The sequence below is a fragment of the Oxyura jamaicensis genome, chromosome 4 (assembly GCF_011077185.1).
Source record: "Oxyura jamaicensis isolate SHBP4307 breed ruddy duck chromosome 4, BPBGC_Ojam_1.0, whole genome shotgun sequence".
Classification (NCBI taxonomy): Eukaryota; Metazoa; Chordata; class Aves; order Anseriformes; family Anatidae; genus Oxyura; species Oxyura jamaicensis.
Genome location: NC_048896.1, coordinates 60,230,168 through 60,302,256, shown reverse-complemented (window position 1 = coordinate 60,302,256; position 72,089 = coordinate 60,230,168).

The window sequence follows — 72,089 nt, the reverse complement described above, 5'->3', positions numbered from 1 at the left end:
GGAAGTGTCGACCTACGATATAACAGTTTAAGGAAAATATCAGCTGCTTAAACTAACTTAATAGCAGGAAAGGGTCCAGCAGTGACATGAGGTCTAGTCAGGAAAGATTATTGTTGGGTACCATTTCTTGCAAAGCTGATCAGTTTGTGTGTTTGGACATTTTTTAGCATTATCATTGTATTTCCAGGTGGACTTTATTTGTGAGTTAGGGAGCTAAAGGTAAAAAGTTAATGCAGACAGAGAATTTCTAGGACTTCTCAAAATGGTTTACCTGCCTTTTATGCTAACCTTGGATCTAGGACTCTATCAGAAGAGGTAAGTGTTGTGTTTGTGTAAAGCATTCCTACACTACACATCTGCTGTGGTGATGAATGTTACAGGAAGAAGAAACTGAGTGACTGCAGTGCTTTCATGTATATACCTTTCTCTTTTCATTTTGATTCTGCTTAAGCTCCCTCTAAGAATTTTATCATAAGGGTATTAAAAATTCTTAGACTTTGTAATTTCTGATATGCCTACTTCTGAGTGGCTGGTCCTAAATTAATCTTATGCGAGTTACTAGGATGCTAATGTTAATTGCGTGGTATCATCCATGCAGGCTGGAAATTCTGAGAAACTTCTCAGAGTGGTCAGACACTGGAACAGGTTGTCCAGGGAAGTTGTGAAGTCACCGTGCCTGGGAGTGTTTAAGGAAAATTTGGATATGGTGCTTAGGGACATGGTTTAGTGGCTGATATTGTTGGGGGGGGGGGGGGGGGGGGGCGGGATGGTTGGACCAGATGAGCTTGGAGGTCTTTCCCAACCTTAACAATTCTGTGATTCTAGCACTTGGGCTTCACTGATATTAGTCATCTTTAGAGCCAGTGTAGAATGTTGCCATCTTTAAGCTATGCAGTGCTGCCCATGCTTAGAGTCTATGTTGGAAGAAAATCACTCTTGTGATTTCAGTATGTCCAAGCATAACTTTTTAGACTGTATTTTCAAATGTCCCTTCTGAAGTAATGCTGCTGTTCTGTGATTATTCAACAGCTTTAAAATATCAGCCTAAAAGTACAGTGCTCTGTTAGATATCTAAAGTATGTGTTGAGATCTGTGTTTTTATTTAAGAGGGATTCAAACTGATCTCACGCTAAGAATAACTCTCTGTGCAAGGGTGACAGAAACTGAAAATACTCTATTTATACTGAGTTGTCATCTAGGCTGACAGACTTAATCACCAAGAGAGATTGGTAAGTGAAAACTTGGAAGGTAAACATGGAAAGACTTTACAGTTCTACAGAAAAATTCCTGATGCAGGAGACTAAGTACATCCCACCCTATTTGTACGGTTTTGTGGATTTTGAAAAGGTGGTAAAGATTTTGCTGACCTATTGCTAAGGTGCAGAAACCTTTCATCTGCATGCTTTAAATAGTAGACAGCAATACAGTACTGATAAAATTAATGTAAAGAAACCTTCACTGTGTGTACCAGTGTATGCTGCTACTACTTAATAAAAGCATTGGTAAAATGACTGGAGGCAATGTGAAGAAGCTTTATCAAATCATAGAGTGTGTGGAATTCAACACAGGGACTTCAGCTGGCTGGAGAAATGGTTCAGCAAAAGGAAGTGCAGAGTCCTGTAGCTGGGGATGAATAACCTCCTGCAGCTTTTAAAGATAAGGCCCTAAACACCCTGGTGGATACTATGCTGAACATCAGTCAGCAATGTGCCCTTGCAACAAAGAAGGCTAACAGCCTCATGGGCTGCATTAGGAAGAGTGTTCCAGTCAGGTTGAGGCAGATGATCCTTCTCTATTCAGCACTTGTGAGACACATGTGGACTGGTGGCACCAGCGCTGGGTCTCATCTGTACGAGGCAGAGACAGCAGAGGAAGTCCAGCAAATGGCAATGAAGATGTTTTGAGGTGTTGGAGCATTGAACGTATGAGAAGAGGCCAAGATCTGGAACTGCTCAGCCTGGGGAAAAGAAGGCTTGGGAGGAATCTCATCAATAAGTGTGAATATTAGATCAGTGGGAATAAAGAAGATGGAGCAAGACTTGTCTCAGTGTATCCAATGACATGGCAAGAGGCAATGGGGCACAGACTGAAGCACAGAAAATAATGACTTTGGAGACAGTCAAAACCTGACTGGACATGATCCTGGGCAACCTTACTGTAGCTGATGCTGCTTGAGCAAGGGGTTGGACTAGGTGGTTTTCTAACCTCAACCACACTGTGGTTCTGTGAGTTCCAGTTTTGAATACTAGTGATTTGCTACTGCAAAATTCAACATTAAAAATTTAAGGCACATTGAAATCTATTTATCTCAGTGTCACTGCCCAGTATAATTGTTTTCTATTAAACAATCTGGTTTTTGTTTCACAAAGAAAAAGACCTTGTTTCTTGCAAATATTGGGAATTTTTGTACATTATAGAGTTACAGTTTGCTTGCATCTTTCAGCTATGTGCTGCAAACACACTGTAACTGGAACAAAATATTGACATCCAAGACTGTCTACTGAATCTTAAGAATTGAAATATAGATTTAAAATGTCTCTCACATGCTCACACTTCATCAGACTCACAAACCCTTGTCCCTCATTGCTGAAAATACCTTGTCACCTCTACTTACTATATTTTATTTTCCTATGGAAAATAAAATTGTAGCTGTGATCTGTACCAGAAGTCTAGAAAGAATGCTGGCAAACCGTCTACTAGTCTTCTCAGGGTATTAATATTGTTTAACTGTTTAGGGACAGTCTTTTAATTTACTGTTCCTTTTAATTAACATTGCAGTGGATATTGCCAAGATTTTTTTCATGGTCAGCTGATAGTCCCTCTGGTTTGCCCCATTGTTGCAGTGTCTGGTAGCACAGAACGTGATTTCCTCCTTAATCATCCAGACATGTTATCTACACATCCAAGTGTTTGCTGCATAATGATATCTTAACCAGATACTGCCAAAACTTAAATATCTGTAAATGTTACAACTAAATTAATGATTGCTATTATAATCCAAACAGAGGGCTAAGAATATTCTGCGTTTGGCTCTGTCATGAGATTCTTAAGATGAAACTGAGTAACTCAGTTGTCTTCTCTGAGCTTTATTTATCTCCACATAAAAATGAGAGAAGTAACTGTCTGCCTTATTATAGTAAAGCTTTATTCCCTGATGCTCACCAAGCACCGAAGATCAGTGTACTTACCATGGGGAAGAATAATCAAATAACAGTATTTCTATAATTTGTTGGTAAAGAGAAGTAGGATGTGATATCTGAAACTTTGCCTGCAGCATCTGATACAATCTTGTGCTGATAATAGCAGCTTTAATGTTTTTGGAGGACCTAATTCTGTCCTCATCATCCCTGGGCAATTTATTTGTATCAGGTAAATGATTTCAAGCATAACTTTGCAGAAGTTCTAAGATGCATTATTCTACTTGTGTTTCTCCTACTAGAGGAAAACTCGTGGTGTGAAACAGTGTAAGTTCCTTCTGATGGAAACTTAGTCTTTAGCATTCACTTATTCTGAGTGAGATGGGAAATGATAGGACTGGACAGGGTGGCCTGTGCCTTTTTATAATCCTTCTACAAATTGCTCTAAAGAGGGCTTATACTGCTATGTTGAGGAGTGGAAAAAAAGGTCATAAAACTGTCTTTCTCACCTTTGGGTGCATGGTTTAATTTAGTGCTTGCCTAAATGTAGTCTAAACATCAGTAGGGAGGTGTGGGTGGTGGGAGGTGAAGACAAATAAATAAAGAGGCAGGCAGCAGATAATCTTTCTGGGGTGCTTGAGAATAACCTTTCTTGGTCATACTTGGTAGATTTTTATTTTTATGTTTTTTTAAGTATATGCTAACGTATGGATTTTTTTCTTCTCCAGATTGTTTGGAAATGTGCTACATAAGTCTGAACAATTTCAACAAGATTCAGTTCCATATACCTTGGTTGAGAGTAAACTCCATATCACATTTATTAGATATTTTATTTCTTCATATTTGGCATTGATCTTTCATGTATTCACCAAACAAGAGAAAAATGTTTAGCACAGGCATTTTCACATTGAAAATCCTAAAGAGAATAGAGTAGTTCCCTTCCTTTTTTTTTTTTTCTTATTACTTTGTATTTTTAAATAAACAGCCTTAATGAAGAGATTTGATTTAAAAATTGAGTTAAGATTATTAGCTGATGTAAATGCATGTTCAAATTAGTGTTGTTTTATATTGGACAGTAATTTGAGTGGACTTTTTGATGGAAAGGTGAGAGTTCAAAATCATGTTATACATCTAGTACAACATAGAGATGTTTCCATCAACCTGATGGACTGAGCAGATTCTTGCATGGGATTTTTTCTAGTTTTACTTGCAGTTCAAAAAGCATACTTTACTTTAGTATGTAGAAAACTTTGTTTCCTGAGTGTTGGCATTCCTCTGTGGGAAAGGATCATAAATGCTCTTTTGTTTATCAAGCCAGGTCAGATTACTATTGTTGATGAAACATTGTATGTAAAGCTGGTCCACTCAGAGCATCTTTCCAGAGGAATGGAATAATTGCTGCTGCTTTTTGAGCCACATTACACTATTACTTTTCTCTGAGTTTTTCTTGAGAAATATAAAACGCGTTTCTCCCTCTGTGGGTAGACAGATGGAAATGCACCATTACTGTTTGACTATTGCCACTACTGGCCCTATGAATCTTTAAGATCTTAAACAGAAGGGCGTGGATAATACCAAGTCAAAACTTGGTTTGTACATTATAGAGTATTCACAAATAATGTTCCCCCTCTTTGCTCAGTCCTGATCCAGCTTCTCTCCCTATTGCGCTGCTATTACCATTTCAAAGGAGAAAAGAACAGAGAGAATTTACAATATGTATTTCTTTTTCGCTTTTTCTGTAATAAAATGCAAACAACTTCATTTTCCACAAGGCTACTGCTGGCTTGCTTTTAATCAAACAAATATCATACCCATTAATTATTGTTTGATTTAATTATTAATCAAATGATGGAGAAATAGTTCTTGGTCGTTCACAAAGATGCTTCTTGAGCTGTCCAAGTCAGTTATAAATAAAGAAGGGTGTGAGAAAGTAGTACTTCAAAAGTTCGCAGTTAATGTTAATATGGAAGAACTCGCCATGGGTTATTTGCATTAACTAATGATGACCTGAGATCAAAGTCTGAGCCCACTGGAACTTGAGCTTCCAAGGTACCCTAGTTCTGAGATGTCTAGTGAAATCTTCCAGAAATGAAATATAAACTACCGTAATGGGCTATCAAAACTGTCAAGCTGGCTCAGCAGAATGAGTGATGTGTTTAAGTCTGATCATTTTTCAAAAGCTCCATGAAACTAGAATAGTTCCATCCAAATGGCCACAAGCGACTTCTGTATCCAATTATCAAAAACAAGCTTAACAAAAGCTGTCAAGTGCTGAATTGTGTTTTTGGAATCATGCTGCAAAGCGATAAAATGATTACCCTTAAAGAGAACTTTGTACATAGATTAATAAACATTTCTCCTATTTAGTGATCCAAAGCAGTAATTAATGTCAAAAGGAAGTAATTCCATTTTTAGCTCGCACATATACTAAAAGTTTAAATGTTACTTTTGTCGACAACTCTTCTACAATACCGTAAAGCATGCAAGCACAAAAGGTGAGGGTTTAACATTAAGCAAAGCCTGACAGACTGTAAGTACTCATAAAGCTGCTCTTGTAGAAAATCACTGAATATGTAAAATTAATTAGTATAATTCTGATCAGTGATTCTCTCTCAGTAATAGTTTTAACTAGAATTAATAATCAGCTACTCTTTGTATTTTTTTTAATGTATGCTTCTGACTTTACTGTGTGCATTAAAAATGGAGCTGAAAGTTTTTTAGGGAGCCTTGCTGCAAGCTCTTATCTCTTAGAAATAAAATAAAGGCAAGACAAGCTTATGAGAAGAAATATAATTAAAGTCCCAGACGAAATTAAAGATGGTGGGTGAAATGAGGACAGCAAAGACTTCTCTCCTCTACTCTTTAGAATCCAAAGCAGTAGGGGTAATAAAACCAGAGAGCAAAAAAGAAAACCCCAAACGCTTTCTTTTTAGTTCATAGCAAGTTACCTCTGAAGTTTTCGATTCAACTGAAATTTCCATTTCCTAGACCTTTTGGAGCAATGCTGAGATGAGGGGTCTCGATTTCTCCAGTTTTAGCACCAAGTAGTTTAAACATAAAAATACGAAGCTAAGAAAACATGCTAAACAAGATTTCCTGGTATAGGTACTCTGGTCCTATGTCATAGCCCTCCTCTGGACCTGTTCTAACAGCTATACATCTTCCTTGTGCTGAGATCCCCAGACCTGCATTCAGCACTCCAAGTGGGGCTTCACAAAGGTGGAATAGAGGGGCACAATCATCTTCCTTGACCTACTGGCCACTCCTCTGTTGATGCAGCCCAGTATTATTACTGCCTCTAACTTTTAGCGGGAGTTGAATTTCTGTGGTTTAATATTTAGTTTGTTTCCAGAAAATAAAGAAGAACCAAGCAGTGCTTTTAGGGCACTCTGAAATAGATGATGTTTGTTACTGAGAACAATTACAAAAATATAGCTTTTGTGTTTTGATGACACGTAAGAGACAAAGAATTTACAATATTTCTATAGCAAAAGCTACGTGGTTGTTTTGTTTCATTTTAAATTGAAAATGGATCTTCTGGAAGATAAAATAAATTCATGTTTTTAGAAGTTGACACCAGGAATTTAAAACTTTTTCACAAGCTCTTCTTCTACCATACTGAGTCTAGAATAGTCTACTGGGACTAGCATTTGAAGGTGAGCATTATTGTCATGCTTCTCTATTGTTTTCTCAGCTGAGACAAAATAAACTAAAATTTGGAACAGCTAATGCCTCCCTATATTTATTTGCCCTTAGTTGAGTTTTTCTTTTTAATTTATTTGTTAGAAATCCATCAATGCTTGGAGAATTCCTTCTACATCAAGATCTAAATCTTTCTCCCTTCTTTGGATGCTTCACTTAAAAGAGTCCAATCTAGTTTTGTCAGTCAGGTAGATTGTCCAGGATCATCTCTGGTAAGAAAATAATATATATTTTTTATTAAGTACATTTTATGAAATATATATGTATATATATATATTTATTGAGATGTACTCAGTATAGAAAGTAAACCTGTCACAGGAATTTCTTTTTTTACATTGATTCTTAGTGTTACAATAGTTAAGTGTTTCGTATTGTAAATGGTATGAAACGTTGAGTCTTGTAAAGACTATGAAAATCATAATGCAAATCATTCATAAGTGTATAGAAATGTATTTTCTCAGTTGCACAGCAGTAGCCTGTAGGAACATCACGGGCCTGCCTTGGGCTTTATGGGGAACTCTGAAACTGGTGAAGCTTAATATGGGCATTGAGATACTGTACAAGATTAAAACATTCTTAGTGTTATGAATTGGATTCTGGTCAGCATACATTTGGAATACTTCACTTGATATATATATGAAGGTACTTCACATTCACAGAATCACAGAACTGTAGGGGTTGGAAGGGACCTCGAAAGATCATCGGGTCCAACCCCCCTGCCAAAGCAGGTTCCTCAGAGCAGGCTGCCCAGGTAGGCGTCCAGACAGGCCTTGAATATCTCCAGAGAAGGAGACTCCACAACCTCTCTAGGCAGCCTGTTCCAGTGCTCCGTCACTCTCACCGTGAAGAAGTTCTTTCGCATGTCGGTGCGGAACTTCCTGTGCTCCATTTTGCGGCCGTTGCCCCTTGTCCTATCCCCACAAATCACTGAGAAGAGGTTGGCTACATCCTTGTGTCTCCCACCCCTCAGATATCTGTACACATTGATAAGATCCCCTCTCAGTCTTCTCTTCTCCAGGCTGAACAGACCCAGGTCTCTCAGCCTTTCTTCATAGGGAAGATGCTCCAGGCCTCGTATCATCTTTGTGGCCCTCCGCTGTACTCTTTCCAGGAGGTCCCTGTCTTTTTTTTCACCGGGGAGCCCAGAATTGGACACAGTACTCCAGGTGGGGCCTGACCAGGGCAGAGTAGAGGAGGAGGATCACCTCCCTTGACCTGCTGGCTACTCTCCTTTTAACGCACTCCAGGATCCCATTGGCCCTCTTGGCCACGAGGGCACACTGCTGGCTCATGGTCAACCTGTCGTCCACCAGGACCCCCAGGTCCTTCTCCTCAGAGCTCCTCTCCGGCAGGTCGTCCCCCAGCCTGTACTGATACTTCCGGTTGTTTCTTCCCAGGTGCAGGACTCTACACTTGCTCAAAGTAGAGATCAGAGTAAGCCCACACATTGCCAAAGTAGAGATCAGAGTAAGCCCTAAATATTTATTGTGAACTCTAACAAGATATTTTGCCGTGATTCTTGTCAAGTACCCAAGGGTCTGGCTGGAAACAAGGCTTTTATTCATGTTATGCATACACTATTTCATGTTTTTATTAACTTCTTAAGCCTTGCTCAGACATCTGGAGCAGAACTGATATCAGACTGCATTTGCTGAAACTTGCAAACATCTGAAGAGTGTATACAATGTTGGTAGCTTAGAACTTGGCTTAATGAATTTTATTTGCCGTACCATGTGTCTCATATTTACTACTGACAATAATTTTCCTTTTAGGAGCTTCACTGCTTCTTCAGTGGCTTTCAATAGATAACAATTTGTGTTTTATAGTGCAACATACATCACATGGATAAATCGCGCTTTCAGAATTAGGCTTTTCAGTTGTGGACTAAGCCAGGCTAAAAGGTGGTTAACCTTTTCAAAAATTTCTAATTTGCCTTTGTTTTTTAGATAATTCTTATTTCACTTATTAAAGCAAACAGAACTAGGGTATTTTATGAAAAATGTTTACTAGGGCATCTGTCTTGTGTTTTGTATAGGAATTTGGAGTTACACAGCTAAGATTTTTTCCCTTGGAAAAGCTATTATCAGGAGAATTTTTTATCAGATCATATGAAGAAAAATGTTATTTAAAAATAGTTTGCTTTGTTGCAGTAAAGAAATATAAACAGAAAGAAAACACTCTGACAAATAAGAAAAAAAAAAAAAAACTGCTTCCAGCAGCCTTATGTGACAATAGACCTTACTGAAATAGAAGAAGTTAAAAGGAAAGGTCTTGAAGAAATGTACTTCTGTAGTGAAAAAACAAACCAAACCAAAAACATAAAACTTGAAATTGAATTTGAGAATTAGATTTTCATACGTATCTCGGGGGGGGAGGGGATAAGATTTCAGAATATATATATATATATATATATAATTTTACTTTGGAATGAAATCAGATTTTAGGATTAAAAATATTTCCAGTGACCAGTATCTGACAGTTTTTCTTCCTATGTGAATCAACCATATTTTAAAATAGCGTAGTAACTAAGCTGGGTCTTAAGTTCTAAGCCGTATTAATATTTTATATGCAAAGGTTCAAAATGACTAACTCTTTTGTATGGTTATCATTTATTCTTTAATGTTATACTTATGAAAGAGTTCTGTGTTGTGCAGTGGAAAAACACGTAGTTTTCCAGTAGGAAAAGGAAGCTGTATTACAGGACATGTGTAAGAACTTTCAATGTTGCCAGTATTGGATGACTAGACCATCAATGTTGAAACCATCAGATTCACAGATATCTTTAGCATTGTCTGTCTGCCTCTTAAACATGTAGGCTGTGCCAAAGCTTGGAGGCGAATCTTCACTGAGAAAGGGAGGATGGTGGAGCAAGGTTCTTGTAGATTCCGACAACTGCAGCAAGGGCCTTGCTGAAATATCTATAGGGTGCTCCTGTTTCAACAAGTTTTAGCTTCAACAAGTTTAGTTTCAACAACTTAAAGCTACAGCGCTAACATTTCAAGTATTTGTCATATTTTCATGTGTAGATGTTTAAAGAAAAAATCTGTTGCTCCTGTGGCATATCCAATGAAATGTTATTTCCTATTCTCAGTTATGTATGTAAAATTGTTCTCTAGTAAATAGTTGAACCCATCCTTTAGGTCAAATGAGAGTAAACTTGGAAAAAATCTATATGAAACACCACATGCTGCAGGTACATTGACTATTATTACTTCATGCTTTGTCATTTCAGTAGGCTGTGAGAGATGTGGTGCTGAAGAATATCAGAAAGCAGTCAATGATGCATTATAGCTGCTTATTTTTTCAGTGTCTTATTCCTTAATTAATTCCTTCTAGGCATGATCTTGGCTAGCCTGATATAAGCCTGGGAGTCAGATTTTTCACTTAATTTGATCTGATCAGTTGCCATATGAGAGTATGTTTTGTTATGTTCTGAGTAATTGCCCTTGAACAACAAGTATGTGTCATAAGAAGTTCAAATGCCTTGAACAGTATGTACAGCATCTTTAAAAAGAGCAGGTAGTTTTGTTAAGTAGTTTTGTTAGGCGTTCAGCTCCTGTAGATTCTCTACTTTTCTCTTCTGCAGATTCTTTACTAAACCTCAAAGTAATGGTTGAGATGGCACTTTCAACAACTCAGGTTTGTTTCTTTGATCGTAATTACTAGGTGAAAATCAGATATGCAATAATCATTTCTGTCACTAAAAAAAGTTCATGGTGAAAACAGATTGGACAGATGCTTTGAACCTAATGGCCTGAGTGATTGTTATGACTTACTGTACTCCATATGCTCGGTGCTTTTAATTAAATAAAATCTTCCCCTGGGCTTTTGGATACTACCTGACAAATTCTTTTATTTGTTTCTATTGCTCTCTGTCTTCATCTTCTTTTCTTATGTTTTGAGTTGAAACCCCTTAGAGTAGAGGTCTCTTATTCTAATCAGAATTGTATAGCATAAAGTGCAATGGAGAATCCTGTGATTGATTAGACCTATTGCAAAAATGACAATAAGTTACAGTATTAGGAAATATTTTGACCTCCCATAGGATACACACAACTGAAAATGGCAAAGATGAAGCATCTCCTTTAAAGCGACCAGTGATGTTAAAGAATTTATTTGAAGAAAAAAAAAAAAAAAAGAAAGAAAGAAAGAAATCTTTGCCAGAAGCACTGACAGGAATTCTCATATGAACTTTTGCAAACATTATTTTGCAAATGCCATTCTAAACAGACACACCTTTATGAACAGTAACCTGACATTTATAACTATACTAAATAATGCAACAAAAGAATTTTCAAGGTTCTTGTGAACCTTTGCAGTTTCTTCAATTATTTACTATGTTTAGAAACGTCTCAGTAAATCAGATTTTTGAAACACAAAGCAAATATTAACTGTTGAGTTACATGAGGATTTTGAGTTTGTGTCAGAAGGAATGTGATGTAAATTCTACTTTTCCATTTCTACCAGTAGAAACCAAAGCACTTGATATAATTTTTATAAGGTTTAAGTATTGTTACACTGAACTGGAACATGACAGTAATATTTCAGCAACAAGAGAAATGAGAGGCTGATTCTTTGCTGTTGTGTACTACTGGCCATGTATTTCATAAAATCAGGATAAAATTTCCTACTTGTTGGCAGAGTCCATAAGCTTTTAATGAAAGTGTTCTTGCATTTTAACTGATGTTTTTTATAACAATTTTATTAAGAAGTTAGTTATATTATGCTCATACATTAGAGGCCATTACTAACTTGCTTTAGTCTGATCAAAGTTAATGAGATACCTAAAATGAACTCTAATTACATGTAACTTCCATCTAGTTCTACTTTTTAATATCACTTTGTTTTAAGAAAGATGTATGCAAGTGCCTGTATATATGTGAAGTTCATGACTGTAGGCTACAGAGATTTTTGTGATAAATAAGCCATTCGGCTATGGTTAGTGATACTGTAAATATCCTATGAAATGCCGAGAGTTATTGGTCAAAGAATGACACAGACTTTTTTTTAATATATTTTTTAAGAAAGGAGTTGCAGTAAGACATCTATTTTCTTTTTAGCCTTTTATTTTGAGAACAGAGTTGAGAACTAAGAAGAATACAAAGCTCTTCCAGTTGAGAGAAGAATGGATCTCATGCCATGAGCTATGGATTTAGCATTCATTACAATACGGTTTTCTCAAGATAAATTCTACATTGTCATGACTAGAGTGCTAAGAGCAACTCAGCTAATCTAAATGTTACTTAAAAAAAAAAAAAGTGGGTGTATGCACAGTTTTATGCCACTCAGACATTGTTTCAGAGGTTGCTAATGGAAGAAATGCATTTTTTTTTAAGGGCTGGGGAGTGGGGAGAAGCAGTCTTCTGTTCTTTCCAGAAAACCCATGTCTTACCATTGACTAGGTCAAAGTAATTGTTGGAAGCAAGGTAGAGTATTCCCACATTACACATCCTATTGAAGAATATTCTGGATCATAAGAGTAGGGGTTCTGAAACTGCCTGACACTTTGATATTAGAAGTTGCTTTCTTTAAGCACCCAAAACTGTTCAGACCTTCAGAACACTTTGCCCGGAAAAGTTGTTGTTAGACTGTTACTATTACTGTAGTGTTGCTTCTAAATCAAGTAAATCTTGCCTGTTCCTTCAGAACTCAAGATGATCTTGACTGTCTCACTAGGTGTAGTACTTTTGCTCATCATGGTAGGAACCTTTAATAAATTTTCACTTATTTTGGGAATTAGCAATATGACTTTTTAATATAGCAAGTCTGCTAATGTCACATCCATTTACTATTTTGAGGAACTATGAAAAGTTAAAGAAAATATTGGTAACTGTCAAGGCACAATTTATATTTAAGAGAATTAATTTTAACTTCATTTTCAGACTCAGAGACAAGAGTCTTCTGTCAGTTATAAGGAAAGGCCTGTGTTTTTTTCTTTTCAATAGTTAACAGAGTCCAGAAACTGTCTTCTGAGAATTACTACCTTAAAGGCCACTATTAGTAATATTTGTTGACTCATGTGTAAGGAAGTGCTATATACTTATTAGAAATGTGTGCTCATTTTCTATTAAATTTCAAAGGGACTTTAAAAGTATTTCAGGAAACAGAAGTATTGCTTTTTGCATAGCTTATTTTTAGAATGGTTTTGAAAACTCAAAGGAGCTGGAAGCTCATCAAGGGACTAGTTATCAGGGTGGTCCCTCATTTTGAAGTAAAATAAAATATGAGTGTGGAAAAGAACTGGTGTATGAGCCCAAACTGATCAAACAGTTCTCTGTGGACATCAACCAACAGGACAGGCTATGGTCAACACTTTCAGAACTTCTGGATTTCTCTTGAATGGTTCGTAAATAGTGTTTCATTCATGATAACTTTTAAAAAGAAATTGATTTTTTACTTGAAATTTTATCAATATCAGATGAAGAACTTTCTAAATATTCATTGGTTCCCCTACCCCAATCTCTCATCTCTCTGTGTAGTAGAATGCATTAGAGCAAAACTCAGGAAACCATCCTTTCTAGAACATAATACAGTGTGACTGCTAATAAACATGTATCTTGGATACTGAAAAGGTTCCTTATAATTCTTGGAAAATCTCTTGGTATTGCTGGGGAAGATGTAATTTGTAACAGAAAAACAGTAATATTTACTTCAGATCCTTGGTGTCTTGATAGATAGTCTTTATAATGGAAGTATTAATACATGTATGTTGAGGCTTAGTGTCAAGGATTAAAATTTAATTGTGCAAACACTTCTTCATATTTCATGGCTTTGTAGGACAAGGCTGTTTTGCTTACAAATTTGTTCTTTAAATGAACCATCCTAGAAATTTAACTAGCTTAAATTATAACCAGGCTTTCAGCTGTTATAATAGTTTAATATAAAGTAACTTACTTAAATCTGAAGCGTAGACTGGCCAGGAGTTCTGGAGCTGACCACTGAATTTGGGTCCCTATCTGTAAAACAACATTAATGTACAAGAAAGACAACAGAACATAAAAACAGAACATAAAAATAGAGCTTGAAGATGAATATTTAGGACATCCAAAATCTATTTTGTTGCAGTGTGCTATGCTGGATCAATAAGAGAAATACTAATCCTTTTGGAAAGATTTTATTTAGAAGAAGTTGTGTGAACATCCTGTTCGGTAGTGAGGAAGGAGTACAAAATAGTTTTGCTGATAACGGGTGAAAGTTAAGTAAGAAAAGAAATAAACAAGCCGCTTGCATTTCACTTAAATAGTCTATTCCAAATCAGGATGAACTTGAAAAATCAAGATGAACTTGAACTTTCTTAACTAGTGAATGTGAGATGTCTTTAAAATGAAAGTCAGGTGGCTGAAATAGTTTATACCAGAACTGAAGGCATTCAGTTTACTACAGATGATGCAAGACAGCACAATGACCTCCTGAGATTTCTTGTTTTATTTTTCAAGGAATTAATTTTCTTAAGCATTAGTTCAGATACTGCTGGAGGCTGTGTCACGTTCTTTGTGTATATGCCTCATAGCTGTACTCACTCTAAATAGACAAACAGAAAAATAAATAAATAGTAACATGACTATCAGTTTGTGATATGTCAGTTTCAATTTCTTGATTGGCTCACCAATCTCTCCTCTCCCAAGAAAGGACAGGAAGGGAAAAGCAACAGTTATTTTTGACATGCCCCTAGGTAATTATATTCTTCTTCATCAGACAAGAATATGTATGCTTGACTGAACAATTCAGAAATTAAAAGCTGCTGTGCTTATTTGAAAGGCATGTTTTCTTCTGGGGTTTGTGCCACCATTTAAAATAATCTTTGTATCATTTTAGCTATGATCCTCTCCTGGGGAATCAAATTTTTTTTTTTTTTTTTTTTAATCAGTATTAATGAAGATACAGCTGATCAAAAATATAGCACATTTTTTAATGCAAAACTGAAAGAAACTTTCAGCCACCTCTTCAAGGAAGAGGAGGAAGGAAGGACCCCCAATTTCTCTTTCCTCTTCTGCACTTCTCTCCATCATCAAGTTTTGGGTGCCTTAAAGCTGGTGCCCACAAAATACCTGAAGGGTGTGTGGGGAGATGCTGCAAGCTCCTAAATCATCTTCATGATGCATTGCATCTCCCATACAGATTGCAGAGGATGTTATTAACTGATTCCTATATGATGTGTTGCTTTTTTACTGGCAAATGAATGAGGACTAAATTTATCAAATGAGTGCTGGACATAAAACCCAAATTTAGGAATATGAATAGAAATTGTTTCATTTTCAAGGGGATTGGGCTCGCACCTTTTGTTGCAGCTGTACACTTTGTGGCTACCTACCTGATTTGGAAATGAGGGTGCTATGGTTAAAGTGCTCAATGTACATCTCAACAGCTAAGCTTAAGGATCAAAATTTGAAAATTCTGCCTGAGACTGTCTATGCAGTACCTTTTTCTGTTCTTCATGTTGCATTTTCACAGTTCTTTTAATTAGTCAATTAACAAAAGAAACCATGAGAATCAACTCCTCAACCTCAGACATGTGGTACATAATTCATGCTTTTCATCTGGCTCATTTATTTCCACTTATTGACATAGACCAAACTGACATTTGATAATGTTTCTGTGTAGTTTTTCCATTCTGAACTTGACAGAGAGGGTTAAGTTTTGTGCTTGCTTGTTGAAGGATTTTATTTTTTTCACTTAAGCAAAATTAATTTGATCTTCTTTGTAGCTCGCTAGCTTTCTAATCTCCACAGCCATATTATCACCAGCTTAAAATAAACTATGCACTGATTGATTGACTGACAGGGAAAAGTTTTTCTCATTTGACTAGAAATGCATCCTTTGCCAGAAGTGAGCCTTTTTTTTTTTTTTTTTTTTTTTTTTTGTCAGCGATTTCTTTTACTAACATTTTATTCCACTTAAATGTTAAACAATTTGTTTCTATACCGTCATGCAGGGAAATAGCTTACTGCTGCTTTGCCCATATTAAAATGCTGCATGTGCAGATCTGCTTGGGGTGAATGTTTATGAATATATGTTCAAAGTTACATATTCAATTTGAAATTTTAGGTCAGACTCAGATACATGAAAAATAAAGCCTTTTGCCTTTTCCTAGTTTGTGGTGTTATCATTTATCTGCCTCACCTCATAGCAAGCTTTGCAAATAAGGTAATTTTGCAGCAGTCGACAGCCAAATCTTAACAGCTGGCTTTCTGTTGTACTCACATTCAGATCTGAGCTTTTAATGCAGCTCATCTTCTAGGATGCCCTTTATCACTAGGAGAAAGGGAGAGATGAACAGCTTTGCGTTTTTCAGATGTAGTGTGTTTTGGGGTTTTACCAGGACCAAGGTCTCTTGATAACAACTGAGCTTACAAGAAGGAGGAGGAGAAAGCTTAATATTAAATATGATAGATAAAACTACAGGTAACCTTTGGAAAGGAACAACTAAGTAACATGTGATCTGTTTAATATATTTAGTACTTTTTATTTTTGCTGTTAGTGAAATGAACCATTTTATGATGAGATAGGCCTTCTCAGCAGGGCTGAGAAAATTTAATCACCTACAGGTAGAAAATAGATTTTTACTCAGTGTAAGATCATGTGTAGTATTTCTTTAAATCTATAGTAGGGAGCAAAACACATGCCCTCATGCTGTACAAAAATCAATTTACCAAAGAAGAAGGAAACTTAAGTATACTCTAGACTGAAACAGAGTGGGAACAAAGCAGTTCTGGAGATAGCACTTTGTACCTACTGTAATAAGGTTTATTTGACAATTGTAGATAAAAGCATTTAATTTTTTTTTTTTTTTTTTTTTTTTTTGGTGTGTGTGTGTGTGTGTGTGTGAAATTAAACAAAAAATTGAAAAATATTCCAAATGGAAAATGTGCAGCAAAGAATAACAGGAAAAGAAAAGAATTACTTTCTCAGTTAGAAGTAGAAGGAATGGGAAAAGAAAATGCAGACCAGAAAGTGGAAAACAATATCTATACCCCTACAAATGCACTTTTTCATGCACTGTAGAATCTGCATATTGAAATTAGGAACAAAGTTATGTGAAGAGTTACTAGAGCACCGACATTCATCCCTCTGCACTTGTGGAGCGTGTTGATGAGCTGATCCAGCTCCTGTCTGTTTTCTGGATTTTACTGCTGGCTGCAAACAGTAGATATTGTTCAAACCAGAATTTCAGTGAACAGGAATGAAACTAGAAACCTTCATATTGTTGATGCTGGCAACATACATACTGTTACTACATGAGGAAAAAAATACTTTCTATCTAAGATAGCCACTAAGTAGTTCCTCAGTCTACCAACAGGAATAACATAACTCATTTTGTGTACGCTGTCTGTCTAGACTTTATTACTGAGCAATATATAGCTGCTAGAAGCAGAAGACATAGCTTGGTTGCATGTTGACACCTTCGTAACACCAACACTTGTGCTTGTTTTGTGAAAGATGATGGTCTCCTTCTCGAGCTTCTGGAGGATAGCTGATTGCCTCCGTTCCGAGGGCCAATGTCTAGGAGGGAAGTACAGAGAGTAACCCTGACTTGGATGGTTATGTCTGCTATTGAGACAGTGAAGGAGACCTCTGTGAATGCTGCCTCTGCCCATCCTGTTCACAGGAGCCACTCTGAAGTGTTTGGGTGACACTTAGTTCTGTGTAGTCAGAGCAGCAGCAAGAGGCAAAGCTGCCTGGCATGTTGTGAGGCTGGTGTGTGTTTACTTAATGTATATTTGAGTGTGTCTGTATGGTCTGGAGATCTGCTTTTGGGGTGTATGGCAGCTTGTGCATTGGTGCATGCTCCTGCCAACATAACATAGCTCTGAAAAAATGCTAATGTTTCCATGATATAGGTGAAAGCTTGTCTGTGGTTCCTGGTGTGGGACTATGGAGCCTACTGCTAGCATAGCTGCCAAGTACAGCATAGAGGTTTCTTTTTTTTTTTTTTTTTCTTTTATATTTCTTTCAGCTCTAGCTAATGTCAAGAAGAAAATCAGCCAGGATGTGCTACGTTTGTTAATATGCTTAAAGCATACCAGCCATGAAATACTTAATATTTTAAACATACTAGCGTCGTGTGGTAGACTCACTTCCTTAAATATTGCTCTTCATTTTAAAGAAACCCATCAGATCGATCCTAATCATCTCACGGGATACGGTATCACTGTTCATCATACAAATTGACTTCATGCAAGTTGGAACAATTTGGTTGGCTTTCTGTGCATGTGTGTACAGATAGCCTTCCAGGTTGTAATCTGTCCTGGTTCACTGTGAGCTCCAGAGTATGCCTTTCTGACAGCTCAGTCAGGTGGACTGTTATATCTCTGAAGCAGAAAAAAACTGTTCAGAGGGAGATTGAAAAATGTTACATTTAATCCATTCAGCAAGAAGTCATTGTGGATTGCCTTTGGGGAGACACTGAGAAAATTTCAGAGTAACAGAACTTTATTTACATTTGATAGCCTAAATCTAACAACACAGAAAATTGGCCATTATAATGGTGAAACTCACTCTGCAGTTGCATGATCTGCAAAAGAATACCTTCTAAAAGGATTGAAGGCTGAGCAAAGAATATGTAGGTATACCATTCAGCCACTCTTTATTACAAATTAAAGTCTTCACGTAAAATTTAAACCTACCTTTTTAGCAAGCCTAGTTATAGACCAATTGCATATACTATCCAAAACCTAATTCATAGCCCTAAAGTTACAGCATGACCTGTTGTCCTGGTCAGTTGGCTGCAGTTACCAAGTCTCATTGCACCAGGATTTCAGATCCTGAGCGCTTTTTAAAACGAGAAGCAGGTGGTATGTGCGTGTATAATGTTTTTATGCATATACGTATTTGTAAAAACAGAACAGGCCAAACAAGTTATTGTCAATGGAACATCAAAAGTTTAGAAGACTCATTGTATCACTACGAGACGTCTGCTTTACCTGAATTTTTACCCTTTTAATGTTGTATTAAACTGTTTTTCCTGACAGTTTCACTGACTAATTTTAAGCATGTATTTATTTGGAACTTATATATTGATTTCTGTGTTAATTTCTGCTGAAAGTGGAATATAGACCATATGATACCTGTGATGGAGGACTTAAATGGGTATGATTTTATGTTAGAATGGTGGAATTGTAGAAAAACATGGCTATCTGGTGCTCTGGTAGGAATTACTATTAAAATGGTAACAGAATCAGCTTAAGCGAACAGTTTGGCATTGAACTACTAGTTTATAGGGTAAGCTATGTGGACATATAACAACAATATTTGGTCTGTAAACTGTTTCTGCACTTGTGCTTCCATTAACAAGACTTGTCCACTAGTTTGCCTTGGTGTAGCTGCCTCCTTATGGTTCATCCCTCTCTGTACCAGCCAAGGAGTTCCTCAGTGCATGGTTTGCCAGCATCACCACCAGACTTGGAGGCTCTTCTGCCCTGAGAACATCTACTTTGCCATGTGGGCACTGGCACTTCTGCTCATGCTAACTTTGAAATTGGAAGTGCTGAGGTTTGCAGATAGGAAAACTCTGGGCTGGGTACAGGCCATGTCAGGTTGCGATCTCTGTCTTTGTTAGCATGGGGCCAGGAGGTAGGGCTGTTGTTACAGGCTGCTGTTCAGTGTTGTAAGAACAACAATGGTGTTCTTTGAGCTGGAAAGTGCAGAATGACTTGTTTGGGTCTCAGTCAGTTCAGGGATCTTTGTGCTGCATGCATTTGTGCTGCTGTGCAGATGTGACCTTATGAAGATTTCTGGGAAAATACACTTTGAATCTTTGCAAAGTTCAGTCTGCAGTGAGTTCCTTCAATTCAACCAGGCATAAATATTACTATTCTTTTTTGTTAAGATTTAAAAAAGGCGAATAAAAATATGCAGTCTTCTACTTGACACTTTAGAATTGTGGAGGCTTATTCATTCATGTTTTATGTCCTTCCTTGTCTTTCAAAATTATTATTAACCTGTAATTAATATTGTTTTCTGCGTTATGTGGTGGACTAAATTTGTTGTTTACATTTGGGAGATACCAACTGGAACAATGTCTCTTACTTTGTAGGTAACCTGAGTGCATATTAGCAAATGCTTCTAAAAATGCTTCTCAGCCTGGTTTATAGACTTGACCTGCATCTTTTTCTCTGAAACATTTCTGATTGTTTAGTGTTCTGTGCATCTTTATTTGAATAAAGTTTTACAGTTTTTTAAACATCACTCTTCCCTTTGAAAGCTAGTCTTTGAATACCGAAGAACGAAGTCATGTTTTGATTGACAGCTGTAATTAAAAAAAAAATCCTTTGAGGGAATTGTTTGTAATGGCTCAGAATACTTGCTTTCTTAAGATTCAGCACCATTTCTCACAAATGATACAAAATTTCTTAAGAGGTTTACCTTGTCAAACATTGTTAAAATGTAAATAAAATAAACAAAATGGATTTGAAGCCACAGGGTACCTTTAATAGCTTTTTGTCTTAGATGTGAAACAAATATGAACTTTATCTAAACTGTAGGTTTCTTTGAGATTACAGAAAATGACAGTTATATTCCTGTGCTGTTCACTACAGCTTTGTCTGGCTTTAATTTTTGAAGTCAAGGGGCAGCAAGTGATACCTATGGATTTTGTGTTAAGAGGAGGTTCATAAATTATGGATGAGGCGGGACAGTTATTGGTATTTAAAGACATCATTCTTGAAGATGAATATTAATAGGGGTAAAAACCTGAAGGAATTACAAGTAACTTATTTCAGAAAGGTAATTGAACAAAGTTTGCACTAAACAATCTTTTATTTATTTGCAATAAACAGTGCTGGGTAGTGTTGTGGGTCCAGCCATGGAATGATGGGTTATTGATGTAGGCACACATAAGCCATATTCTGCCTGTTATTTACACAGAAAAATGACTCATCCTAGCCCAACTGCTTGACTTCTTAGTCTTCAGAGTTCATTTTGATTTTCAAGATGGTGAAAGCAAGCAGTTTTAACGAAACCTTTGCACCATTAACTTGTCCTGTCTGCTCTAGCCTTTCTCTGAGGTAGATTTATGTATGAGATTGAGATTGCCCTTCAGCAGGGTTGGCCAACAAACATCCTAAGTCAGATGAGTGGAGATTGTTGGCAACTCAGTTGTTGGAGCTGTTCGCCAGCAGGAGAGATCAGTGTAATATCCACTCCCAAAAGACTTTGAGAAGTTACTTACATTTCACAGATGATTAAAAATAATAAAGCTTTTGATTTTCTTTTTAAGATTTTATTTTACTGTCAAGGAGTAGCATAATGAAAATGTTCCTGATCAAGTTTCTGATCAATAAGCAAACTGTAAAGCATGGGCAGGCTGACAACAACAGTGGAAAGTAAGTGGGAAAGTAGAATGAACGTACCAGATGGCAGTCAAAATCAAAAGAAGAGAAAACCAAATACAACCAAATACAGAAGTGATTTACGGACTTGAGGTACGCAGGTCTAGTTGGACTTGCTTTCCATTTCTGCTATTTTATTTTATTTTATTTTAGTGTGTGTTGTTGTAGCTTTCTAGAGGAATTGTTAGCAATCTGCTCTACTGGATAAGGATTTAGTGAGTTTTTAAATAAATTGCTGAGTTTACCCATTATTTCTAAACCTTAATGAAAGAAGCGCAACTGATCGTTTTAGAATAATTCTGGTTATGTGAGTTCTCAAAGATTATTTGTTTCAGATAATTTATTCCTACTTACATCAGCTAATTCTTCCTTTTTTATTTTTGGTGAATCAAGCACAGTATGCTAGAGATCTGCTATGCAGAGCCTGAAACAGTAATTACAGACTCACTGTGCGGAGCCTTGTGAGATGATGCCCTTACTGTGAAGCATTCTGTTTTGTCAATAAGCTTACATCAGTACTTGGCAGGTCATTTCTGCAGTTTTAATGTTTCAGAATATAAACTAGACAAAGTCAGTAATATCAAATTGGAGCTGCTTTGCATCTGAAATTGACAAATCCTATTTTGAAAGCATGCATGAACATGAGGATCAAATTTAGCTTTTAACATTTACATTTTTTTCCAATGGGGAAGTATCTGATCCACTTCTAATTTACCTGTTGTTGATTTCCTGAATCTTTCCTAATCCCTTGCAGCTGAGATGTCCTCACCATTGGAGAAGCAATTAACAAAATCCCTGACTGGAGTGTATGAAGCATCTGTTATGGAAGTATAAAAGGTTAGCCTAAATCCCAGCACACAGATGTCAGACTAGAACAAATCAGCACAGAGAATTACCTGGAGGCGCCACAAGGTTAAGGTGGAGCATATGTATGGTTAAAAGGTTGTTTATGACTAGCAGAATTAATTTTTCAGGATGAGAAGGTCAGACATGCAGAAGTGAAGAGTGTCTGTTAGCAGAGGTTGTTTTAGGCTCTGGATTTCACCTGGCAAACACCACGGTAGATTTCATTGGTATGTCCAAACTGAAAAATTTTAAGTAAAGTCTTGTGATTACAGAGATGCTACTAAATGTCCTCTCTGGAAGGACTTATGTTTATCAATCAGCTATATTTTAAGGTATGTTTTCTCCTAAATCTGTTTTGTACCGGGTTCTGTGGATTGAACATCAAATAAAGCTATTTCCTCTTTCCCTAACTAACAGTATATGTGGTTTTAATCCTTCAGAATTAAGTCCTTCAGCTTGTGTCACATCAATGTAAGATGCTTTTGTATCAATGTGCAATATACTTATTGTCTAATTTACAAATATGGATACTGTAGTCTCTGTATTTGTTATATCTGACACTGTCTTTGTTAAACTAATCAAGTATATAAATATATGAAAAATATAAAATGTTGGAAATGTTCAGATTGGATCTTCATACAATGTAAACAGGCATTGTTCTGCTGCCACTGTTGATTCAGGGAGGTATATATTACCACATTCTCATTTCCAGCTGTTTCCTAGGGTAAAGTTTAATTCCAGGACAGTTGCTTGCTCTCCAGAGGATGTGTGCTAGTGTGTGACTTTGTCCAGAATCTGTTCTAAATTCACTCTATTTTGTACTCATCATTTGCATGTATGTTTTTCCAAGTGTAAACACTCATGTATTAGCCTACGTATGCTAGCACTGTTAGAACTGGCACAACAAAAATGTGAATATGCTGGAAGGAATTCAGAAAGAAAAGCTACCAAAGAGATTGGAGATTGAAAGGACCAATTAGTGGGAAAAGATTAAATGGTTTGATTGTGCCCTTTTCATGCAGGCAAAATTCAACAGAAGATTATTTGTGATTATTTGTGGTTTTGGAGGCAGTAAGGGACAACAGCCAAAAAAGGGGAGATGTAGGAGTCAGGGAAATAGTAACTAAAGGGATATGATAACCATCTCAAATGCTTGAATAGACAAGAAATTTAAAATGTGGTTCAGAGCAGCATAATGAAAATACAAAGGTTAAATTAACTATATAAAAATTAACGATAGAAATAAAGATGATGAATAGCAATAAAATAAAATAAATCCATGACAGTGACATTTCTTAGAATGTGGAATGGTGGTCTCAGAAAAGCTACAGAGAACCCATTGCTGGGTTAATTAAAAATGTAACTATTAGAAGATGTGAAGCAGAGAAAAGACAGGCATTTGGAAAGAATGGAGTAACAGGCCCTGGATGTTCTTATCTCTGATCTGCACATATGCATGTGTGAGGAAAATAATGTTTGAAAAGGATAGATCTTGCTCATGGAGTTGTCGCCTAGAAAATGAACTAAACTTCAGAATGCCTAGAGGTGGAAGCATAAGGGTTTTATCCTCATCCTAATTTTGTAACTCTATTTTGTTCATATTGTCAAGTACTTAATGCAGTCTGAGTCAGGTGCTGAGTATGCTTTTCAGTAAGAATTGTGCTTTGGGTTGGAAAGCACCTGAAAGATCGTCTAATTCTAACCCCGCTTCCAGGGGCAGGGACACCTTCCAGAACGCATGTTCCATTTGGGTGCACATCTACAAGCACGTGGTCTATCCAGACACCTTTGGTCATTCCCTCCTAAATACTTGGGTATCAGGATTGATGCGCTCCAACCTGTTTTGCAAGTTAACTTTGTTGTGTGCAAAGCTTACTGCTTACTTACCCTTACTTACTGCTGAGGGGGTGAGATTGTTCATATGCAAGCAGAGAATGTTTCAAGTGTTCTTGCTGTTGAAGTGCCTGTTTGATAAGCATCCCTCATCAGATGATAAATGCATATATACTGCTGTATCTCATCCCTGCCCCAGCTACTTTTCGACTCACATGGAGGAAACAAACTAACAGACATTTCCTGTTATTCTTCCAAGTTGGTTCAGATTCCCTTGGCATCACTCTTGTAGCACACGGGCCTTAGCAAAGGCCCAAGCCTTAACCCATACTGGATAAAAGTACTGAGCCCCTGGAAACATTGCTTTTGGTTAGTACTGCATATGTAGTCTAGTGGGCTTCTAGATTGAGACTTCTTTCTTTCTTACATAGAATTACAGGTATTCCAGACTTGAAATATTTCAAGTGAGAAGTTTGGCAGTGATTTTTCTTGTGTTATGGTATGTATGGTTTTTTACTAGTCATCTGGAAAGATTTTCTTTGTTCTAATGTATCACTTTTTGCCCTGCTTTGAATGAATAGAAAAAAATCAGTATGTCTTATGACCTTGATTATGAAAGCTGAGTTGTTTACTTTCATTACTTTATGCTGTGTTTAGTTCATTATATAAGCCTTTGACAATTGCATGGATTTTTTTTTTTTTTTGGATGCTTCACTTCTTATATACTGCCCATAGATAGCTCTTTTACCACTAAATGCAAATTCCCCTCTTGAAGCAACAAAAGGAATGTCAGCATCAATAATGAAGCAACTGGTTATTAGATTTGCATACCAACTGATGTGTTTGGAGGGTTTAAATTATTTTATTACTTCTTTCTCCTGAAGGTTAATGCTCTGGTTAGACAATCTTGTTTATCACTGCTAATATGTCCCATGGTTGATTGAGTCACCTTATCAACATTTCAGATTTGCTTTTTCCCCTTTCTTTAGGGTATGGCTGCCTTTTAGAAATGGGCTTTGGGGAAAAAAAATAAATAAAGCAAAACTCTAAGTATTTATTCCTTTAAAAGACGGGTTAAAGACACCCTATTTGCATTTTGTCAATGTTTCTGAGTATCTGTAGTTCAGATTTTCAGTCCATGACTTGTGCTATTAGTCTTTGAACTCCCACCTTTTCTTTGTCTGAATGTCAGAAGTTCACCATGCATATCAAGTTGCCACGTGCTAGAGAAGAAACTATATTTTGACAGAATTAGCATAGACTTTTTAAGAGCTTGCCTTAAAGTTTGCTAGCAAAGAAGAGCAAAGAATCAAGTTTCAATGCTCTGTCACTTTGTATTGGATTGCATTTCTTTTACTTCCTGTTTTCATCTTCTACAGATAAAATTTCTACCTCTGTCACATGAGCTCAGTGTGTGCTGTTTATACCCTTATCATATCATAGAAGGACACAAAAGAATCACTTTGTAAAATGCTTGTCATCTCTGGAGAGAACATTATGATGGTAGATGAGTCTTGCAAGGAGTGACTTCTTATTTTATATAGATTTACTCAAAAATATCAACAATAATTTTGAAATAGCCATATTTTCTATCTGTTCAATGCATGTTATGCATCTTCGTGCCCGTTTATTTTATATTGCTTTAGACTGCTCACTAGCACTAAATTTCAGTGAGCGTTTCCAGTGAGAGCTGTACATAAGAACTAGTGTCTAAACTGAGCTGTGATGACATGGAAAAGTTGGAGTAGGTGGATTGTGGGAACTGTTGCTTTCATAGACTGGTTTGGGTTGGAAGGGACACTAAAAATGACCCAGTTCCAACCCCCCCTACCATGGGCAGGGATGCCACCCACTAACTAGATCAGGTTCCCCAGGGCCTTGTCCAGCCTGGCCTTGGACACCACCAGGAATGGGGGCATCCACCATCTTTTCTATTTACACAGTAATCAACAAGAAGATTAAAAAAATAACTGCTAATTTTTTTGGAAGTTTTTTGGTGTCCTTTAGAAAGAGGCAAAACAAACCACCACCACCAACAACAAAAACAAACCAAAACCACCAAAACCCTGCAAATAAAAATACACGAATTCTCCTAACGGGAGAGAATTTGAAGAAGAAATGTAGTCAACTGGTTTGAAATATAACTGGATTGTGGCTAAGCAATTTAAATGAAAATGTTTTGTTAATTCTTTTTTCAAAATTTTGCATAATCAATGTTCATTAATGTTAACCATATAAAAATAAGCAAACAATGAACGGCTACGTTTCTGGGTTTCCGTGTTCTGTTGGATCTTTTCAACTGCTGACTCTTAACATTTTATTTTATTTTTTTGTGATTAGAATCTCCTCCATATTTTCATAACAGTATCAAACTTGCTGAGTGTTAAGCACCTATGAGGAACAGATGTACCTACTTTTCATAATCTTGGTCTCTTAGCTAGTGTTCCAAGTGATGTCAGGATGTATAGCTTAGTAGTTGATTGTATTTTTGTTTAGGCTTACTGCCATGCTAAGAACATCTGTTATAAACAGTAGTCTGACAAAGGAGGTGTCAAGAAGTGATATACTGTAAGAATCAAAATTGACGCTGTCTTTCATCGGTGTTGAGACTGTCAGAACTTGTACAAGCCAGCCCTAACTATCCACAGCAGGCAATCTGGTGCCAGCCTGCTGTTAAATAACCAACATTTAACAAGAAATAGCGTGTAGATGTACTGTGTGGTTTAAAACATTGTGTTAAGCATCATTACAACTGAGTCTCCTTAGAGCCTTATTTAAAAAAAAAAAAAGAAAAAAAAAGTCCTTTCTCTCTCCTCTATAAGACATTTCTCTCTGACTGTTTCAATTAAGGCTCTAACAATACAAACAAAATGCCTCCTAATTCAGTACCACACTGGAGAACCACTGTTACTGTGAAGTTGCAAAGGTAGGTGGAAAAAAACTATCTTTACAAATCCCTATCTAAGCAGTAATAAGAAGCATCAGATGGCTGTATTTTGTTGGATTTCTCAAGTCTGTCACCCCTGTTAAAGTTCATATTTGTAAATGTTTCAGTATCTGTGGTTGTGGCTCAGCTGCACTCCCCTTTAACTCATTGGCACCAAGGTTTTTGTGATTCACAGAAGCCAACATCTTGAGTAAGTTTCTGCCTAAGCTGATTGATTATGAGTGATGTTCAATTGCAAACTGATGGTGAGGTAGTTCTTAATTGGGGGTGGTGGTGGTGTGTGCACATATGTTTGGACAGTGTTAGCAGAAACCTTATTCTGTTTGAGATGAAACAACTCTTTCCAATTCCATTTTTAATACGTTCCTATAGCATGTTATCTGTGCCTGTGTGGAGTTCCACAGATTTCCTTCTGTTTGATGAAACTTGCAGCACTGAAGCCTTTATAATTGGATAGAGAGGCCAAAATGAACTTGTCTAGTTATATTCTGGGAAGTACCAGGGATTAATTATCAAAACAAAAGGGAAATTGTATGTTAAAAATGTAGGAACTCTCAGACACAACCTCAACATGCTCTTGAAATACTATGACAGAGTCCTAACAATGGTGATAAAAATACTAGGTACAACATGTAAAACATCTGTAAACTTGACTTGGTGTGACTGAAAGGATGAATGCCCTGGACATAAGCAATGAGTTGTTTTCTTATGCTGTAAAACAAAAATAAAAATTGTGAATGAGATTAAACACTGCCAGCAGTGGGTACCAAGTGCATGGAGGAGAAGGTTGTAATATCACCCTCAATCAATGAAATCATAGTCACAGAAATTACGAATGCTCTTTAAGCTTTTTATTTTGAATTACATTCATTACAAATGATTTTTTTTTTTTCGAAGCTAGGTGAACTTGGTTACTATTGATATATTTAAGTTTTCATCTTTTAAAATGTAATACCGCCAAAAGACAGTTTTACATATGAACTCCTAAGGATTCATCCATGGTGCTTCTGTGAGTTCCAGCCCAGCTATTGTGAGAATAATTATGAATAACAAGACTCTTGAATAAAATTAAATGTAAATTACTTTTTTAAAGCTTTTAGCATTGCTGGCCAGGAATGGTGAAGTGCACTGAAAATACCGAACCCCGTTTTTCTGACCTTAGGGAGTGCTACCCTTCCTGCTGATGGAGGCATGATGCTTCTGAAGTAATTCCCCTGAGTGAGTCAGTGGTGCCTATTTCATTTTGAAGGTCCAGGATAAAGTGTCTCTTGAGATGGTACTTGTTATGCTTTGTTCGGGGGACTTATGGCTTAATATCATAATCAAGCTCCTAAGTCATGCAATTCCATATTTGCAGTCTATTAATATTTATATAAAAATGTTAATATATAATGGCAGATCTCCTCAAAGTAGGGTGTCAAAAGCTCCAATAAATATAAATGGCATTTGATTCAGCATGGGTTTACATATGTGATGTTTTTACATTTTTTACAGTGTTAAGTGTAGTCAATGACACCTTGTTAATATTATGTTTGGTGCTGTTGTGAGTTAGTGGTTGTACTACACATACATTTTGGTGACTATTTGTCTCTATTATGAAAATAAAGATGCTAAAATAACTTTTTAGGCTTTTTAAAATGCACATAATTTTCATTTTAGGCAGTGTAGCATAAGTTTAATTATTGCTTCAGTAATGTCTTTGCTTGTGTCTGTTAAAATGCAAATAATATTGTGGAGAAGAATGAATGGCATCATATACCCACAACAGATTTCACTGCAGACTATAGCAAGTGTTTTAGATCATGTTATTAAAAGCTGAAAATGTATTGATTTCTTGTGGTCTCAGAAGGGCAATGCATTTTCTCCTGTTCTAAGTAAAAATAAACCAATAAATGGCTGCATTAATGGCACTATTACCGGGTAGCAGCAGTATGTTTCTTAATGTCTCAGGCCTCAATCATACAATCACTTACTCATATGTTTTACTCCAGGCAGCTTCACAGACTCATTATACTCAATTGGGTTATTTGTCTCAGAAATGAATTTGCTGAAATCAGCCTTGGTTCAAGTCACCCATTCATTTCTAAGCGAATGTGAATTTGCTGTGCATTATGTAAGCCTAAGCTGGAGGAAGATATTTTACACCATTGCGAGTAGTGCAAATTACTATACAGTGCCTTACTTCTAGTGAACTTTAGACTGTCTTCGTTATTAAGCAGATGTATATTTTATCTTTTACAGCAAGGTAAGTAACATATGCCAACACTGCAAAATCACAGCATAGCTAAGAGTTGGTAGTTTCTTCTACTAGTTATCTAGTCTGTCATAGCCATATATTTCACTCCTTCCACCCCTCATTCCTTCCATATGTGACCTTGTCTAGTTTTCGTTGTGAAAAGCTAGAGAATCATGTCTCCTTTGCGATTGTATAACAGAGTAGATAACATTTCCTTGGCACTAAAGATATGTTGTGAAATGACTCTGAGAAACTGGAAACAATTGAGATTGGTTTTTATTTATTTATTTTAATGCAATCCAAAGTCTTTTGATATCTGTGGAAATAAAGTAGATCTACACATTTATTTTCACTTCTAGGACACTTTAGTAAGCTGTAATAATATGAACTGACAATTTTTGCATGTACTGAAACAAAAACATTGTGATATAGGTAATAATGATTATGGAGGAAGGCTGCAACTTCATTTATACCTTTGTATCCAAGTGGGATGTATGCTTCAAATACCCATCAGGATTGCATCAGAGATGTTTTAATGGTTCTTGATTTGGTTCTTGATTTATTAGGAAGTTTTTGGTGTGAAGGCCAGACCCCCATCTTCAGGTCTACCTGGGGAACTTGACTAGAAGCTCCATAATCAGGAATTACAGAACAGACAGGAGCAATGACAGGAGCTGCATAAGATGCATTCTTTCCTACTTCAGCCTCTGACCAGGCAATTTATTGACTTACAGGGGTATGTTTGACTCTTTCTAACCTACCAGACTTACTGGAACTCTCCCACTGTGCAAGAGTTGGAACCTAAATCCCAGATCAGACCTCTGGATGCCAGGTGGCACTTTGCCTGTCTTATTACATGAGGAAAAACAAAACAAAACAAAACATTGCCTTTAGATTCCAGAGCTGTCAGAAAAAGCAGTGCCTCCCAGCATGGGAGTCTGCTTGTGAGACAGAGCTGTATTCCCTGTTCAGAAGCCTTGAGCACAATAAATGTGTGTGAGGGCAACAGAAAAGAGATGACCTTCTCTGCTTGGATGCAGAAAGGAAAAGGCATGGAGAGGAAAGAAGGGAAAGAATTTGTCATGCTGAGCATTCCCTTACCTGTTCCCAGTCAAGAGGTCTTTGTGGCTCCACTGTTGCCCCTGTAGTTCCAACACCACCGAAGTTGCACCTCAGCTAGTGAACTGACCACAGAGGAAATGAACTTTTTAAAAGCTGACTCGTATTTGAAGTGATAGCGTATGAGTAAATGTGCTTTAGAGACACAAACAGTCTCAGCACAGGTGCGCTGAGCATTTGATTGTCTACATAAGCAGCAATTAAGGTATAGCTTAATTTTTGCAGATAGAGCAGAGTAGGAGTATACACGTCTCACTTTATTTCACCTCTCTTGCATGCAAGAAGTACAGTCAGATTTGTTAACAATGGGTTAATGCAGAAGTGACAGTCAGGGCCTTTATTTACTCAATTTTGTTTTCAGATATCCTTAGTCCTGAATTTACAGCATTATCATGCTGATGATCAGAATGTTCACAATTAAAGTGCCTTAAAATAGAACTACACTGTGGTCATGAGAAAAATTGAAGCTGAAGATGCCTATCTTTAAAATTCCTAGATGACTAGATGTTTTAGACTGAAAGTCAAAATCTATTTTAAATCTCATGTATCAAATTCATGTTAGGGCATTTAGGAATGCTAGAGACTAGAAAGCTAAAAGATCTTTCAGGAAATGTGTTTTTAAGGGGTTATTTGCATTGATGATCATTAGAAAAATAGCATTCTTCGCTTAAGTCTCATGTCATGAGTTCTCAAACTGGTTTGTATGTTTGGACTCCTATGTCCTGTTAACATTAATAGTGCCTATGCACAGATTTCAACTTCATATATATTCTTAGAAGTACATAATTTAGAATAGTTGTATAGAATAGCTGGTATTTTAGCATCAGATCCACTGGAAAGATTTCTGAATGAATGTACAGAAGAATGAATGTACAGTACCTTGAATTTCCAATAAGTTTTTCCAGCTTCTTAACAAATTATTACTATAGGCAATGAATATATCAATAACATACCTATGCATGATGCCATGGAGGATTTGAAGTATGGTATTAATGTCCACAATGGGTCTTCTGAAAAAATGTGGAACAAAGTAACAAACAATCTGACAAACCTAATATGATATATAGGTGCTAGAGTGACAGCACACTAATGGGCTGTAGGGAAATGAATAATACTAGTTAATTAGCAGATTGATTTCATTACCAGGTTTGCAGAAGAGCTGCAGAGAGATCTTAAATATTCCATTTATGTGGCTCATATCTTCTTCTGTTTAGACTCTAACAATATTAATCAAAGTGGGGTTATAGTGAATGTTAAATAGTGACAGCTCCAGGTCAAAACTCTAAATAGGACACACAAATCCTTCTTAGATGTTTTCTCTAGATGTTCATATGTATTGATTGACTGAGGACATTTTCAGAAGTGTTTCTCTTCATCTGTACCTGCCAGATGTTCAACAAAAAGCCAAGCTAAATTAAGTCTTGATTGAAGGTGCCGTACTAGCTCCTTATCCTCATGGTAGTTGACATTCATATCCAATGCAAAAAAATCCCATACTTTAATTACTTTGTGCATAAATCTATGTTATTTTCAAAGAAATATAATGCTTCTTTTTAGGTCATCATGAGCATGTCTATTTAAGTACTTTAATGTGGATAAGGAACACATTTGTGAAGGGAATCCCTTAGGTGTCTCCACTGCCTGTGCTTTGGTTTGTGTTATGTTGCAGGGTGTCAGAATTTTCCTTTTGTTTAATCCTAAACTGGAAGATGCACTCAAGAGATGTGGTGGTTTTACCGTGCTAGGCAGTTGAACACCACAACCGCTCTCTCACTCCCCCTCCTCAGATGAGGAGGGGAAGAAGTAAAGGAAAGAACAACTCACGGGTTGAGATAAGGATAATTTAATTAAAGAGGGAAAATATATATATATATATATATATATATATATATAATTAAGGAAATATTATTATTAATTAAGCAATTCAACTAAAGGGAAAAAAGGGAAAGGGGAAGAGGGAGGGGCAAAGGGAATAACTAAACAAAACAAGTAAAGGCTATGTGGAAGTGCAGAGGAAAAGAAATTACTCTCTACTTCCCACAAATGAGCGATGCTTGACCACGTCCTTGAAGCAGGGCCTCAACGCACGTAGCCAGTGTTCGGGACGAGGACAGACGTTTTCGCAACGAGAGCCCACCCCTCCACTCTTCTTCCTTTTTCCACCTTTTATTGCCGAGTGTGACATCACATGGTATGGAATATCCCTTTGGTTGGTTTAGGTCAGCTGCCCTGCTGATGTTTCTTTCTCACTTTTTGCCCACCCCCTAGGAGGGTTGGAGAAAGTCCTGATGCTGTGCCAGCACTTCTCAGCAGCAGACACAACACCGGTGTGATACCACTGCTGTTCTAGCTACAAGTGCAGAGCGCAGCACTGGATGCTGCAGGGAAAGTTAACATCCCAGCCAGACCCAGTACAGGAGAGCATCTAGTGTGCCCTAATGGCTAACAGGCACTCATTTCATGGGACCAGATTAGAGCTAGACTCAGAATAAAATAAACTTTTTTGTTTTTCAGTACATACTGACTTGGTCTTGATATTTCCTATTTATGGACTATATCATTTACTGATAGAGAGATAGCCGCTGATGACTGTAGGATTTATTAGCTATATTAGCTCTAAGATCAGAGTTGATTTTTAGCCAAAAATGAATGCCAGATGAGAGTTTCAGCCTGAACTGGAGTCTCTGGCATGAACTAGTAGAGTTCAGGTATTCATCAGGTATGGCAAATGAAGGGTAGCAGAAAAGGCAAGTGGGTGAAACTAGTACAGAACTTTCCACTTCTTCGCCTTCTTGCCTGCATCAAACCTAGTGTCTGTAAAATCTGTAACAATTTCACAGTAGCACTTTTGTTTGTTTACCTGCAATATATTGTGGAAATGAAGGACTTATGAATGGAACAATGTGATTTCCAGTGCTACTTTAGGAGAAAGGTAGTTCTTGGTGGAGGAGGTCGTATCAGTCAACAGCAGTACCCTACTGGCAGATAAAATTTTATAAATCTAGTCTTACACAAATTTTCTTTTGTTGCAGGAAAAAGTCTGAAAAAGCATTATCTGACAAAAAAGAGCTGTCCTATGGTAAAACAGTATGTAACTGATTACATGCTTTCCTTTTAATGAATGATAATTTAAAATGTTACATTTATGAAAGAATTTTAAAAGCTATGGTTCGTATCAGCTCAGTATTACTTTACTTAGCTATACTTGTATGGCCATGTTTTCTGTAAAGTGTGTCACTCACCATCTGAAAAAAATCCATGAGAATTACCACAGATTCATTTCAATAACAGTTTGGTTAAATCCAAAGAAAAATAAAATGTTAAAAATATACACTTATTTTGAAAATGTCTCTGAAGACAAAAAAAATAACTGATAATTTTATGAACATAACATTTAAGGAAAGATAAAATTTCTGGAAAAAAAATCATGAAAATATGGGGGAAGCTAACATCATGTATATCATTTAAGTGTGTTCCTCTTGCCTTGCTGTTGCTAATACCCTGCCCCTCATGCCTCCCTTTTTTCTGGAACATGAAGCCTGGGAGTAGAAATAATACCTTTATATCTTCAAAGGACTAGGCATACATGTTATCAAACACACTCATTCACTTGGTAGAAGGGCTTGCCACTAAACTTTTCTTAGGTTTATCATCTTTTAGAGAGGTGTGGTTGTGTAGCTTGAGGAGTGGAATAACTGAGTTACCTGACAATACCTGTTTTTTAGAATGTAATATTTTAGTACAGGTGCATGGAACACTAAATTTCAGGCAAAAAGTAAAAAAGCAGACTAATAAGGTAGTATTTGCTGGAATTAGTGATTTAAACAAATTCTCATCAAATGTGATGAATACATGCAAAGCATAGTTGCATTGTTGTTTTCCCTGGGGAGAGAAAATTATGGTCTTTTCTGTTTTCTTTTTTCTTTCTTTATTTTTTTTAAACACACACAAAACTCTAGACTTTTTCCTTTACAGCAATTAGTGATGATCCATGGAGTAAACTGCTAAGTATTCATGACTAATCTGGATAGACAGGGTTGTCCCTTGCTAATCACAATGAATATTGGCCTGTCCATAAAGAGCAAGGAGTGATGATATCAAAGAGAACAGTCAGCTATTACCAGGGCAAACTCTTGGCCATCAGCTTTTGCAGATGATAATGTGAAATGACAGAGATGAAATTAAAAGCAGTGTTAACTACCCAGGAGGCAGAAAAACACACAATTGTTTCTCTGCAGTTATTTGTGTACTGTACTACATTGAGACGATCTTTTCCAGTTTTATTATAAGCATTTTGAATGTACAAAATACTTGAAGTGTTTTTATATGGTGGTGACTGTATCAAGTTTCTGGCTCTAGCAACACAGAGAATCACTATAGAGTGTTGGTGTTTATTGCACTGGACAGTATTGCATTTAGTATGGGGGGTAGGAGGGGAAACCAAGCTTTTGTTTGTTTGCTGTGGTGTGACTTAGGTGTGGTTATGCTTTCCAAATAAACTATTTCAATCCATTGGCTTTTTTTTTTTTTTTTTAATAGTTAAGTCGGTAAAATTTCTCTAGTCCTTGCTCCCCTCAGCAGAATTATCAGAAATGCCCAATGTAAGGGAGAATGGGTGTCCACTGGTAAGGGTTGATGCTTCTGTCATCTCCAATCTGTCCTGTTTTCAGAGCATTACTAATGTGTGTGTCCGCACGGGGGAAGTAGAGCAGTTGTTTTCTACATTACCCCTCTGAAGTCTGCAGTAATCTTGCTGGTTTGCTAATGATCATATTTTGGGAAGGGTTTTACAAACTCTTCAATTCTGTGACACGCAAACCCCTTCTGAAATTATGGATGCTGTTGAGAACCTCTTGATGTTATCAGGCTGTGGATAGCATAAAACTAAAGGAAACTTCTTGACCTTTGCACAGATCGTCAGGATCCATTTTAGGGAATTAATTGCCTATTATCTCTGAAGAGAATTCTTTGCAGGTACGAATTCTTGAAGTAGGTCTGCATTTGCAGTCCCTACTGTGATTCTCTTTCATGCAGATGTGCATAGCTTACCGTGGAAAAAAGTGTAGCTTGGGGGCTTTTGCCACTGCAGATACCTAAGTCTGACCCTGTGATGTGTTTTGTACTAGCACAGCCACACAGCTAGCAGAGCCTCAGCTGAATAGCTGTTTCAGGCATGTTTGTAAGATGACAACTGCGGTGTGGATAAATCTTAAGAAGCAGCCTGTCTCCTAGTGGCAAATAGTTGATGATTGAGTCCGAGGAAGAGCTTACTGTTAAGTGACTGCATTTTAGATTGATTAGAAGGATGTAATCTATCATTAGATGTTGGTCTCTCAAGAAGTAACATCTTCCATAAATATTAGGCCAACAAATTCAAGTTTAGGGAGAGTAAAAGATTTAGTTTCAGGCCCTTTGAAATGCTTGCTATTTTTGGGTTAGGTGGTGAGATGGAAGAAGTCTGTAGAACATGGAGGTGTGGCAGGAAAAAGGATCTGATGAGAGTCAGAGGATGAAAACATCATACTCTGCTGTTTCTGAGAGTTTCACTTTCATTTAAATGCCTTTAATAGCTTATCTATTGCAAATGTCTTATTTTCATGTTTGCCTCTCATGTGCAAGGCAAATGTGATATTTCCCAATTGTTTGCTGTGTGTATTTAGCTCTCCCATAAGCTTAGGAATGGTGGTGACATTTTCAAATCATCCTTTATCTCGATTTTTTTTTTTTTTTTAATTGCAATTGCTTGTCCAGCATGTTAACCAGTGACTACAAAATTGCAGTCAAAAGTTCATTTCCTCCTCACAACTTTTCTGTAAAATAATGGATAACCTTCAGTAACCTCAGTCCTTTGTATGTTGCATAATTTTATTCATTTTAAATGCTCAAGCACTTCCCCATGTTGTAAAAACCAAAGGTCATTATTTTTTAACAATGTAGCATTTCCTTTTGTAAATACTGAATTCTACTGCCATGAGGAAATTCCATATGTACTTAAAATAGCACAAATTTGGCTTTTATTAGTGTGAATATAGGAAAAATTGAGGGGCAGAAGGCTGGTGAAATAGGCAAGGATTTATGATGAAAGAACTGAGTCATGTGGCTTGAATGCTGTCAGATTGCACATCACTAATGGCATCCTTTACATATATCCATAAAAATAATATATATATATATATGAATTGGTTGTTAATGGTGGCTTGGACTTCCAACCCCTTTTTGTTGGTCATATTGTACACTAAACAGAATAGAGCACTCCTGTATGGTCCTCTCCGCCAGCTGCAGGGCAATCTCTGCCCTGCTCCCTCTTCTCTGGCCCTGGTGCTCACAAAGCTGTTTCTCACACGTTTTCCTCACTGCCATTTGGTGTTTTCGCCCTTTTTTAGCACTTTCTGTCACAGCTGCCGCCATCTTGCATGCTGGGCCCATGCCTGCCCTGTGGTGGGGCTGCTGCAGCCAGCTGTGTCCAGCATGGAGCCTCTCTGCATGGATGCCACCCTGCAGTCCCGCACCAAAACCCTGACATCTGAACCCGCTACAGGTTTGTACTGATGATCTTGACATGATACTCTGTAGCTTTTTAGATAAGGTGTCTGGTATATTGGAATTTGACTAACATTTGCTTTCGTCTTTCTTTCACTGTCACTGGTAAGATACAGGACAGGAGAAACAGGTGGTTTTTGATACTTCAGTATTAGTGAAGACAAACCAATTCATTACTGAATCTCAGTCTTCTCACAAAATGCACACTTCTGTTGTTGTAAATATTGTAAATATAGTTTATGGATCTGTAACTAGATCTTGTATCTGTGTTTTTTTAAACACGCAAACAAAATCTGGTGCTTAAACCTAACCTCCCATGGGACACCTTGCATTAACTTACCTCCATTGGATCTGGTTAGCCTTGAGCCAGTCTTAGTTTTTCTATACTTCAGCTTTTTTTTTTTTTTTTTTTTTTTTTTTTTTCCTGTAAGGGGAGAATAATAAACATCTTTAAACTCCCAGCCTCTAATGCTGTGCTGAAAAGAGTTATTATGCTAAAGGTTGTGATGTTGTAATAATGAGGAGAAAAAGGGAAGGAAAATAGGTAAGAATCCAAAATGGCACTCATTTTATCCTGAAAATGCTGCAACAAGTAAAGACCAAAATGAGGCCTGTGGTCACCAGCAGAATACTTAGGAACTCAGAATACAAGAACTCAGGATCTGGCCCACATATGCAGAGCACTGTCACTGTCTTTACAAAAAAATAAAAATCTTTCTATGAAGTCATAAATTCATGTGACTTTTCTGTGAACACTAAAATAATAATGTGAACAGACAACCCATTTTTTGGGCACGTTTCTGGAGAACAGTTGTTTTCTTAAATGAAGTTCATTAAAAGTGAGTGGTTTGCCAGGAGTTGTCTTCCTCTGGCAAGCATGAGCCATACGCATGGAAAGCCAGCAGCACGTCTGTAACCCCTTTGACCCTCACCAGTTACTAAACTAGTGTAGCTTCTTCGGGCTATCTTATCCTTTCATTTTGATTTAAGCCTGTAATGTCACTGACATATGTCCACATATCATCTTATATAAAAGAAAATGATTTAGAAGAAAAAATGTTTGGCTGTGGTTAAGACTGTGCCCATGTTTCAGAGGAATGTTTATTCCTCTCTAACTCATACATTTAACTGGAACATAAACAATATTATTGGCTTGGTCCTTAGATCTTTAATATTCCCCTCCCAAACTACACACCCCAAAAAAACAAAACACCACCACCTTGCTGGAACGTCTATAACGAACAGTCCCAAAGCATTTTTGTTTAATTATTCAGAAAGTGATGAAAAGCATATATTTCACAAACTAAGCTTCCAAAACCTGGGACTGAGGACAGGAGACAAGCATGAATTAGTGCTGGAGGGAGACAACATGGTTGTTGCATATTGTTCCTGTTTTGTTGGTCTCCCTCATGAAAATGCTACTGTCTCCTGCTAGATGGAAACATGTCCATAACAATGCTAGCTTGCTAGATGAGAGGTTGCAGCAGGATGGCTCATGCTTTATCATGCTTTTTATGCCAACTGCAGGGGTTGCACAGGGATGGAGCAAACCTGTTACCTCGTGAGAGGAATAGATGAAGAAGGAACAATGAGAGAGGAAGCTGTACACCTGGCAAGTCTTAAGTAGATAAGAGACAAAAATCTGCATTCAGATTAAGGCACAAAGAGAGTTAGTCAAATGTCTTTGTGCTTTTTGTTTCCTTCACTTGCCTTTCAAACTTGATAACTCTGCTTAGGCATCTACAAGGAATGAGGTGGCCTCTGAGAGAGATGCAGCTGGGGCAAGCAATTATGGACCTGAGAAGTGAAAGTCTGCTAGCATGCAGTCAGTTTGAACTGCCTGAGAGTGGCGGGGAATAAGTGAACAAGTGCCCTTTCTGTTCCACTTTTCTTTCTACCCTTCCTTATCAGGCTGTAGGAACATAAAGATGGGACAGCCTCAGAAAAGGAAAGTGTTCATGTTTCTGTCATTGCAAATCTGCTGTAGGCCAGTTAAAGTAGAATAGAATAAACGCAAGAGCTGACAGTCTTTCTGGAGACTGCTGTTTTAAATGCTGGACTGGCATACCTGCTTATTTTGGATTGTAAATTTTCACTGTTCTAATTGAAAACAATATAAAATACAACAAAATAAAACCCAGTTATGATTTCATGGTAGAGATGACTTTAGAGCTGTTTTAAGATGGTAGATTTTGTCTCAAATGCAGCACACAAAAGAGCTGAATATAAATAGTGGTGCACCCAGCCAACATTTTACAAAAGCAGGCATTCTGAAACATCAATGCATGATCCTTTTTTTTTTTTTTTTTTTTTTTCTAGACAGCTGGCTCCAATCTGAGCAGCAATTTGTTACCTATTAGTGAAGTCATCTTGCTCTTGGTTGTACCATAAAGAGCTTATTTGACTCTTCTTCAGAAATAACAGTTATTGCTAGCCCCTTTTATTAATAGTACAATATATGGTGGTAATAGCCATGCAGCAGTTGAAGAACGGCCCTTTGTGACACTTTTGATCCATTGTCCTAATTGTAGCTATAAGGAGAAAACCAAACAAACTAAATACTGATGTAGAATAGAAATTAGGGCTAAGAAATGAAGTAACACCAATGTAATGCCATGTCTGAATTTATTTTTAGTAACATTGTAGTGCTAGTATAAGCAAAATACTATCAAGATGAACATGATGAAAATATTTTTTTTCTCAGTCTTTTCAAAATAGTCAAATAGGAAATCTTGACTGGGAAGAATGACTAATGGCCCACCTGAGATCTGAAAAGTATCTTACAAGGGCATGTAATCCCCATTCACAGCAATAGACATAACTGTTTAGCGTTTCCTGGGATGCTATCCTCATGTTTGGTTTGATGAAGACTACGCAAGCACCTAAGAAGGGCATCAGATCCTGCTAAGGTTGCTCTTTCTCATCCCACCATTGAAGTAGGATGTCAAAGCCAACAGAGCCTTGTTCTAAAACACCCACCACAAAACCCAAGCATCAGTAAGTCTTTATGTCACAAGTGATTTTGTTAAGCTGATGATACCACTACTTTGAAATGAGACTATTTGAATCAGAGTATATGCTCCAATTTCTTAAACTGATTGCAAAATCCTTTTTCCTTTTCATTAAAATGAAGGCAGAATTTAAGTTAAATTTGTTATAAATTTGTTTTGTCTTTCTATAAACACATTTATTTCTGGTACAGAATTTTCTTTGCCTGTATTTTCTCCTGCAATAACAGAAAGAGAAAGAGATGCTACTTAAGGGAAAGCATGTAAGCTGACTTACTTTCTGCAGTTGATGCCTTAGTGCTGGGAGTTGTATCAGGGACATCAGAGGCTACATCCCACCTTTTAGTATTCATTTATATCCTTTTAGTACTTTGAGTCTTGATCTATGCACCTGCTGTCCCTGAATGTCTCATTCCTTTGTGAACTTCCTGATAGTATCTTCCTACAGCATCCTGTAAAAGCAAGTCCTAGAAATTTAATATCCATTGTATAAAGTAGTATTTCCTTTTATCTTTTTAAAATGAATCCCCTTTTAGTTTCACCAAGTGCTAACCACCTAGCTGTGGTGTTGCAAAAATGTAAGGAAATAGTTCTTCATGTTGCTTACATTTTATAAATCTTTATTCTCTTCCCCTTCAACTTTTTTCTCTCCAGCATTTTTACTCTCTTCTCTTAAGGCAGCTGCTCCAACCCTTTAAACATTATAGTTACCTCCTTTATACTTTTCCACTTCCACTGCATGCTACTGAACTGACCTTGACCAGCACTGCACACTTTATTGAAGATGTGGAAACACATGAATCCTTTTGTCCTCTCCTTAGCACTCTTCTTAGTGCCCAATACTCTAGGCCCAATGTCTTTTTTTTTTTTTTTTTTTTTTTTTTTTTTTTTTTTTTGCTGCTTCTGTGCAGTGAGCCAGCTTCTTCAGAAGGAACAATTTGGCAAGGGTTGACTCCAAGATGTTTGAGTTCTATTTTCCAGTTCTGAGGTTAGCATTACGTAAGTGTGGGTTAGACTATTTTCCCTGAATATGGTCTTTGATAATGAGCTGGTTTCCTACTTCTTTTGCCCACTCACTCAAGGTTGCAGTGTCCTGCTGATGTTCCTTGCCGTTGGCAGGCTGACTAGCTGAAAGAGCTTAGTCTTATTCTTAGCACCCTTTCACTGGTCACTAGTAAATTGGAACTGATTGTTTAGTTAATGTTGAATTTATTGACTGTAGTTGAATAGAAATGGCCCTAGAAGAGATCCTTGGGGACCCCACTGCTGGCTTTTTTTCCATTCAGAAAAAATGTTCATAAAATAAACTTGACTCCAATGGCATTTAAGTTTCTTTAATAACTGCTACTACTGTGAATATCTGCAGTATTCTCGGGTGAATTCTATTAGGTCTTCTAGACTTCCTGACATCTGGTTTAGAGCTTTGTTCTCCTAGCCTATTTAGCTCCTTAGAGCTTTCTGCTACAGTAAATCATTTGATTTTTAAGAACCCACCCAGCATCTTCAGCAAGGATCACCAGTGCAAATCAATGACTGAATTCTCTGCCTTGGCAATCTCAGGTGCTTCTTTCACACTTCTGTTGTTGAACTGTCTCTCTGAGTCCCTTGTTGGCTTCTTCCTCTGATATATCTTCAGACTTTTTACTCTGAAAACTCTGTGCAAGGTGCTCTTCAAATCTCTCTTTATTCTCCTCTTTTCCAGTCCAAGCTTGTGCTCCCGTTTTATAGGCTTTTATGTTTTTCTCAGTTGAGCAAGCTTTCTGTTCCTTAGATACTGATACTTTCTGTAGGTTGGTGTCTGTAACATTCTTTCCTGTTGAGGCTCGCTTGGGTTTTGGTCCATATGCAAGACTTATTTATTTTATATTTATTCCATTTACAAATATTTTTAAGAGTGCTCTGTAATTTATGCAACATAACTTGAATTGTTATATAATTGTGATATTCTTATTTAATATACATTCTTCTTGCTCAGTTTAGCTATTTTTTGAAGTCATCAACAGATTAGACTGTTTTTTTGCTGCTCAGTTTGAATCTGAAATCTTCAACTTTAGATGTTTGAGTCCCAGTAGTTACATGATTAATAAGTATTTCTCAAGAACTCTATTCTAAATTCTGTCCAGTCACTTCCAAGATCTTACTGTACTGAAAATTTTACTTATGTGATTAGCACTAGCCTTTCCCATTTGCAGATTCAAATTAGGACTTCTGTTTTTTCCATGTGGCTTGTCATTTATTAAATAATAACTTAAAATGTGTTTTGTCATTCATGCATGGTATGGCTGTAGGTTCATTTAATCATTGCAGGGAAAAAAAAGTTGGAATAGATTACTTTTTGTTCAAATGTCAGTGATAAATCATAAAGTTTAAGCTTGTTCTGTCACTGTATCACTGAGTCCATGTATTTCAATTATTGCAAAAGTTTTCTTACATGCACAAAATCCTACACCTACTAAGTTGATGAGAATTTTTCTGCTAGGGGGATGAATTTTAGCCTGTTGCCTTCCTGTAACTTTTCTTTAGAATGATGCTATCATCTCTTTGTAGCTCGTTTTCATACTGCATATGACAAACATTCCTCTGTGTTTATGCTTATCTCATTTAGGGACTTCAGCATTGCTCTCTGGTAATAATTTCAAGTGTGTGTTCCTCTGTTTGTTTTACATATACACTATTGTATTTAGTTGTATATTTCTAAAACTATGATTTTCTACTGTAGAATAAATGCCAGCTTCCATTCTGTCTGAACTCCATAATTTTTCCATTTACTTAGTTTCTATTACTTTATGCTCTCTGCTCTTTTCCCAAATGCTAACTAACATACCCATTGTTCCTGAATTGGGATGAGATTGTTTATTGGAAAATGTAGCAGAAAATTGTCATTGCTCTTAGGACATATTGTTTGTTTACAGTAGCATCTTCTATCATCACAAAGCTCTCATTTTGCCATGTTCCAGCAACTCATGTTTTTCTACTGAGCCCTCTGAATACACAGGCAGAAAATACAACATTCAAATACCAGTGCATAAAATTACAAGGTTTAGCAAACAATCCACTGGAGAGGCATCAGGTTATATATTTACCTTAGCTCTACCTCCATTATTTCTGCACTTCCCTCCAAGAGTAATAAAATGTGTTCACTAGGCTTTTTGTATGCAATAAGAATTTTAATTTACTCTGGAGGAAGAGCTAGTTCATAACTCAATAGAACTGACTGGGCTCATAAGTTATTTAGTTTTGCTCCTTGTGATAAAATCAGGACACGAAGCCATTTATTATGTTTTGTCTGCCCTCTCAGCCCTGTAAGTTGACTCAGAGCTAAACAATTAAAGTGGCAAATTGATTTGTTTACAATGCAAATCTGAGCTTGATTGGAAATAATGCAAAAGGCATAACCAATTACATGTTTCATAGGGTAGGTTAGCATGAAATGAAATAGATTTAGCTGATCTGTGCTTAGGGATGCTGTACAGTTACTGATTCACAACCGCCTTACAGTTCTCAGTGGCTGTAAAGGATCTGATGCTGCTGTTCTCAGACTGCTTGGGCACATACTGTGAGAAAACAGGCCAGCTTCACCTCTGCTTTTACCAGGATGGGTAACACAAAGAATTTTCCACACACATTTTTGGAAGAGAAAAAAAAAAAAAAAAAAAAGGAAAGACAGTGTCTGAGAATAGTCTATGTATTTAGGATAGTCTATGTAATTAGGATTTTTGTTTAGTTGGAGGAAAATGTGGGGGAAATCGCGACAGAAGTAATTAAGATGAAGATAGTGCCAAGTAAATATATTATAATAAAACATTAAATGAAGTATTTAATTTTTCCTTGCAGAGCCTTCACACAAAATTTGAACAAAAGTTTTATGAAATCAAAATTATAGACAGTCATTCATTAATCCATTTTTGTCTCCCTTTGAGTCCAAGCTTCAGAAACACAGTAAAGTCAATACTTCAGTACAGCAGGGGATGTCACAGATTTTCTCCCTGCAACACTGCTCTGGAAGCCTTGAGATGAAGTTGATATTCTCATACAAACTTTTTTTGTGCATATCTTTGCAATTAAGTCCATCCCCTCGCCAAGCAGGCATGTTCTGCAGGTGATTTGTACCCAGTCTGACTTCAGTTTCATCCTTTAAGGCAACTGTTGGGTATTTGGATTTTTTCCTTCTTGTTACATCCGTATTATCATCATATAGAATAAACTTGTAATGAAAAGGACAGTAATTCACTAGCTGTTTTTATGCAGGAGAATTGTTCTTACTCACACAAGACCACAGTTGCTTTTCGTGCTGACTGGGTATCCTGTCTAGGTTTACAACTAAACACAGTGCAGAGCTGTGGTAAGCAAGGTCCGTTTTGTTGGAAGACAGATAGCTAGCTGGCTATTTAACATGTGCATCACCTGTTTGAAACATTGCAGTCCTTGTTGGGGACCGTGCTTGCTTGTCAGCTTTTTAGAAACAGTGGTTGAAATTCTAGGGACATGGCTTCTTCAACATGATAGCTTTTGGAAAAACAGCCACAAAGATGGAAGTAATTTTGCAGTTGGTGTTGAGCACGAGAGGAAAAACTGAACTGATACTTAGATTTGTGTTTGGTACATGAAAATTACTCAAAATTAAGTTATTAGTTTGTAATGCTTAAAGTATTTGCTCTTCTACCACTGTTGCTACTCAAATCATCTTTTAAAATGATTTTGGAACTACAACGAATTGTCAGATATAATGCATTATATAACATGAAAAACTCAATGCAGCCTAACGGACTCTAAAACATTTGATTGCTATCACTTAGTGTGAAAGTGAATCAATTTAAAACAATTGTCTCCCTTTGTATTAGAGTGACATATCTTTCGATAGTAGCTCGGGATCTCTGATGCAAATAATGGTATTTGAGCATATGCTAGAAACTTCTTTTTCTGAACCATCTTCAAAGTAAAGGGGGATCAAAGTGTCAAGAATGTAGATCAAAACCATCAAAACCCTACATATATAAATATATATATGTGTGTGTGTGTGTGTGTGTTTTAATCAACAGTTCAAAGGAAGATTAGAAACATCCTCCTCCTGATTTCATTACTGGCAAAGCAAACATTTTAAATCAGTGTTCAAGTCATGATGATAAGAACAGTTGACTGTAAGAACTGAAAGATACTTTCTTTGTTAAAATAATAACCCCCCTCCCTAGGATGGTGAAAATATTAAAATAACTCAAACTGGAAAAGCTCTAAATATGGAATCATTACCAAATCTGTTGACTGGAAGAATTGCTATTGCAGCTGAAATGATATGTTTCCTGTGCTGATATTTTTATTCTCCGGTGTATAAACTAATGTTGAGGATGAAATATTTCCATAGCTACATTGGTTTTCCAGACTATGCACGTTATGGACTTTTTTTTTATTATTATTTTTTTATTTTTTATTTTTTTTAACTGGGACTGTTGAAGTATTTTTCCATCAGGTAGAGAAGATGTGTGAAAAGTTTTAGGTAATAAATTCTACTGCTCATTTGCTCCATACTTGATAGTGGTGAGGTATTTAGAAACTACATGTTGTGTTGTGAGTGTCTGAATATGATATACCAAAAAGATTTCAGTGTTTCCATATATTAACAGTACATGTCACTGAGTTGGTGTCTATACTTGCACAGCAATTCATATTTGTGTAGCTGTCTGTATTTCCTTCTAAGTTTATGTACCTAATTCATCACGGACAGCTTTCAGCAAATGCATAAAAGTTCAGCTTTGGGTGATAACTCACCTATTTTCTTGGAAAATTTTATTCTTAATAGTAGGATGCAATTAAAAATATGATTTTTCAGATAAATAGTTGTAAATTAGAAAACTGACTTCCTCATCTCAAGGTTTTTGTTTTCCAATTTTTACAAAATACGTTGTTACTAGAAGAAAGTCTCTAAATATAATTGACAGTTTCATTACCAAAAGTCGTTAATGATAGCGTGCATTAGTATTACTTACCCTTCTATTAATGATTTTCTCAATATTCATTCTAGCTAGTTTTGTTGATTTTTCTAATGTGACATTTGTTTATACTTATTTCATTACTTGCTATGTTTAATGTAACAGTGTATCTCATCCAGTCTAAATTTCAACATAATTGGAATGGGAATAGTTTTCATCATGAACATAAATATTTCCTTTTTTTTTTTTTTTTTTTTTTTTTTTTATAAAATGACCAAGGGTTTGGGTAGTCTTCATCAAACAAACTCTGATATGACAAAATTTTTTCCAGGTATTATTTACAAACTTTACTCCAATATAAATGTCTGTCAAAGTGCATTTGATTTACAATAACCCCCAAAATGTTTTAGGCAGCTAGGGTGATCGTTAAAGCAATCATTAAATGCTAACATGTAGCTGTTAGTAGGAAAATAATCCAAAGCAACTGTTAACTGAGGCTTAAGAAAATCAGTTTTGCCCAGTTTGGCTTTACAAACTGGGAGCTGGGGCAATGGAAGAATGCTGGTGATGTTCAAAGTCTGCTGAAGAACTCCATGCTGAGCAGTGGCAGAACAGAGAAAGAGCATCATCCGTCTCCTCCTCTTCCTATGTGGCTTGTGCTTCCTCACTACTGAATACCATTATGTTATAAGGGTGCTAAGGGTGTGTTTATCATGTCTTTAATTGGTAATGATTCAGAAGATCTAAACTTTCCATGCAAAAACAGAGAGGTGGGACACAGCTCCAAAGCATGTAGGTAGGTAGGGTAGCATTGAGAAAAGTGAATTTGAGGCTGCTTGGTGATCTAGGTACTTGGTCCTGCTGCTTATCTTGTGCCAGCGTTAGTATCAAATCAATCATTTCATCAGCTTACCAATACCAGCTTGCCATTTTCTTTGTGGAGCTGATTTTCTGTTGGGCTTTTCAGGTGTTTTGAGTTATGGAGGAATCTAATGAGTGCTGGAGCTGTGGAATGTGCTGTTGGGAAGGAGAGGGACTGGAGGGTGCAGGAACAGCTCCTCTCCCAGCAGTCACTCAGTTAGCTTATGCCTGCCTTCAAAATGTAGACTGAAGGGTTTGGTCAGGGATTAAAAAAATATTAAACATCAAACAAAAAAGCAGGAGGCAGCGGATAGGTGCAGATAAGGAAGTGCAAGATGAGAGTGGTTCAAGGCTGCCTGCTCTCAGATGCAAGTTTTAGGAAGAGTGAGGCAACATTGCTCATGAAGAAACTCTTGCCACAGTGAACGAGTACAAGAAAGAAGCAGTGGAAGCAAAAGGTTAGTTTTAACTATGTAATAGTTGGAAATTAACTGATCTGTTTTAGAAGTATAAAGTTTAGAAATGTGATGGTAAGTAGCTATCTTGTTGGAATGGTCACATACCCACTGAGATGTGTTTTATTTTCCTACAGTGGGGAAGACTGTGCATATACATGTATTTCGTAGTGAGTTTGCCATAAAATTATGCATAGAGGCAATGCAAGTCGAAATCTTAAAATCATGAAAATAATAATGATACCCCTCCCTCCAAGCCCAACAAACCAAAATGAACTCATCCTAGTGTTAGTTCTGAACCTGTATTTTTCCACTATCTCACTATATTTAATGTCAGCTTTTTATTCAAATTGATGGCAGTCTCATGGCCCTTGGATATTAAAAATGATCCTAAGACTTTTCTAGCACTTTGGGTCTGAAATTCAGCAAGAACTAACAGGTCTTTTACCACTGGAGGACATTGCTCACTAGAGTAGTTGTCGTTGGAGGAAGGTTTACAGGTTGTTAGTATGAAATTTAAGAGCTGTTGCTCTATGTAACATTACTGTCCACCTAACATTGGGCCATAATCTCTCTGCATTTTTGAACTCTAAAGAAAGAGTAAAAGTCTGAACCAGATATTTATTTAATATTATGGAACTGTTGTTTTAGATTTTGTCCTGTATTTCCAATGCCTCATCCCTTTTTAGCATCATCAGTTGGTTTTTTCTAGTCCTCCTTTTTCAAATATGGCAGCGTCACTTTCTGATCATTTGTGAATGGCCTCAGAGCACTCCACTGATGCAATGCACTTACTCTTAGTATTCATCCCTCAGTCAATTAAAGTAATGAATTTGGCAAGAAGTGTTTGTTGAGATGTTGATGTTCCTGTAAGTCTGACAACAGCTGTTGTTAAAATGTGGCTGTTTTCCTCTGTTTAGTATGTGAGCAAGTGGCACTCAACCCAGTGCAGTTCATTATTCAGATCAATCTCACGTTGCCTGTTGAAATTGGCGGTTAAGATGTGCTTTGATGACTTCTGCTCTCTGCTGCATAAGTTAAGTACTCACTAAAGGGAAGTACCATTCATTGTGTCCTTTAAGATCAGGTTGACTGCTCTTCACCTCCTGTCAGAACTGTGTGAAGGAAACATGTCAGTGAAAACAGGTGACTTTTTGAACTTTGGTTTCATTTTGATGGTTGGATGCTGTGCTGCTTGCATGTCTTGATTGCTCCTTGATAATGGTTTGTATTTGTATAGCAACCTTCGTCAATGTCTCAAGGATGTGTCCTTGATTTCTTTTGATGCTGTCATAGTTTTTTTTTTTTTTTTTTTTTTGACAGATTTATACAACAACAATTTTTTGGGGGGTTCAGAATAGATCATCTTTGTCAGCTGAGAAATTCAGTAATAAGCCAATAAGTTGGACTTCTCTTTAAAATGCCACTTTCTGGTAAAATAAAATAATTTGAAAAGGAAATGTTTTCCCTTTGTTGTCCCTTCACAGCTGGACATACAAGTCCAGAGAGAGAACATATCAAGTAGGGAAGAAAATTCTGAAAGGTCTACCATCCATGAAATGAACCCTTTTCCGTTCCAAGTCCTTTGTCTGATAATTATTACTCAATGCTGCTTTTCTTTACCTGAACTTAAAAGATCACAAGCTGAGGGCTGCCTCTGTAGTGGATCTTGTCATCTAGTGGCCATTGCTTCTGCGTTTTACCATCTGCACATGTTTGGCCATCAAAAATATTTGTTTGTATTTTTCTGTGATATGAATTCTTATCTGTATTTTACTATCCACTGTCTGTGTATGTTCGGGGATGTTCAGTTTTTCTTGTTGTAGTTTTTGTACTATCATTTGCTTAGCTGAATAGTATGTAGGAAAGTTTGTAATTGCACTAAACCCAGGAAGCTGTCAGACTCAATTTCACCCAAGTTTGTAGAATTTTCTAAGCTCAGCATGGTTTGTGTTTCAATAGCTTCCAAGAAAAATATATATATATATATATATATATATCCACAAGCTGCTGTTTCCCCCAACCCATTTTTTCTTTGCCGGTACTACCTTGGCATCTGAAACTGCCTTGCTGTGACAAGCTTCTTTTTTCGTGTGTCAGCAGTGTCTAGTTATTTTTTTCTCTGCTCCCAGCTTCCAATAGAAATATTCATATATGAACATTTTAAAAGTGAGTACTGAATCTACTTACAGTAGAATTTACTTTTCTGTAATGTTTTTAATATTTAGGGAAGGAAGAGTTGGCCTGCAGTGCTCTTACCTGTTTATGCTTCTGTGTGGAAATAAAAATGTTTTAAAAGCAATTTCAGTAAATAAGCATAAGCATTTGTGATGACCCCTGGCAGCCAGAGCTTTGGGTCACACGTATTTATTCCTTTGCTATATAGTGAGTACCCAAAGAAGCTAATGAAGCTTTCAAGCTGAAAGCCATGTTTATTAGAATATAAATTAGAATAATTAATGCTTTGAACAGAGAAATCTTGAAGTGATGTGAAAGAGAGACTAGGAGTAAAAGGGATTTACAAACAGCTCTTTCCCTGCCAGCAGTCTTCTTGCAGGCAGGTTCTTTGCTTCCCAGCTTGCTTTCAGACTGGTGACTTTCTGGGTACTGCAGGTTCTCTGCTCTCGGCTCTGCTGGGGTTGTAACTGGGGAGTGAGGCACTGAAGGTGTAAATGCTCATTCAGAAGAATACCAGGTAGATATTGCAAGTGTAGTAGCAGAGTGGCCGAGGTGTCTTGGGCTTGTCCAGTGTTACCCTGAGGTGCACTGGATGGGGTGATTGAACTCTGGCACAGGCTTCCCAGAGAGCTCAACCAAGGAGCCCTGCTTGTGCTTGCCACAGAGAGTTTTCTTTCCTCACATCAGAATTTAGCAGCCTGGGCATGATGCTGCCTCCACTGCTGCCCTTACAGGTGCTGGACAAGAGCAGTGGAGGAGGACTTCAAAGGGCCTGCAGATGCTCTGCTTACCATTAGCTTTGATCTGCATCCCTCCCCTCTTTGCTGCCACTTCCCAGCTCTAACCTGGCAGCAAAGGTTATTTCTCACTGGGAACTACTGTCAGAAGAGGGAAACTGGAATCTTTGATGTTAGTAATTTGGTTTTATTTTGCACTTCCTTAGTTTTATAATGTATGCTTGAGCTCAGCCTCTCTGTAAATGCTTGCAGATAACCATCCTTTTCATTTAAAAGAAAGTTCTAAAGCTTCTGTAGACAGCTGAGGATGCACTCAGAAGGGGGTCTGTTTTAAAGCACTTAGCAGTGGAAGGCGTAAAGACTTCACAACATAACAACCACAAGAAACTCCTTGGAAGAGGAGCACCCCGACCCATGGTGTCATAAAGGCCGTGGCTGAACTTGAAAGTTGTTTGTAGCAATTACACTTTCCATTGTGCTTTCCAAGACAGTAAAAGCAGATAACTTTTTGAAGGCAGACTGTAGGAAATAAACACAAATTGTGAAAAGCTAAAATACAAAGGTCAATACATCAAACACTTAGTGGAAAAAGAATCTCTCTTTTTTTTTTTTTTTTTTTTGTAATGTAAAATTTGTTCCAAAATTGCGTACTTTTGTCTCTTACTCACTCTTTAGAAGATAAAGTGCTGCCTTTTATGCCTTGAAATCCTTATGTGAACTCCATACAGTAATACTGTCTTTTGCTTCAAGCCCTACCTCATAAAGTATTGGAGTGGTAAGATATCCTAATCACTGGATAGTTTTACGCATTGGTGATTGAGCTTCTATTGCAATTGATTGGTATGAACAAAATCCCTTTATTATTATTATTATGTAGAACCCTGTTATATAGATGGAGAGTGGAGCTTGGCAAAAGTAATGTTTCAAGAGGATGGGGCAAGTAGGGAGGGAAAAAAATCAGTAACTTAATTGAGCACTTACAGGGATGGGGCATCCACAGCTTCTCTGGGCAGCCTGTACCAGTGCCTCACCACACACTGAGTGAAGAATTTCTTCCTAACCTCTGATCAGTAGTAAAAAGTCACTCTTCATCTTTTCTAGAAGCCCTCTAAGTACTGAAAGGCTGCAGTGAGGTCTGTCTGGAGTCTTCTCTTCTTCTGGCCTCATGTCCTGTGACAGTAGAATTTCCTCTGGATAGGTGGAAAGGGGACTGAGCTGGCAACCTAAAATAAAGCAGGATGTGACAACAGATCACTTTCTCTCCCAGTTCTCTAGCTGCCTAACTTGGGTTTGTTAAAGTCTACTGCAGCTCAATGCTTGCTCCAAAATCACCCTTATGTATGTGTGGCCCAGTTAAGGTACAGTCCTGAACCACTGAACTTCAGCTTCTCTGCTAGTTTGGTTTCTTTTGGAGAGAGTCAGCTCAACCCATGCCCATCACGTACAATTTGTGTGATTTTAAATAACCTTGGGATCTTTTGCTTCTGTTAGCCAATTATAGATTGCTTTTAATATATCAGAGTCATTTCAAGGAATAAATGTTTATGTGTTTTCACCGCAGAGAAAGCTGCAAGTTTTACTTATTTATTTTGATGAGGGAAGGGATCATTTGTCAATTAGGCTAATATAAAATGTATTGAAAACAATGAACATTAATTTTACCACTATCCTCTTTAGTTGAATATAGTAGTATAAGTTGAGTTAATGCAGCAGAAGCTGGAGGAGCTAATTATCATCCTGTATTTTATGGTAGCTATGAGACAGCTAAGTGCATTTTAAACCAAAATGAAGGCAGCTAGCTAGAAATCCAGATGTGCTGTGTGAAGAGAGTTTGGCTGACTACTGATATCAAAGGAGTATATTTGTGTGGTTGGAATATCTCATGTAGGGAACAGAGACAGAACTTGAAAATGGAGAAGGAATATTTTATGTGACCTGAACATATGCAAGTAGTATTCTTCCAAGGCAAAGTTCTGAGACGTGATGAACGGAGGAGTTCTGATGCTGTGAGAGACGTAACCAACACTTCGTTTCTCCTATATTTAAGGAAGCAGAATTTGATACATTTTTTTAAAGGATTTTTTTTTTTTTTTTTTTTTTTTTTTAACCAGAGCTCTGATTCAAACATCAGTCTGCTGCTGACTGATATAAACCACAAGACCCTTAATTTTGGATTTGAGTACACAGGAGTTATATATGTACAGGGAATTAACTTTGGAGAAGTGAGTTGCTTGCTCTTCTCAGTGTTTTACTCTATGATAATTACTGTGGGATTTTCTTAAGTCCCATCTTGTCAGACTGGTACAACTCTACCTCCTCTTCAGTCTTCTGAAGCTTTGCTGCTGTGACAGAAGTCACTGACAGCCTAGAAAGATGCTTGGCTGGTTCTTTTAAAATGCTTCAGTTATCTGGACCTGCTGATTTTTAAAATGTCAGACTTCAGAAGCTGCTAGCTAACATTTTCCTGACTTAATACAGTACTTCATCACTTCCTCAGACATACTGCTTTATCTCTGAAGTACAAAGCAGAAATATTTATTGAACACCTATCCGTTATGAATTACAGTTAAACATAATGTTGCGAGCATATTTGAACAGGATGCTGTTGTCATTTCTGTTCATTTTACTCCTAAGAACTTATAAGCTCTTCTGTTTATAACAGTGTGGTTGCTTTTTAAATTGGAAATAGCCAGTAAATACTTCTAAAACATGCCTTCCACATAAAAAGTGTTGTTTCTACATTATGGCTTGTGCAGGAATAAGGAAAATAACTTTTCAGAAGTTTAGAGGTAGGGCTTTGAAAGAGGAGGAGGTGGTTTGGCATGTAGAACTGAGACATCTGGCAGCATAAGAGGCAGAGGGTAAACAAACATGTCCGTGGTTCATATTTGTTGTGCATCATCTTTCTTGGCATGGCTTGGAGTACAATACAAATCAAAGCTGTTTGCAATTTTATAGAAGTAAATGGGGAGCAAACACTTTCTTCTCAAGATACATATTTGTTAGGTGATCATTTGATATCTTTACACTGAACTTATCCACATCCCATCATTTTTAGTTCCTCTGCACAAAAAATGGCCTGGTCAATGCTCACCTGCATTGGTTTCAGGTCTCAGATAAGCACCTTATGCTGTCGGCCTTTTAAGACAGTCCCCCTGCAGTTCTGGGATGCAGTGTTTTGCAGGATGATTAGATACATATTTTGTTGTTACTTTATTTTTTTTTACATTTTTTTTTTTTCCTTCCAGTTCCCCTGACAAGCATAGCATTATTTCATTAAAAAAATGTCATAAGGACTATCAGTGCTTCTAAGAACTCAGGCTGTAAGATGCATGATTTCTGAATTGGCAGATGGCTTACATGTTAGATTTGCACTGGCTGTATTATGTAGCTGAGAAAGTGCTGCAATACAGAGAATATTAATAATAAACTTTGCCTAATAATTAAATTAGTGGTTCTGAAGTTAGGGCTTAGATTTGTACAGGGTTCATTTACACTTGTGATACTTTCTACACTGAAGGACATATTCAATACTGTCACATTTTCATAATTTTGAATAAACAGTGATTGATACAGCCTGGGTACCAAACTGAACATAGGATGGTGATTATGTGCATTTTTGATCCCCCCCCCCCTTTATAACTAAGGTGCTGTAGTTGGTGCTAATACAGTAAACTAATGATTGTGAATTTTGTTCAATTTCTCATTTATAACTCCCTTTCCCACCCCTTTGTTAACACGACCTTATCTGCTCTGTCCTGGAACGAACAAGCAATAAATGATTTTAGTATCTTTGGTCGGGCAATCTCACCTTTTCTCTAAACTTTGCATAAAATGTTTATAAAAATATGATGTATCTCATGTAGTGAGATGTATCACATGCAGTGAAATGTGAGGTGCAAAGGTTTTACCACATTTTCATTCATCAGCTAGTCAGCACAGTGTGGTTATGGCAGTGGGACCTTAATTGCACTGACTGCAGTTGCTTTCTTTGGGTCTGGGTCAAACTTGTGATTACAGAATTGTAACACTGGGTCACATAATGAACAATGTAAACTGTTGCAGATGGTTGTGGTTTCTAGCAGAGTTTATTAGTATGAATGATGCATTCTCAAAACAAAAGACAGTATGTATGTCTTGGTTGCAGGGTGTTTCATGCCCATTGAATATGGAAAGTTTAGCCCACTGTGCCAGATGCATAAGGTTACTAAAAGATAGTATTGCAAACATTAGCTGTTTAGCCTCACTCCAGGCTTTAGGAGTATCTACATATTTGAAATGATTGAGGATGAGTTTCTGAATGCGACTGCAGTAATTTAAATATTTCAGCATGGAACTACTTTATTACGCACTTGAGCACAAGCTTAAAATTAGGTATTGCTGGATTTAAGCCATTAGTGGAAAAGAAGACTATTTTTTTGACTATTTTTTTAATGGTGACAATTAAAAGTATTATATGCAGTATATATATTAATATATATGTATAAAAATATGATTGGACTACAAAGTTGAGAAGGTTTTCTAAAACTAGAACTTCTTTAGTTACTCTGTATTCAAGGCATTCATCGTAACAAAGACATGGGAGCATATTTTGCATTGAGTTATTTTGGCATCCCAGCATCCTTCTTTCCGACAGAGCTTTATTTTAACTAGCCATTCAAGAGGTAAAATCACCCTGTAACAGTTAATGCTCATCTGTGTTAATGGGTCCTTAATGAAATGCCAGTACCATGACCTTACAAACAAAAAATAGTTTGATTTACTCAATGACAATGTATAAAACAGTCAATGTCCTTTGATTTTCCTTTCTCTTAAAGTATCTTGCCACCCACTGCAGCCTTCAGAAATGTGCCCTGTCCACTGGTGTTGTAAGACATTGAGGATGACAATTACGCTGCTATGTCCTGTTGCTTCTGCCTTCAGTTCACTGCCAAAGGCATTTCATGCTGTGGTATGGATAAGTCTGAAAGCTGAGTTATATTTTTGTCTGTGCACAAATTAAAAGTTATTTGACTCTTTTGAATTGTTTCTTCTGAATATGCAGATCCAGGTGATAAGGGGACACAATGAAACCTTCATTTGTTTTGAAAAGTTTCGTAACGTCTTTGTTCATAACATCTTTGGAGAAATGTTCTTTAAGGCTTAATTTTGCAATGTTTTGCAATATTTTTAAGCACAGGAGATAATCAAGTGATTTATTGAAAAGCAGAAATGCAAGTCCCTTGGGGTTGTACCATTCCTAAATGTTTTCCAAACTTGTATTTTCCACGGTTGGTGGTTTTGAAACCTTGAGACTTTCAAATTAGCTTTTAATGAGCTATAGGTACTAAAAGAATGATCTCTTAGTTCAGAGGCTCTCCCAGGATGCTGTACTGAATGACATGACCTTCTGCACTGCAGAAGCGACAATTCTGACACCATGGAATTTGCTGGTTGTTTTTTAAGTATATAGAGATTATTCTAAAATTAAATAGCTGAAAAAGGTTGTCTCATATCACTCAAAGAGATAGGTGTCCACCATCATTAACTGTTTCATTCTCTCATTCATTCATGCTTTGTATGTATGCATATTTGTATATATTCATGTACTACAAATATGAAATAGTGGGAAACAAAAATTCCAACTTGCCTTCTGAGCTAGATTTTTTCATGTTTATCCTATCTTAAAAACAACCAACAAATCCAAACTGCATGTGTGCTTCCTGTGCTCATGCACACACACAAAAAAAATTCCAACCATGTGATTCTCAGAGTATTTTTTTATAGCTTCTCTATAGCTGTGTGCTGTCCTACACCTGTCCTGCTTACCTTGCTATTTTTCAGTGTGAGTGGTGCAGATCAAAGGCCACATCTTAGCTCTGACGGTTGTGTGCAACAGATGCTGTTACAATGTTAAAGCAGTAATTTATCACTGTTGTGTGTTCTCTGCATTACAAAGAAAGTAATTTCACTTCTGAACTGTATTAATTGATTGTTTACATTCTTTGCATGCTTCTTGGCCATTTCAGCTTATCGTATGGAGAGCAGAGCCTGAGTAGCTAAATTTCAGGTTATTCTGCTTAGGAAATACAGCCAAAAAGTAGTGTTGTTTTTGGCTAACAGCTTTCCACCACTTGATCTCTGTTTTTACTTTTTTTTTTTTTTTTTTTTATTTCCTGAGAGCTATCACCACATACTGTTAAATAAAAAAGGCAAAACAAAAAACCTTCAACACCTGTTGCGAAGTTCATATTTGAGCTCTCTAAGGGAAGAAATATTACGCGTACCCTATGTTTTCATATCTTACTGTGTTTCTCCATCACAATCCCACTGAAGTAAATGATTCAAGTTTTTCCATTAGGATTATACAATTTTTGCTCCAAAATATGCTTCCATTTAAATGTGCAAGTTGCTTTTTTTTTTTTTTTTTTTTTTTTTTAGCAATGAAAATATTTATCCGCATTCCTTAAGAAGTTAAGTGGATGGCTCCTTTCAAAAAAAGCTTGTGAATGTTATTTGGTTCCTAAAGAACTGATTTCCATTCAGGCTTCATCAAAGCTGTCTTATAAATTATTACAATGGGCAATTTTATGAACTTGGTATAATATATTTCTATTCGTTGCATTTATATAGTAGTTTGTTAGAAAACCTGGTGTTTACAGGGAAAGTCAAGTATGACTTTCACAGTTTGTTCTGCAGTTGCTGAGTTGCAAGAGCTTTGTTTCAGGGTGATTTCAGGGTGGTGATATTGCCAGTAACCGTTGGATGAAAAAAACAAAATAGGAAGTTGCAGAGTGATAAATCTGGCAGTTGGTTTATTTACCTGTAAACAAAATGAATTTCAGCCAAACATTTTATTACCTTGCAGCAGCCTGCCTTCTTTTTCATACCTTGTGCATGCTAATTATTCTATCTGGACATTTAGTTATTCTAGTTATTACAGATATATCAGTGAGTGATGATTAGATATGGCTCAGTAGCTCTAAAAAGATTTAAGCAGTTGCTTAATTCCAGAAAAAGAGGCAAAATAAAATGTTTGGACATACTGGGCTATGTGTGATAAACATGTATTAGATCTGTGTAATCCATTCTGGATGTCCTTTCAAGATACTGTGATGTGTGAGGATAATTTACACAAGGTGAAATAGGGCATAAGTATGCAAGAGAGCTCCTGTTTGGTATTTCTGTGGATACTCTTAGCTTAATTTTCATAGGCTGTGTGTGCAAGGGGTTAATGTTCAGGAACTATGTTCTGTGAACTCACACTCTGGATGGTTGTATACCTCTGTCTGCTTATTACTTTCCTTATAAGTAAACTAACTTGGGTATATTTCAGATAGTCCTCTGCTTTAGTTTGTACTTTTAAGGTGTCTTCTTCAAAAATACTTATTTTGTTTACTGATTGAGTAACAGTGTGAGGACTGTGACAGCAGTTGGATTAATTCCCTGATCCAGACCTACTGTGCTACATGGAGGTAGGTTTCCATGCTACCTTGGCCTTGGTTTGGGTAGAGAGAAAGTACTTGGAAGGCACTTTTAAGAGTACCACTAGTGCAAAGTTTCTCAGTAGGGTATTATAATGCCCAGTGTTCAAAAGTGTGTCATCTTCTTTGGGCCATTCACAAAAGGTGAAATGATAGTGTTTGTTCAAATAGGTGTAAGAAATAATCAAAGTGCTAAAGAGGATTTAGAGTTCAAATAAAACTTCCGTAAATGGCAAATTTAGCACTGAGGTTATATGGTACCTGGTAGATTACTCTTTCTTTTTTTCTTCTTTCAAATATGAGCTTACAATTAGTAGGCAGGGGTGAAGAAAAATCACCATATGCCATGGCCCAGAGAGCACACAGAAATTCTTTGCAGGGAATTAAGCAAGTAGAAGCTAAGGATGGCCTTCAGTTTGTGCTGAGGATTAATCCTGCTGATTGGATAGTAGTGAGGAAACCTGAACTTTGTATATTTGCTTTCATGAGAGAGTTTTGTATCAGTTTGTTTACAGGACATTTTTAGGCTCCACTGATTGATGTTGCAGTAAGGTAGAACTGATACGAGGGCTAGATTCAGTCTGAAGGTTCAATTACGTGTAGCTGTTGTAATAACTAAGTCATTAAGGCTGAGGCCAAAATATATTTTCATATAAAGATGAGATAAAAGCTTTTTGAATGTACAGCTGCATCAGTGACACCTGTTTTAATCCATATGATGTGTCCTTAACGTTAAATCCTATTTTTTGCATAATAACAATACTGTGGTTGCCAGTGATTGGTATAATAAAAAGTGCAGATAAATGTTGTTATTATGGAAATCCTATTAGCAAGTCCCTATGTTCTGTGCATATAGCACAGATTTATTAACATACTCTTCTGTAGTTACTTTCTTGTAAACTGTTCTACGTCCTATGAAATATTGTGCAATAATGACATTAATAAACGTATCTAATTGCAGTATATAACTGTGAAAGCCTGAATGGCTTGAAATAGTTTTGAAGAGAAGCGGGATTATTTTAGTGGGATGTATTGAACAACATACATTGTATGTCCCTAATTTTTTGTGCTACTGTACGTCAAGAGAGAGAACATTAAGTATATAGGCAGTTAATGAAAAGAGCAAGTCTTTTTATACAGAGCTGTCAGTAGATGGCAATGTGACTATTTTATACAGAATTTTTATTCCATATAAAGCTGAAGACTTGTAATCATCTGCATTTGCTGCTTAAATTACTATAATTTTTTTAAAAAGCTCTAAGAGCCCTTTAAAACTATACTTTAAATAATTGATAGTTACAAATGGAAATCTTAGCCCAGAATCTGCAAAAGTGATCAAAGTTGTATTAATTTTCTAATGGTCAGGGCTGAATAAAAATCATGTCGCATAATGTGCCATCAGTAAACAGGAAATTACCGTGCTTATGCCTCATGTTGCTACAGATTCTGTAAACCCATGTTTTATTGATAGCTAGACACTTTGGCCATAACTCATCCAAAAGTGTGGTGCTTATAATGAGCACCAGAAGGAGTAACAAAAATAAACATGTTCTTGTGCTGTCAACAATACATCCAGTGTAAGGCTTACTAGCATTTCTGTTTTCCTCTTTTCCCTCTTAGTGAATCCAACTGGGGAGAAATAAAGTTTTGGAATATAAAGTTCATCATCTGGCATTAGAGTGGATATTACTGTCGTATTAAGTATGAACAACTACAATACAAACGTGTGTGTTTAGTTATTAGTTGCTGTGGCTGTTAATATTTTATCTTGAGCAGTACGGAGAAACATAATATGTTGGGTGCATAGCAAATGCCTTTGAAAAAATGTGGTAACATATTCCTGTTTAGACCAATTGGTTTTAAATGATGGCATAGATTTGGAAAGCCCAAGTTGCTCTGAAGTATTGGGCCCATACTGGTATGGACCCATATGTATAAAACACCTCAGAAGGTTGATGTCCACTTATTCCACTTTATCTTTTATAAATCTGTCTGCAAATACCCAAGTCATGTATAGAAAACTTCACCTTTGGTCACTGCCTTCAGTAGGACTTGATTTAGGAACAATCCATCTTCATTACAGAGTTCTCATTTATAAACCATACTGTGGTGCGGGGCAGCAGCCTGTCTCTGTTCACAGCATGCACATCCCTGAGCCAAAAGGCTGTTCGTTGAATGTAATCAGTCTGTAATGGGTCTCTACCACTTTGTGCCTGCATTCTCAAGCATATGTTGGAGGCTTAGAAAGATGCAGAATTAATTATATCTGCTATGCCCATTCAAATACATTGCTATAATGGCTCTGGTGAATGCCTAGGTCCCTCAGGAAGTTACAAATAAACCTGGCTACCGAGCTGTCCATATTTTCTGTTAGGTTATCTAAGCCTATATGTAAATGAGACCTCTGTTTTCACTCAAATTATGTCTACTGTACTTGTGCTGCTCTAAATACTGTTCCCTGTGTCTCACGCCCAGCTTGACCTCTGCTTTTGAAATGCGAAGAGGTGGAACTGCTCACCATTGGTACCTGGGCCTGGCCACCAGCTGTACTGGTGGTGGCAATTCTCCAAGAGCTGAAGAGGGCTACTTAGGGAGCGGGGTGAGAGAGAGAGAGAGAGGGAGAGAGAGAGAGACCACAGAGCTCAAGAAAGATGCGTGCTTGTGTGATACAGACCATTGCCGGTCTATATAGGCTGGTGCTGTATACAGACAGTTGTGAGGAGTCCTTAAAATTCCCTCTAAGTTACTGGTACTACGGATGTGACCAGTGGTGGCGTGGGGGAACCCGCCTGCCCTGAGGTGCCTCTGCTATTGGCTACTCCAGGGAGAAGCTTATCAGGAGCAAGTTACTCCAGGGAGCAAATACCAAGAACCAAGTGTTTTCAGCTCTTGAAAGCAAGCAGTTCTGACTGCTGTTCAACTGGAAATTGAACCGTCCTTTGATCTATTAAAGGAGTTTATCCTTTCATTGTGTGCTGAACACTGTGAACTGTTGTTTTCTGCTTCTTGCTTCTGTTAGCTAGGCTTTAGTGGTTTGCTTCTGGGGGAGGAGACACTGCTTACATTTATCAGGCATTTGAGCGTCCCGTGTTCATTTGCAGTGAATGTATCCTCTTTTCCTAAATGCAGCAGAAATGAATAATAATGGGCAGTTTTCTTAGTTCAGGCTTTTAATTTCCTTTCAGTCCTGCACCCAAGGAAGTCTGTTTCTGTTCTTAAGGCCAGGCCTACAGCTGTTTTTTCTGGCTTCCTGGTGGTTTTCTGCCTACATGTACCAACACATCAACCTCCTGTCAATACAGGAACCTACGTTTTCAATCAATCCCCTGGGCCTTCCCACATGGCTTTCTGTTGTTTCAGCTGTTTTACTCTAATAAAGAACTTAGTTCCTCTGAACAAAGGGCTGCTAGCATGCACGTCAGCTTGCAGAGACTGTGTTTTCCCATGGATCAGAGGCACACTTGCTCATAACCATTAACACCTTCCAGCGTAACAATGCTCTGCAGCAGCATGGGGCATGGAAACCCACCGCTCAGATTTCAGTGTCCTTCTGTGGTGAAAGCATCTGCCGTGGTGCCTACCCAACTTTCCTCTTCTGGCTGGCTGTGCAAGGGGTAGCCTTAAAGGACCTCTAAGTGGCTAAAAGGTTATTTGTTCAGGGCTTTTGTTAGGTAAATATCATATCTAAATGATTGCATTCAATCCTCAGTTTGCCCAAATGGCTATAATGTGGACAGAGAGATGCTTCTGACTTTCTGTAAATAGGTTTGAAAGTCTGAAATCTTCTTTCCTATTTGCATGTGTGTGTGCATGTCTGTAAATGTTTTCTTAACCAGAACACCCCTGACTGTGTTCTTAAGTCTGTGTCTAAAGAATGGTTGTCTGACAAAGTCACTTAAAATGAGAAATTTTGTCCTACAGAATAATATCTACTTCTGATCATTCTTAAATGTAGATATTAGAAAGAGCTATGCATTATCAGCCTTTAGAAGGCAAACACTGCTTGCTGATTAAATCACAGAAAGTGATTCCAATGCTATACCAGTGTTTTCATACATTCATATACAAAGGAAATAGATGGTTTCTTGCTGTGCTTAATGAAATGGATGTTAAAATACGACAATTCATTAGACCCTGTTATATTTCATAATATTTAGTCATGCCAGCTATTTTATTTTGCTATGAATATCCCTACCGTAACATTAAAAAAGAAAAAAAGGACCCGATGACCCTTCTTCCTTACCAGTCTCCTTAGAGCAATCATTGAGAGATTCATGAGAAAGATGAAATTTAGCAGAATTATATATAATTTGGATTTTCTGAATGGTTGAACATGGACTCCTCCTAGATTGTTAAGAGCTGAAGGCTGTCTTATGTCATTTCACTGCTAATTTTTCATAGGTATGTAATAGGATTTTCGATTTAACCTGTATGCTTACTGTCACAAAGCATTAACTCTTATCCATACTTTTGGAAAGCCAGTGGTATATAAAAGAAAAAAAAAATAAAAGAAAAACTTTTGATTGGAACTTCACTGCAGTTGGGTAAAACCTAAGTGTATTTTTGTGCTTATTTGTGTAGGAATTCCATCCGTACCTTTAGCCTAAGAATTACTATTTCCATTATCAATCTCTGTCTTAGGCTCAGTACATTGCAGTCATTAATGGTCATAGTATGCTCATGGAAAAATTCAAAGTGTGGGAAATATTGTCTTAATGTAGCTCTTTGCCTGTTGGTTTTGAGCTGGTAAGTATTGACCTTTATTCTTCCTGGAAGACAGGCCCACATTGCTAAGTCCTTGTTTTAGGTGTTTTCTTTTCTCAGTTGGGAATATATCACAACTAAATAAAAAAATAAAACTGGTTGGAATCTCTGTTATAAGAATTTTACTTTCTGTTTGAGATGGTTTACTTCTTAGAGGCAGGTGTAAAATGCTTTATTGTGGATGGTTTTTCTGAGGGCCTTCAGTGAGGAGAAATGGGCATTACTTTTGAGTGGTATGTATGGTTGTTCCGACAGGCAGTAAGTAGCTGGCCAAGTGTAAAGTCCGACTGTCTAAGAGCTTATTTAAATCAATAAAATCTTATTTTAATTCTGTAACCTGCTTTTGGGAGGATTTTCAATATTAGACTCAAATTAGTAATAATATATTACTGTGTGGACCCAAACTGAATATTTTTGCATCTCTACTTTTCAGCATTCATGGTAATTTTTCTGTGTTCGTGACCCTCTGTTATGTTTATTATACTTCTGTCTTGAGATGTTCACCTGATGATTGATCTTCAGACTGATACAGTTCAGTTTCTGCTGAATAGGACTGAGGGTTTTTTTCTGCATGAAAACCAAGTTGGGCAGAGAAGTGGAGTTGCTGATGTTTGCTAGTGCAGCTTCACCAGGGACTCAAAAAATGCTGGATTGTACATTCAGATCTGGGAATGCCTTATTTTTGTAATGTGGAGGTAGGCAACAGAGATCGTGTATGCAAAGCCACTTGCATTTGTTAATGGTTGCAGGGCAGATCCCAGGTTTGTTTCACTCTCGAGCAACAGAAGAATGTAAACATCTAAATAAAAGGAGGAATGGATTCATTATGGGGCCACAGTGCTATAAAGAATAAGCCCATCTTGGATATTAAAACACACCTTATAATGAGACAGCTCTAAGCTTTTGAATATAATTTATGCCGACAAAATAACTCTTTTGCTTTGTGTGTTACATAGAGTTTTTAAAAATTGGATGCTTTTGACACATTTAATTCAATATTCTCATTAATTCCTTGCACTGAATGTTTTAATGCCAATCATGCAGAAAATATTTAAATATGACAAGTTCTTTTTAATTAACATAAAATTGTATTACAATAAAAGCAAAATGCTTGGTTAAAAAATTCAAACAACATAAGTGAATTTATAGTTACACAGACAAACACTGTAAAAATTGCATGCAGAAAAATGTGAGAATAACAAAAAGGCTTTCATTAGGAAACCATGCTACTTTGCTCTCATGTTTCACCTGGAAGATTAAAGATGTATCTTTTCCAGAAAATGTCTGATTTTTATTTTGTCACAGGAAGGAATCAAATGATTCCCATTAATTTCAATATGCATTTTAGTTGTCTGAAGTGGAGGGGTTTTTGTTGCTTTTAAACTAGAGATTTCAGTATTATCCAGGGTTTGAAGCTGGGGAGTGAGAGAGATGCAAATAGAAGGAAGGAAATATACTGCAAAACCATATGCAAATATTAATTCATTTTCTTTGATCTTATATGAAAAATATTGTAGACTTCTGAGGGCTAGAAATGTCACAGATAAAATCAGCATCCTATCTAATGGTGAACACTGCTTTCATCACTTTCTTGATTTACCAGTACTCTGACTTAGGGTCTTCCAGTTCTGAGACTTGATTTCATAATTTACGTATTTAGTCCAACAGGCGTTAGATCTTGCCATTTCTTCAGTTCCTGTTCAGTCTTTAGATCTATCCCGTAATGGGAGGAGAAGAGAGAGACAGCATCTAAAGATGTGCTTAGAAGAAGAGTGGGAAAGCATCACTTTTTATTATCAGCTTGCCTACTGTCAAGAGCTATTTCTCCAAATCAGACCAAAGAGTAAATAGATCATATAGACATCTTGTTACTTTTGTTGTCTTAGAGAAGCCTGGAATATTTTCCATACTGTTATTATTTCATAGGATAGAGCTGGATGTTCCTCCAAAGTGGCAATTCTGAAACTACAATCTAGAGGGTTGCTGTATCTTTCCATTGGGATTGTCCTGATATTGTTCTGGCTCCTCTTATCCTGTTTGTTATAGCATTACATGTAGCTGACAGATTCTCCAGATTCTCCCATACTACTCTACCAAGAAGTAACAGTTGCAGATACATATTGATGTTTCATGCCAAGCAGTGTGAATGGAAGATGAGTCACCGAATAAAAAGTTGATTTTTCAGACAGTGATACTATTTCTGAAAGGAAGTTATCCAATCATTTTTATGGAAAAAAAATGTTTAATTGGAATTCACCAACTTGTGAAAATCAAAACAGGAAAAGGACTCAGTTTCAAGAAAAAAATCTGCCTGGATGGCATGACTTCAACATTTCATTTTGAAAATATGGCTGATTTCCTGCTGATCTTTCATTCAAACTCCTTGGATTACTAACCCCCAACCATTTAAGGACATTTTCCTTCAGTTCCATCTTGTAAGAACTTCTAAAATGTTTCTGATCCAGACCTCCCTTCCTACCCCAAAACAAACAAACCCTGCCCCTACAATACCAAGTTTCACCATGGTATTAAATCAGCTTACCGTGCATGTCTTTGCACTTATACCTAAGCAGGAAGTTTTTGTGAATATGAGAGCATAAGCATGGACATGCAGCTAATGTGTCAGTGACTTGTCCACATGTAAGAGATACAGAAACCTTAACTGCAAATTCTGCTTGTGCCTAATGCATTATTGTAGTAGTATAAGAACTGCTTTGTTGATTTTGAGCAGAAATTTCACCTTGAATTTTTTATCAGTGATACCTTTGTAGGAAAAATGTTATTTTTGTGTAAGTAGTAGTGTTTTTTTTTTTTCCTATTTTCCAGGATAAAATCAACTAATAAGAAAATTTGTGTTCTCATTTTAAAATGAAAGGCACGTCAGTGCTATCAGAGAGCAGCAGAAGTGGGGCTGACTGCAATGGAAGCTGAGATGGAGTTAAGGATGACCCCGTGCACATGCAGGGAGGGCAGCAGCCACAAGTCGGTGTCCTGGGACTCCATTAGGGCAGGTGACCAAGACAGGATTCCCAGCAGCTCAAGGAGCATCCAACAAGGTGAGGTGATGGGTCAGCATCAGTGTGGGAAGCCCAGCCAGGATTAAGAGGGGACGAAGGCAGGGGGGTGAGGGTACCAGATAGAGCTGGGCAGGGTCACTAGAGCCTCTTAGTGCCCTGAAGATGTTGAAAGCTGTGTGAAGAGTACGGTTTTAAACAGCCCCCCCCCCCCTGTCAGGAAACTGCAGATTTACTCAAATATTTAAAGCAAGAAAGATATCCTTTGAAAAATGTGCATTATGTGAACCAGTAATCTAAAGCAATGTTATCATCTAAGATGTTTCTCCTAAATGAGGCTGATGGGGGCTGCGGGAAGCAGCGAGCAGAATATGGTGGATGCATGACTGCCTGTACAAGCCTCTGCATGATATTCATCACAAATTCATTCAACGTGTGAGCTGGTCTTCTGCTGCGCTACTGATGCATGCTTTCCTTTACAGGCTTTTTTCTGCCCAAAGACATGCCATTGCTGTTCGAAAAGTCTTTTTGAATGTCACAGCAGCCTACTTCCAGTTCAGATCATATGTAACCTAATATAGCAGAGGGCATGAATTGTAATGGAAAATAATTTAGGTGATAGGAGGATAACAGAAGCAGTAAAACAAATGCAGTAACAATACCAGGCAGTCAAGTTTCTGGTACAAGATTTGTTATGTTGCTCTCGACAACAGCTGTAAAATTAGAGATCTTACATTTTAAAGAAGCAGAAGTCAATCTTGCTGTGTTTGGTTCCCAGCTGATCTAACAGAGCTAGCAGGGAAACATCTGTAACACTCTGTCCAGAATAGACAAAAATACAGGGGAGGCCTGCTCTAAAGCTGACTGTATTAGTTTGCCTGTCAAGACACATCACATCAGTTGGGCAGAGCTGAGTAAACAAAATGTGTGCTTTCATGAAATGCATCTTTCTATTATGCATGTTATTGTATATATATATGACTTGATGATTTCTGTCTAGCGCATTGTAAAGCAATATGCATTTTTTCTCCTCTGAAGGGTTGTGTTGTAGCATCCCTGTAAGAGGATGTATCGTGCTGTGTGTAGTTGTAAAGAAGCCTTGATGTCTAAACTCAGAGGGCTTAATCCGCTAGTAATGTTGATTTAAAAGGGTAATATAAATGCTCAGTGGCCACAGGTTTGTGGGGATTTTGTTTTTCAAGAATGCAGTTTATCTTCCCAAATTCCCAGGAAATGCATCTTTTTTATTTTCTGGTCCTTCATTACTTCAGTGAAAAAAAAAAAAAGGAGACCTGTTTTGTGAAGATAGTTTAGGACTTCTGTGTATGTGTTTTTTTTTTCAACCTGAAATTGAGCTTTTGAAATAAAATCCATTTAAATAAGGCTGTTGTGCTTAAAAACTTAATGGAGGTCATGGCTGGATTTGGTATGAATTGCAGAAATAAAATCAAATGAGGTTATTAGACCCTCTTCCTACTTCACAATGGAAAATGTAAGACACAATAGTGACAGGCAAAATGGAAAAAGTCTTCTGTCACTTTTGTTTAGACTCCTGTAGTCAAACAGCCCTCTGTGTGTTCCTCAAGAGTTATCTAGTTTGCTTTTCTAACACAAACTAAGGCCTTCCAATGATCAGAAAATTTATCAGATCACCAGTAATGGTGTTCCTTGAAGGCTTTCTATTTTGAGCACTTTTGGGTAATTTGAATAATTCTTATATCGTACTTCCAAACTTCTCATTTTAATTTCTTACACGAGTTCGTGTTGAGCTTGGTGAGCTGGGTCACACAGTACTGCGATGCCTCCCTAATACAAAAGTTTTAAATATGAAAATAATTGATGATAAATAACTGATGCTCATTTATGTATGAAGAAAGAATTACATTTAAAAATTTCAACATTTGGGAAATATTCTTAAAAGCTATGAAATTTCTGCAACTACATTTGTATTAACATTAAATCTTTGGGATGATCAATTAATCTTTTCAAGTTAGGTCTTATTGTTTAAATTAATGAAAATGCAATTTCTGAATCAGATTGTTTTTATCTATTTATTACTTTCATTTATTATACCATCTCTCTCGGGGTTGTGCAGCTCCTTTATTTGCAATCCATTTTTGCTTTCTCAGAAGGGACCTCCCAAACTTCAGGTATTTATCCTGTTATCCTGTCTTCTCAGTATTAGTAGAACTGAACTTGACATTTCAGCTGTTGGCTCATCACAGATTTGGTTTCCCATTCAAAAGTAACCTATAGCACTAAAATAAAAGGTTTAATTTATCTGTTAAGGTGCATGCTTGAGATCTGAATTTGTGCATCTGTGCTGGGGAGTTTGAATTACTAAGACAGCTCATGTGAGCTAGGGTATGTGAGAGCAGCCCTGCTCATGTTTCTGTGGGAACTGATTGATGTTTATATGAAGAACAGGTGGAATTTTAGATTTAATGTAACGGCTAAAGCAACAACAATCTTTTCCAATGATTAGTACTTTTTTTTTTTTTTTTCTTTTAATTTCTGTTTAAAGAACAAGCAAAAAGCAGAGGCTAATTGTGATGCTGTTACAGTCTGAAGGGAGCCCATGTACATGCTTTTCATTCCATGGCTACTTCAATAGTCACATAGATAAATTTTAACCTGCTGGATGGCAGACTGGCTAGTTTTCTTGAAGTAGTGGATCGTAGTTGAAAAATGTTTCTTCAAGGAGGAAAAAAATAACTTCTTTGGTCTGATTGTGTGCTAAGAGCTGTTCATCTGGATAATAGATATGCATGAAAATGGAAAATGTTGGGGGCCAAATCCTGTTCACTGCATTTATCCTCAGAATAATGCTGCTAATGGCACTGAGTACAATAAGAAGGCAACCTACTGGTGTTCACTAGTATTTCTGAAACTCTTGAATTAATGTCATGCAAAACCAAAACCTGTCCCATCATTTCCGTATCATTTCCATTAAACATCTCAGGACAGTGAACTTTCTGTGGCAGATTTTTTTGAGAAAGCCCCAGATTGTTAATGGCACTAAGAAAAATACTTCCACACCATCCCCCACATTCCCATTTTAAAGACATTGTAAAATATTCATTAGCAATATCTTTTTTTTTTTTTTTTTTTTTTTTTATGGAATGGGGTGTGTATTCAGTATTAGTCATCAATTTCAGATGCCTTGTAAAACTTGCACAGAAAAAGACATGCAGCTCAGTTATTTCAGCTGTGAATTGCCTTATGCTAAGAGTTTAAATCATACCCTTTTGTCACTTTAATGCAAAGTGGAATTTTTTGTATTAAGAAATGTAGACAAAGATATGATTTAGGATGAATCCTGTCAAGGTGTAATTCCATGATAAATTTTTTGAGAACTTGGCTGAAGACCAATGTTAATGTGAGAAATACTGAGAGTAGGAAGCTTCATGTCAGTAATACAGGCTTTGTGAGTTCTCGCAGCCTCCAGAAGTGCACTTCTTTGTCAGTTCTCCCACAACGAAGGCATTGCTGTCAGGTTGTAACCACTTAAACACTTCTCCACTTAAAATTGTGGAATACAGAAATTCTGATTTTTCTAAAGAAAGTCACAGACATAGATTTTTAGCCTGGAGGAATAGAAGTTGTCTGACTATCAAAGGAATCCTCCTCTAAGAGGAGAAACCATCAGAAAGTATAGCAGTTTGAATATAAAGCTGTACAAACCTTCAAACTCTAAGGATGAAGTAGTGTCAAATAGTTGGTAGTTTTTCTTTCTTTCCCCCAGTTTTGATAGAAGGATCCTTCAGCTGATCAAATGTAAAGGGATGACAGGAAGTAATTTATATGGGATCGTATTCACTATGTAAATGATTGCAATGAAAAAAGGAAAGCTCATTTCTCCTGTGTGCTTGCATGTACTGCAGTTACTCATCACATAATACTTATGGATGGATTCTGGGATTCTGACAGCACATTAGGTACTGAGGTAAAAGCACAAGGGAAATGAATGAAAGAAATAGCGTGCCTCTAAGATGTTGGTGGAGCCAAAGTATAACAGATTTGTCACTCGAGATAAAACAGCGTAATTCAAATGCTTCGCATGTAGAAGGCTCCACCAAGACGAAAAAAGGGCCCTCTCTTCCTTTCTTTGGGGGGGGGAGGGGAGAGGACAATGCGGTGGAGGGAAGGCATAGTTGATTTAAATGAATAATGGAGGTTGGTCATTGTGGGTGTGCTGGGCACCTTCTGTGATTAAATTTCACTGGGGCTGAGGCTGCTCTACTGGATTAGCTCTGAAGCTTGAGGTTTCATGCTGTTGCTTTGTAAAAGGCAAACCAGCATGATTTCATTGTGGAAGGGGCACAAAATATTCTCTTGAAACTATTTTCTTTATTAGAATTATTTTCTGTGTGAGAAAGGCGTGCTCTTCACAGAAAGTTCCGACTTAGTGAAAAAAAAAATAAAAAAATGAAACGCCTGAAAACAAACTTTCAGCTTTCAGCAGCAAGCTACAAACCTTTGATTTGAAAATGCTGCTGTGCTGGTTCACAAGTGTTGTGTTCTACTAAAGAGCCTGGTTTTCAGAAGCAGATGTAATTGAATTCTAGCTCTCGTGAGGATAAATTTATAACCTGTCTGGGGGATTTTTAAGTCTGCTACTTCGGTATGTTGAAACATAGTGAAAATTTGTGGGATGGGGGTGGGCAGGGGGGGATGGGGATGGAGTAAGACTCTGTTTCGACAAATTTTAATTATGGTACAGTAATTTATGGGCATGCATATGCAGTATAATCAACCCTTATTTTAAAATATACAGAGACTTGCCTTTTTTTTTTTTTTTTTTCACTTGAATTACACTTAACTGTCTTCCTTCTCTCATACTGTTAGAGCAGTGCTTGATGTATAAGGGACAGGTTGTCAGCAGATGAACTCCTTTTCATCATCACAAATAACTGTAGACATGAAATATTACTCAATTTTCTTGAGCCAGGAAGGGAGCTTTATTTTAAGGGAAGGCTTTGAAAAAATTGTTTCAACGTTTCAATCTTCTGTCAGAATATACTGTGCTGTTACATATCTTAACTCCAGTGCTTTTGGATAACCTTCTGGTAGGTTGAAATTTAGCATGCGCCCTCCTTACAGTCAAGTATTTTAGATGAGATGCACTTAGTACCTCATTACAAGGTACGAAGGCATTTTGAGACTTCATGGCTTTGTCTAAATGGCTAAGAGGAAACACCTGGGGTTGTTGCAGGCTATAGGAGAGCCCATGAGCCCCCAACCCATGTTGGGTGCGCACACGTTGCTTATGTGGAGTGGTCCCTAAATGTTCTCACTCTGCTGCTGTGGCCAGGAATTGCCTGGGAGAGAAATACCTGAGAAGGGCAGAAACTGTGCTGAGATCCTGGTACAGTTTAATAGTGATTGGTACCTGGCAATATTACCAGCACTTGTAAAATTTGCTAGGATAGACATAAACACTGTTCCTGACAATGCCATAATGCAAGTAAAATCTACCGGTGTGTTTGCAAAAGCAAAAATTTTAACCCTGGCATCCTGCTCAACTGACACCTTAAGTAATCAAAGAGTATCCTGCAGCCCCAGGTGGATGGCTAATTTGATTGTTATCTCAGTTGAGCTAGAGTAAATCGAGACTAACTGTAGTGAAATAAACAGTTACAGCTGTGTGAAGTCAGTGTAGATGAAGGGCAATCAGGACTACCCACTTTCAGGGCTGGGCAAAAATTGTGCATCTTTTTTTGTTGTCGTTCATTGGTACAGTGTTTCAAAACTTTGCCAAAAGTTCTCGAAGGTTGAGTGTAAATTTGAGGACCTACTAGTATTGAAGCTTAAAAAGTAAAAAGGAGAAAATATTTACCAAGTGTCATTCATTTCCCAAAAGGCTTTGCTAAAGCCTACCATGGAGCATTTTTTTTTTTTTTCTTTAGCAGCTTTGCAAGCTTTTCAAAGAAACCTTGTCAAAGGTATTTTGAGGCTGAAGTTGATTATGAACAGTGAATGGAGAATCTACGATTAATTACAGAGAATGTATTTATTCTTTAGCTTATACCTTCTTGTGAACATGGACATTTTTGTAATAAAGCTGAGCTAAATGTGTAGATTTTGGTGAGGATTTTTGACATTAATACACTTTACAGGCCATAAACAATAACTCAGTTTCTCAGACAACATGGCAATGATAAAGGTGGGACACATTTATAGTCATCTACTTCTTTGTTTCATTTACTGCCTGCTACTTAAATTGTGTTTTGCATTCCCCTGTTGCTGGAAGTTTGAGATAGAGAGTAAGACAAATGTACGAATACAGTTCTTGACTTATTAATGTCTACTGTGACTCCTCTGACTTAAACTATCAGAGCAAAGGTTTTACTTTCATTCTGAATTAGTCATCTACTTGAACTGTCCAAAAGTGTCATCTTACCTCTTTGAAATAGGATCTGTGCATTAATGCATTAATATGCTTGGCTACTTCTTATCATACATTTGCTTGTCACATTAATATTTTGTCCAGGTCTTTAAAGAAGTACAAATATGCAAATCACACAGTGTGCATGATTGAAAGTTCATTGCTTGTACTTCACTTGAAACAATGCTGGTAGGCTGCAGCAGTGTTTATTTATAAGGGAAAAATAAATTCAAAACGAAGATATATTGTTGTTGTTTTTCTCTAGGTGATTTTGTTTTTCATGTTAGTGGATATGATTACAAGAAGAAAAGAGGCAATCATCTCCATAGCAGAGCAGCATTAACAGCTCTGCCAGGATGGTTGCCCACAGGTGCACTCTGAGTGACTGATGGCAGAAAACAACACTCCGAGAGTGCTGTGTGTGCAATTTGAAAGAACAATTAAGTTGACTAATAAAGGCCTCTTTCCTATTTGTGAATAATCCATGTGCAAATTCTGTCTGCGTTTTTTTTATTGCAATTTTAAATTGTCCCTTAAATTTTCATGAAGGAATTTCAGCTGTGGAGGTGCTTGTAAACTGCGTGCTATTAGCATTCCCTGGAAGCATCCA